This window comes from Amblyomma maculatum, chromosome 1, assembly GCF_055883805.1.
Source record: "Amblyomma maculatum isolate TAMU_Amacu chromosome 1, ASM5588380v1, whole genome shotgun sequence".
In the NCBI taxonomy this organism is placed as follows: Eukaryota; Metazoa; Arthropoda; class Arachnida; order Ixodida; family Ixodidae; genus Amblyomma; species Amblyomma maculatum.
This window is the reverse complement of record NC_139344.1, coordinates 215,748,007-215,820,095: the sequence shown is the minus strand read 5'-3', so window position 1 is coordinate 215,820,095 and position 72,089 is coordinate 215,748,007. Positions and strand designations below refer to the sequence as shown.

The window sequence follows — 72,089 nt, the reverse complement described above, 5'->3', positions numbered from 1 at the left end:
CTTGTTTGCAGAAGGTCTTCTGCTCGCTGTCGCCGATACTGATTGGCGAACGTCCGTCGCAGCTCTTCCTTACAGGTGTCCCAGGATGTAAGGGAGGCCTCGTGGTTTTCGAACCAGTGCCGAGCCGTACTGTCCGGGTAGAAATACAAATTCTGAAGACAGTTTTCGGCATTCCAACCATTGTGGCGGGCCACACGTTCGTACTGCTCCAGCCAATCCTCCACATCTTCGGAGGCATCGCCATGGAACGTGGCAGCCGCTCGAGGAGCCATCGGTAGGTACACCACGGACGGTGCGAGAAACGAGTCCGTCTGTTGACATTGGGTCGTGGTACTCCGGGCCATTGTAAGTTGTGGAGAGCCGGAGTTCGGCAACAGACCAAATTCAGGAGCAAGCCCTTGAAGTCGCCGGCTGGCACGTATCTCGGCCTCCTCGTCGTAGGGGCGGCGGCTGAGACTTGGGGGCGAACTCAGAGTAGCGGGTTTTGAAGGGCTGTGCTGCATTTACCCCGCACCTCCACCAGAATGTCACGGGTTCTATCGCTACCCGGACGGCAGTCCAGAAGGACAGGGTCAAAGGACGGGGTTGAGGCACAGGAGGCAGAGAGCAGGCGCTTGACCAGGCAAAAGCAGCGGCGTCCCAGAACCACGCGCACTCCGCAGAACTTCGTCTTCTTCTCCCTCCAGAACAGACACGGTTAGCGCGGGTTACAATATGACCCCCAGCACAGGAGTTTTACTGGTGGGCGGGGCTTCTGAGCTGTCCAAGGAAAATCGAACGCCTGGCAGCTGTCAGCAAGTAGTCCCGGACAGTACGGGACTGATAATCAAATGTATAACCAGTGCGTCTTCCGCGGCTACGTCACTCCTCTGGAATGCGCCGACCGGCGAGGCGCGCGCGCGGCGGTGGCGGAACGCGCGGCTCCGCCGCGCCAGCTGCGTGCCGGGTGACGTCACTGCTCCTCGTGCTTGCGCAGCACGGCTCTCCAGGAGCCACGCGAAACTGCTCATTTTCGGCCAGTGTAGCTAACGCTACAAAAATGAACACCATCGGAACGAACTCGAACTCGGGAGCCCCTCGCAGGAAGTGAGCACGGAACCTTACAGCTATCTCCGCCGCCTATATCATCATCATCATCATCATCATCATCATCATCATCATCATCATCATCATCATCATCATCATCATCATCATCAGCCTGACTATGCCCACCGCAGGGTGAGGTCCTCTCCTATATTTCTCCACTTAACCCGGTTCTGTGCTAGCTGTATCCACTTGACCCCTGCGAACTTCTTAACCTCATCCGCCCACATAATTTTTGTGCCGTCCCCTGCTACGCTTTCCTTCCCTTGGAATCCTGCTTGTTACCCTAGCGACCATCGGTTATCCTCTCTTCGCACTACATGTCCTGTCCATGCCCATTTCTTCTTAATTTCCACTAGAATGTCGGTAACTTGAGTTATTTCTCTGACCCACTTTGCACGCTCGAACCGAAAACTAAATGAAACGTGACGTGCTTTCGTACATATGTGGCATTTTACCAGCTTAGCTAAATCGGCTGTAAATTTTCCCCAGACGTCAAATTCTACTCGGGAATGAAGTGCTTTCAGCTGGACAAAAAATTCAGAATATTTCGGAAATGTTCGCCTCATGTTCGGCTTCATGCTCGGACGATGCTCACTTGATTTGCTGAGAAGGAGGGCTAAAAACAGCCCATACTTAAAACTACCATAACACCACGTATATGCAATGCAGTCCTAACACTAAACAACCAGCTAGCCATCAGTAGGGCCCAAAAATTTAGGCACTATAGAACCCCGAAATAGACAGGCATTTAGGCTGTAAAAATATTGAAATAGGCGGTGCTTTGATTAATATTCTTTGTTTATTACCAACGCACCTTGATTTATACATACTTTGTCTCCACTAACCGAAATCGTATTAATAAAAGGAATTACGGGAACGCTCGAGCTTCGCCTTAAGAGTAGGCGCGATGGCGCGTTTAGCGCCGCCTTTCCAGTCCGCGGTTAAAAAAAAAAAAAATTCTTTTTTAAGTTGGTTTTTGGGGAAAGAAAAGCACAGTATCTGTCACACTTTTCTGTGGACGCCTACACTTAAATTTGTGAATTAGTTTGCAAGAAAGGAAAGGCGCATTATTTGTCAAATGCAATTATCGGTGAACACCTGAACCGCGCCGTAAGAGAAAGGACACCGCCTCAGCTACAGGCTTACATGCGGATAACTCCAATTTTTCTGCCATGTTCCGATCACTTCCGACAAAACCCGAGCCTAAACTGCGGTACGTCGGAACCTGCACTTAATTTGTAAATTGGTGTACATGAAAATCAAGGCGCAGTATAATTGCCACAGTTTTCGGTGGATGCCTCCTGCGCCGTGAGAGAAGGGACGCCGCCTTAACTACAGGCCTCTATTTTTCCTACAACGTTGCAAACACTTTCGACAAAATCCGAGCCGAAACTGGTATATGGCGATGGCGTTTCGACTGAATTAGTATTCTCGCGTAAAACCAACGAGTTAGCTTGTTCAGAAAATTAGCACAAAAGAAATTACACGATTGGTCATTCAAGCACGGAGCGTACGCAGCCCTTGAATCACGCCGCAATAAAGCACATTCTGAAGTTTTCATATTTGAATCTCCCGTTTTCGGTAAACACATATAGCTATGTGCTTTGAAAAACGTCTTTCTACATCACATGATGTTAGTAGCGCGAACCTAACGCATGACAGTTCATAGGGGCTCCGGTGCTCCGGCTTTCAGATGATGTGGCCGTATCGTCTCCGCGTGGGTTTCTGATTTGACAAATTGTTTCAAGGCCTCTACTTTGTTATAGCGATTATTTAATCTTCGTGGAAGCAAACATCCTTTTCCAGCCAGTCCCCGAAGTGTTGCTTGTTATTCAACTATCTTCAATGATTCATCTATTGAAAATCCAGCCTTTCCCAACTTTGTCGTTGTTCCCGCCACTGTTGAGAAGTTTGCACTGATGCATGTCAGGTCTCTTTCCATGCTCGTCTCTTCGAACATAGCTCTTGCTTTGATCATACACGCAGCGTCATCCTTGATTTCTTCAAAGACAGATTTGACAACTTCAAAGTACCGTGAACATAGTATATTGCTAAGTTTATCCATGTTCCTCACAGAGTCAAAGTTTACTTTGGCGATAGAGGAATGTCAGGTGCTGTAGCGCGGAAGACAATTTCTTGACGGTGATGTAAGCAACACCCGTGTTGTGCTGGATACTAAAACATCCTCTTGAGAAGGAGAGAGCCAGACTAAATTCGGCGACACGATGCTTTGCATGAACAATACAAGTAACGTGAACCATATGGTAATGTCAGTCCACCTACAGGATGCCCCATCCGTGACTAAAAAAGGTATTGGATTGTTCCTGGCAAAAAGAGCTTTAAAGATGAAGGAAAAACGCGCTATCATCGAATGACTCACATTTTCAAGAACATCAACGCTGAGCAGAATAAACTCGTCCGGCTTTCTCTGGGCTCAGTTTTCCGGCAATGAAGTGGGCCACATACTGCCCGCTATATAACCTGGGGTTCCGTCAACAGACACTCAGATGTAGTTCTCCTCAGTTTTGTCACTGATTTCGAAGAGAGTACATCGATCATGACCCTATTCATGCATCTCCTACGAAGCGTTGATTCATCTGGACCTTTCTGCTCGGTGTACTTCTCCAGAAATCTCCGAAGGTCACTTTTAATTAGTTTTCACAACGGGGTATGAGTCGCCAAAATGTCTGACACAACTCTTTCGCAAATGACGATTCCTTTGCTGTTTGAACAACTGTTGAAAGACTGCCAGTAGGAGCTGCGATGTCCCCTCTTCGGTTCGCTTCAGGTTTGAAATATGCTTGTTGGCAGCGATCGTGCTGCGCCACATGGCATTGCTTCTCACTGGATACTGACGTTTCATACTCTTTGCAGAATGGAACAGTTCCATCATTCGAAGAAATGTTTCCAAACTACGAACTCCACTGAATACAACGAGCGCATCTCGAAGACGTTTCTTTCGACTCGTCAACACGAAATGAAATGGAGCGCTGACGACGAAAACTTAGAAGCAACAGAGCTGAAATTTGGGTCAGTTGGTACATGTTCTTGCAAAAACCAGTCAAAAGACGAAGGACAAAGAAGACGAGGCACACACATCGACTGGACTAACAACTGTTCTTTATTGAAAACAGATCAGTTTCCCAGGAAAGGTAACAGGGCATGCGCTGCTCATAATCCAAAGCAAACACACCCAAGTTTTGGATATAAGCCAGCAATCTAACGCCGCTGCAAAAGGAGGCAAATTTCCTTCTGCATCAAGGAGATGGAAGCGGTGCTAATACATCCGCTTGCATACTGATGAGCTACGCTTCAAGAATTTTGCACTCCACCTTTTTTATTATTTTTATTTAAGCATACTGTAGGCCTTGTTAGGCTCTTACAGGAGTGGGAAAACTAATGGCACCATTATACAAAATGTAAAACATCAGAAACACACACACAAAAAAGGAAAACATGGCCACTGCAACACTATAATGGACATTCAATTTGTCGCATATGAAGCACTGAAAAGAACCGCGAAGCGACGCAATAAAAAAACACGTTAGTCAATAGGTACTAATAAGATAAAATCTTAAACTGAACGCTCGCAGTGAATAAAGAAATACATTTTAGGAGCTACTTTTTGTTATACCATTTGCTTCTCAAAAAATGACCTGACCTTTTTAAGAAAAATATCAAGGCAGACATTGTCCATAAATTCATGTGGCAGCCTATTCCATTCTTCAATAGCTGTAGGAAAAAATGAAAATTTGTATGCGTCGCATCGGGCTGGGATGGGTCTGATACACTTCCCATGATTTAACCTCTTTGAATGATGATAAGGTGCCTTGATGTACTGATCTGTATCAATTTTGATTCCACCGTTATAAAGAAGGTATAGAAATTTCATGGAAGCTACACGTCGCCGACAAGAAAGGGTAGGAATACTCGCTTTAGTTCGCATGGATGATACACTATCGTGGCGTGAGTAGCTGGAGAAAATATTTTGTATTTTTTATAGTTTTTGACTGAGATATGATTGATGAGGGCTCCAAATGATGCTACCGTCAAGGATGGGCCTTATGAGGGTATTATAGGCTGTTAGCTTTACATGAGAAGGAGCTTCTGACAGTTTCCTACGAAGAAATTCGAGTTTGAGTTTTTGAACACGTGTTAGTTATATGAGTGTCCTAGCTTAGTTTATGAGTGAATGTGACGCCTAGATAATTTACTGTACCAACCCTCGCTATGTTACATCCTCATAAACTGTAAGAAAATACAAGATGCGCTTTTTTACGTGTAATTGTGATGAAATAAGTTTTGTCGATATTAATTTCCATTCCCCATGATTTACACCACTTGGCAATATTATTTGCTGAAGAATTTAAATTTAATTGGTCATCCCGTGTACGTACCGTATTGTAGAGAACGCAGTCGTCAGAGAAGAGCCTTAGTGTTACTCCAGGTTCGGCGCAGGCATGCATATCATTAATATATATCAGGAATAGGATGGGTCCCAAGACGGATCCTTGTGGGACCCCGGAGAAAACACTCGTTCTGATTGTGCATTATTTACTTCGACGATTGCCTCTACCAAGAAAACAGCGGGTAGCAGCCACATTCTCGGCAATGGTGAGGCAGGTTTGCTCCGTCATTGGGGCTCAGAGAGTTGTGGTGCTCGCGCAGCCTTTCATTGATGCACCGTGGCCTGTTTGGCCGATGTAGACTTTTTCACAGGTCAGCGGAATCTTGTAAACCATGTGGGATCCGGGCTTTCCGCCGCTGTCTTTTCTCGGCCGTCGCCCGCTCTCCTGTTGTTCTCCTCTTTCCCTTTATGTCCGGCCGACTTGCCACTGTCGTTCGGCCACAGCTCCGCCCTGGCGTCCCAGTGGCTGTTCTCATTGGCGCCTTTTGGCGGGAACATGGCACCGTTTCGACGGCCGCGCTCGCGCGACCGTCCGGGCGGGGCCCAGAAGAGACTCCTCCGAGACATCGCAAGTCTGCCGGCCTTTGTGCACTCGAGTTAGCCCGCTCCGGGTCGTACCTGAGGGCGCAACTCGAGCCTGTCGATCATGATCCAACGATCCGCGACAGGCGTACCTTGCGATGGTTGCCCACACTCTCTCAAAGGAACCCTTCGTTACCGCGAGAGAGAGAGATCATAGCACGCCCTTGCGTGCTTGCGGCGCGCAGGGGAGCCTTGCTTCTCGCGCGCTCCCAGTACACGGTGACTGACTGACCGACCGACCGACCGACCGACCGACCGACCAAGTGAGTGAGTGAGTGAGTGAGTGAGTGAGTGAGTGAGTGAGTGAGTGAGTGAGTGTGTGAGTGTGTGTGTGTGTGTGTGTGTGTGTGTGTGTGTGTGTGTGTGTGTGTGTGTGTGTGTGTGTGTGTGTGTGTGTGTGTGTGTGTGTGTGTGTGTGTGTGTGTGTGTGTGTGTGTGTGTGTGTGTGTGTGTGTGTGTGTGTGCGTGCGTGTGCCGCTGGAGAATGGCGTTTCAATAAACGTCTCCTTTTTGAACTTGGAGGTTTGTGTCCTTGCAGCGAAGTGCTCTCCTCCCTGCGGAAGTTGAGTTTGAGTGCACGCTGCGGTGTTTCAGTGTGCGCGTGGTGACTGCTGATCGGGGCTACGGCTCGCACGACGCTCGAACCCACGGTGATTGGTGGCCTATGCTCACGTAGAAACCACAACTATACGGGTGGCACATGTGACGTAGCACTTTTCATGCTTCGCCATAAAAACAGGACGACAAGTTCTGCCACGCGCAACACGCGAGCAAAGGCTTTGAAAGTTTGCAGGGAACTGAAAAGACGACATTGATGCACTGTGAGAAGCCGCTCAACTCAATGACCTGTGGTGTGAGTGCGCAAGTGTGTCCCCCACTGGACGGCACCGGTTCGGGTGCCGGGCAACACTTCGGGGGAAAAAAAAGGATAGAGGGGCTCAACGGGCTGCTGAACCGAATGTGGAGCGAAAGCTTTGCCTGTGGGCAACCGAGCGTTGCATCGAACACAACCAGCGTTCCGTTTTCGAGCAAATGCAGATGACCTAAGGAAAAGAACCTTCTGTTCATAATCCACGCATTTATCATTAGTCGAATCAGCTATTCTACGCCATACTTACCCCTTAAGGCGGCAGAACAAGAGAAATTGGACAGCCTCATTCGCACAAGTATTAAAAGAGCCCTAGGTCTGTCGCGCTGTACTTCCACCGCTAGCCTCCTGCAACTGGGAATCCATAACACGTGGGATGAGATTGCTAAACCAGTACGTACCTCGCCGGTAGAGCGGCTACGCCTAACATCCACAGGCAGATCTATACTGAAAAAAAAAAAAAAAAACTAGGCATCGACACTTGTGGAGGATCTGAAGTAGACAAGGCTGTACGGGACAGGCTATGGATACCCTCGCTGCCGAAAAAAGAAAAGAAAAACATACATCCCGAACACCAGCAGCGAAGAAAAGGCGTGAAGCGAGTCCACCCCGGTGCGTTATTAATAGCGCACGGGGCAGCACTCATTGAGGGCGCCTTCGAAACGGGATTATTCCAGGTTTTGAAAACACGCAGGACAAACGGGCCGGGAAAAGAGCTCAAATGCTCAGTAGATAATTTAGCCGCCTGCCGCCGGAGAAAGTAGTCTTTGTAGATGCTGCCGGAGGGGCAAGCCCCTTTATGGATGCAGCGGTAACGAGCGGGTCGGTATAGACCGATCACCGCGGTCACCCTGAAAACTAGATCTCCGGAGACAGCTGAGGAAGTGGCTGTACCTGTAGCCTGCGTTCAGATGAAGGCGCGTTTCGTGGTTTGCGACAGCAAAACTGCCATAAGAAATTACAGTCGTGGGTTGATTGCCTCCCCCCCCCCCTTCTTTGACGAATCGGGTATTGCACCAACCTCCAATCTCGCGAACTGCACCGCTGATTAGCACTCGGGCGCACACTGGCGTTCCCGGCAGCGAATCCGCCCTGGCTCGAGGGCTCTAACCACCAAGCCGGCGGCAAAAAGGGAGGGGGGGGGGGAGTGAAGGGAATTAGAGCGGGGAGCGTAGAGTGGGCCAAATCTTACAGCGACATTCTACAGCGCTATCGACTGAGTAGGCCGGTGGCTGCTGCACCAGTCCCTACGCTGAATTGCAGGCAGGCGGTCGCCTGGCGTCGCCTTCAGACTGGGACATTCCCACACCCGCTCCTAGTGAGCCATGTGCTCCCAAGAGAAATATCAGAATTCAGTATAAACTGTGACTCGAGAGGGACCCTCAAACACATCATCTGGGACTGCCTTTTCTCCCGGGAGGGGCATAAATCTGACACTGCAACTCGGGGAGACCGTGCTGCGCTGCTCGAACCCTGGGCTGCAGCTAGCCGCCATCCAGCTGGCCTGGGACGCCGCCGGCCAACGTCTGCCGGCCGGCGTCTGAGGCGGGGCCCCCGACCATCCGTCCGCGACGGAGGGCCGGAGCTCCTTCATCTGCTGGTGTAAATAAAAAGTTCTCTCCGTTTAACGCATCAAAGTGCACCGGTGTTCTATGCAGAACCCGCTTGCATGCGATACCAGCAGACGGCTTCCCGCTCCACTCGGTCAGCTCTTCGCGGCGACGCGTGCATGCGCAGTGCGGAAGCTAGCCTCTTTCTCTCCGCACCCGCGTGCATCTGCTGGGATACCGCTACCCTCTGCTATCAGCGGCGGGCACTGGGTCAACCTTAGCACCTTGGCCTTCCCTGCTCCGCAGTCTCCAATCTCCTGTTTCCGGCCCGACACCAGCTGGCCGCCCTTCGACATATTGGCGTTCCTGAGCGCCACTGAACTGGACCGGATTTCATTCCGGAGCACTGTCATACCCCCTAGGTGTCTGAGATGCTCCCCCAAGTCATCCTTGCCTATCCGCTGTACCAAGCTATCGCGGCAATTTCGTCCCCGCCATGGCTCCTCTTCCAACTCAGTCTTCTCCCCCCGGACCACACCTTTCCCCAACGGCTCCAAGATGTACTGATATGACAATGGGCAGTAGAAATCGAGGCTTTCCCCCTCAAGTGAGACAGGACCTGTCTGCGAAGGGCATAGCTGCGGCGGCGGTGCGCCTCCCGTTAGAGGTCATTTCCAAGTATGATTTGACCTTCCGCCCTGCATGCTATCAGTGCAGCTTCGCTCCAAAACTAACAGAGTACGCCAGATGCCCCGCAGCGGTGGCTCAGTGGTTAACACGTTGGAAACACGCCGGACTACTATCTGAATGGAGTACCTGTGTTCGAATCTGACCGGCGGTGGCTACGTTTCGATGGAGGCGAAACGGGGAGGCGTCCGTGTGCTGTGCGATGGTGACAATGCATCTATTCCCAAGTGGCCGAAATTACTCCGCAGCCCTCTACTGTGCCACCTTTCTGGTTTCACTCCCGCTTTCCTCTTTTCCCTTATGGCGCGGGTCACGGGTCCACGGAGAAAGTGTGATGTGACAGATGCCGCGCCTTTCCTTCCTATAAACCATTATTTTAGAAGTCATTTCTAAGCGCAGAGCTGAAGGTCAAATCAGGCTTGGAGATGACCTCTAATGGAATGTTTTATAGAAGGAAAAGGCGCAGTATCTGTCACACTTTCTCTGTGGACACCTGAACCGCATCGTAAAGGTGATTTAAAAGCCTGATTCGACCTTCAGTTCTGCATGCGAGATGCAGAAAATGACGTCTCTAACAGAATGATTTATACGAAGGAAAGGCGCAGTATCTATCACACCTCTGTGGACCCCATGAACCGCGCCAGGCGATTGCCAAGCCTGATTTGACCTTCAGTTCTGCATGCGAGAAGTGGAAAATGACCTCTAACAGAATGATTTATACGAAGGAAAGGCACATTATCAGTCACATTTTCTCTGTGGACCTCTAAGGCCGCGCGACAAAAGTGACTTCCAAGACTTATTTTACCATCAAATGACCTTCAACAAAATGATTTATAGCAAGGAGAAAAAGGAGTATCATCACACCTTCTCCCTGTACACCTGAACCATGCCACAGAGGTCATTTGTCATTTGACCTTCAGCTCTGTATGCGAAAAGGGGAGCTTAGCTCCGAAAAGCTTGGCGAGACACGCGCCTTCGCGCGTAGTCCGCGCGCACTTTTCATGTAATCAAACAAACGTTGCAACACAGAAAAATGGCACCGAGGACCGAAATGCCGAATTTAGGCGTTTATATTCAACAAGTGCGGTGAAATAGGAATTATATTTCCTGAAAAAGAAAACTGCAAGTGCAAAAATCCCCCGTTTAGGCGTTTAATGCCTAAAATTCCGAGCCCTATAGTTATCAACCGCAGACCATTCCACCGTCGGCTGCACACCTAAGCACAGAACCTTTGTGCATCGGTTCTCGGGCAATGTCGCCATAGGATGGCAAAAATTCATAAAAATATCACGACTGCTTCGTCGTACCCGCCCTTCTGCCCGTCTTCGGATGATAATCCAAATTTACGCGGAAAAAAATTTAACCAGCCTTAACCACAATTGAGTAATCCACCTTCGTGGCGCCGACGTAATCACCAGCGTCATCTTATCGCGACGCATTCTTGCACAGGGTGTCATTCATTTTTAAACATCAGTTTCCTTCAATCGCCAGCCGCCATGTCGCGGTGCTTTCTTACGGCTCTTCTCGCACATTGCTAACCTGAGCCCTATGCACGTGTACGATCACTGTCACTTCCTGTTCCCAGCTTTCTCTTTGGTCCAAATTTTTTATTCCTTGGAAAGGTGTTATGTGGTCACTGATGCGAGGACATGCCCACATAAAAAGAGAGATGGTTTCTCGATCACCTTCCAGAAAGAGACGCTGTGTGTCACTCGCTGTACTGTGATGAAGCCGCATTCTCACCCCTCCCACCAAATGTATCGCGGAAAGAAGGCGATATGCTATATTACGTTGCATATGCGAACTCAAGCAATAATGACTGCTATACAGGGTGTCTCCGTAAGATGGATCAAGATCTAAAAAAAAAGAAAAAAGAGAGCCTAAGCGCTCTTCCAAATTTAAGTGACTGTTGATATAGGAGTCATGCATGTAAAGTACCCACTGTAATTTTTGTTCCGTTCCGCCTACTCGAATAATTAGTCGACATTAATGGACTTTAAATATCGCTGTAAACGCCCGGCTATGAACAGGAAAATTGTCGCACGCAAAAAAAAAAAAAAAAAATCCGGTACGATCCAGCCGCTTCGGACGTAGCATAGCGTAGCCTATTTTTTTATGAACGATATTTATTGCCTCAGGGAATCAGAGGACTATGTAACGAAGGATAATGAAATGATTAACGGAAAGAGGTTTGCTGATTTTACGAAGTCCAGGAGTGAGCGATTATGTGGTCTCTGCGTCCAGTAACTATATGCAGCAGGATTCCTAGTTGAGAGACCCGCTATCTTCAGGTTCCTTATTCTTGTCCGTCTACGTGTTAAGGAGATGGGCCGTAAACTGGCAAGGTCCGTTGGAGGCTTTCCTGGTTTAGGAACAGGGATCACGACTGCCGATTTCCAGCTCTCCGTCACGACACCTTTCAACTATACTTTGTTTATGGTGTCTAGTAATTGAGGTAGTGCAGCAGTACTTGGGTTCTTGTAAACCTCATACTGAATGTCGTTCTGGTCGGGCGCTGTGTTCCGTTCCGCATCATCTATTGCAGCTAGCAACTCGACCATAGAGAACAGACCCGCAACTCCTTCGGCGCCGGCAGAATATGGAAGTTTATATCCATGTGCTGGGATACCTGCCAAATTAAAACTAAAAACTAAAGGCGGCAAGGCATACTTTGGGAATATTTTCACGCTGCTTGTTTAGCGTAATCATCCGGCGGCAAGTTAGATGCAAAGCATGCATGCGTTTGCTGCTGCGTCAGCAGAACGGTGACCACGTTACATTACACGGAACGTTCTCCAGAGTAAATCATTCGAGGAGATGAAAATTATTCATCCCATGCATGCCAGTGGCGTCGTGAGCAGGGCCGGATTAGCAGTGACTAGGGCCCAGTTTAAAACAAATGAAGGCGGCCCCTTAGTTGGTTTACCAGATGGTACGAGCTGATTCCCTTCTGGAAACCAGCTAAAACCTGTTGATTCCGCTCGATCCTAACTGTAGCCCGCTGACTTCGAGCTGGTAGGATCCTGGAACCAGTTTATGCCAGTTGATTACGAGCTAGGATCAGTTGTAATCAACGAAATCCAGTTAGAAACAGCTAACCATTTGTTTTTTTTTTCGTCTATTTGTACGAGTGCAACGTTTTGTACTTTTACTGACGAAATATATGAGGTTGGCTTTGGGACTAAACGTACGATGCAGCGAACAGCATTCGAACTATTCGAGATTGCAGTGTATAAACTAATTTTAAACATGAAAAATCAGGAAGAGGATGATTTGACTATTTTTAGGACAAAACCACGAAATCATTCTTTTCCGTCTCTCGGGGGGGCCCCTCAGAACATACGGCCCGGTTCATTTGAACCCTTTGAACCCTGGATAACCCGGGCCTGGTCGTGAGAGGTCGCGTTCATATCTGCGAGCCAGCAGTATACGTGCCTGCGCCGAAGTAAGGTTTCGCGTAGCTGCCAGCTCAGCTTGACGGCGGGAAGCCCACAATTTAAGCAGGCCGTGATCTGGTGCAGGTCGGCCAAAATCAGGCCAAAATCTGAAGAGCTGTCCAGAAAGAATCGAAATCTGTTCCAGTTGATCCCAGAACATTTTCGGCGTTAAAGGCAGAGCCGTGCATGAGGAATGGAGACCAATGATGGTAGGCTGGTGATCAATTCCCCGGCAGCCTGCGGATCCCACGAGACAGTACCCGTACCAGCCAATAGGCCAAGGTCGCATGTCAGACGATGGTCGGCCCCCTACACTCCCTATGTCGGTCGGCCGGTGCAAGGCCGACAGCCAAGGCCTGGTCGAATGTCGTCGTTGGGCATATATATAGCCAATGTAGGGCCGGCTAGGTCGTCAGCGCCCGCTTCATCCTGAGAACGCAGTCCGTCAATATACCACTACGATCCCGAGCCGCCCTTGAGTGAGCAACGTCTCTTCTGGATCGTCTCCACTTCGGGCTCAGTACTCGACACGCCGTTCGCCTTCGCCGACTTTCCATTTCGCCGATGCTCCGGCGACAGGGCCCTACGCAAGGGGAAAACTAAATGCCGCAGTTCCGGAGGCAAGAACTGCGCGTTTGACGAACTCGTTAAGTCCTCCGCCTTCTCCCGCCAACGTCATTGAAGTGTTCGTAGAAGGTTTTCCCGTTCTTGCGCTGGTGGATACAGGTGCTGCCGTTTCCGTAATTAGTGATGCCCTTCGCCGCAAAATTCGCAAGGTCACGACGCCGCTTTCTGCGCCTTTTCGCTTCGTACGGCCAGTTCAGAGCGCATCACCCCTGTGGCAGCGTGCACGGTACGAGTTTGCATCAAAGACATTACATGTCTCGACAAGATGGTGATGCTTTACGCCTGCTCCCACAACATCATATATCCTCGGCTACGACTTTCTGTCGACTCACAGTGCTGTGATTGATTGTTCCCGTGCTGAAGTTGAGCTTTCCCCTGTGTGTAATGTTTCCCTGTGTGACCCGCCTGTGCGCCCTGCTAACCTCCTTGTAGCTGCAGACACCGACATTCCTCCCTTTTCTTCTGTTCTCGTTCCCCTTATTTCGACATCTGCCCTCCCTAGTCCTGTTCTCTTTACGCCCAAGCTCGCCTCCGCCCACCATAACCGCCTCCTTCTTCCTTTCGCCGTTCTAACGATTTCTGATGGCAGCTGTGTCATCTATGCTTCAAAACCTTTTCCCTGCCCGACGGTTGTTCTTCGCGGGGAGTGCCTCGGCTACATTGAAGAGCTGGACCCTGATCGCACTTACATGTTCTCCGAACCTGAAGTTTTTCCTCACGTCGCTGCCCTGACGCCTTGTGCTGCTACGAGTGATGAGCTTCCTGTCGACGCCCTTCATCGAGCTATCGCGACCGACCTTCCGTCCGCCCAACGGGACTAAATAGTCGCCCTCCTTCAGCGCTTCAGTGCATCTTTTGACGTGTCCCAGCCTTCCTTGGGCCGCGCCTTGACCGTTTCTCATGCAATCGACACTGGTCCTCATGCTCCCTTGTGGCAGCGACCATATCGCGTGTCGCCCACTGAGCGCCGCGTCATTCGTGACAATGTCGCCGATATGCTTCAACGGGGCATCATACGACCATCTCATAGCCCTTGGGCCTCCCCCGTAGTGCTGGTGACGAAGAAAGATGGTACGATCCGTTTCTGTGTGGACTACCGGCGTCTGAATAAGATAACCCGCAAAGATGTTTACCCACTACCACGAATTGACGACGCGCTAGATTGTTTGCAAGGAGCGGAGTTCTTTTCGTCGCTAGATTTGCGCTCTGGCTATTGGCAAGTACCGATGGCTTCCGCTGACCGCCCGAAAACAGCCTTCATCACTCCCGATGGCTTGTATGAATTCAATGTGATGCCGTTCGGACTGTGCAATGCCCCTGCCACCTTCGAGAGAATGATGGATAACATTCTCAGTGGGCTCATGGGAAACGTGTCTTTGTTATCTAGATGACATTGTCGTTTTCTCGAAAGATTTCCCTTCCCACCTTCTGCGCCTTCAGCGTGTCCTTACGTGCCTTACTGAAGCCGGCCTACAGCTCAACTTGAAGAAATGTCACATTGCCGCTACCAAGCCACAATACTTGGTCATGTCCACGGTGTTAACTTCTAACACCGTGGTCATGTCATATCCAGGGATGGCTACCGGATCCTACCAAACTTCGTGCCGTCGCAGACTTCCCCAAGCCCACAACCTTGAAAGAACTTCGCAGTTTTGTCGGTCTATGTTCGTATTTCCGTCGTTTTATCCGCAACTTCGCCAGTATCATCGCCCCTTTAACGGAAATTCTCGCCGAAGGCCCGAACCTCTCCTCTTAGTCACCAGCCTGTGATGCTGCGTTCAGTACACTACGCCGTCTACTGGTCTCTCCCCCTATACTCCGCCATTTTGACCCTGCCTGCGTGACCGAAATACACACTGATGCAAGCGGCGTAGGTCTGGGCGCTGTTCTTGCTCGACGGAAACCTGGATATTCCGAGTATGTCGTCGCGTACGCTAGTCGTACCCTCACGAAAGCGGAATCGAACTATTCTGTGACCGAAAAAGGAGTGTCTGGCCATCATATGGGCCATTACCAAGTTTCATTCTTATATTTACGGTCGCCCATTCTATGTTGTTACCGACCACCACGCGCTCTGTTGGCTATCCTCCCTCAAAGACCCCTCCGGCCGCCTCGCCCGCTGGGCGTTACGTCTTCAGGAGTACGATATCCACGTCATCTATCGATCTGGACGCAAGCACACCGACGCTGATGCCCTTTCCCGTTCACCGCTTCCTAACGACTCGACGGCTGGCTTCGTTTGTGCCTACGATATGTCGCCGCTCATCATTACCAACATGAAATCTGAGCAGCAGAAGGATCCATGGATATCCTCCCTCTTAACATTCCTGTCTACGCCCGCAGAGCTGTCTCCGTCACATGAACTTCGTCGTCAGGCCCACCACTTCGCCACTCGTGATGGACTTTTATACCGCCGCAATTACCATCCTACAGGGCGAAAGTGGCTTCTCGTGATTCCGCGACATCTGTGCTAAAATCTGCGCCTCTTTCCACGCCGATCCCCAATGCGGCCATGCAGGTGTCATGAAAACCTATTCTCGACTGCGTATGAGATATTAATGGCGCGGCATGTACCGCTTCATTCGTCAATACATCCGATCCTGTACCGCCTGCCAACGTCGCAAGAATCCACCCCCTCAGCCAGCCGCTCCGTTGCAGCCATTGCCTTGCCCCAGCCGCCCTTTTGACCGTGTCGGTATCGATCTGTATGGCCCGCTTCCCACCACTTCGGCTAACAACCGCTGGGTCATTGTAGCCGTTGACCACCTAACCCGTTACGTGGAAACATCGGCCTTGCAGTCTGCCACCGCACGGGATGTTGCTTCGTTCATTCTGCATCGCCTCGTTCTTCGTCACGGCGCACCGAAAGAATTGATCAGTGACCGCGGACGTGCGTTTCTTTCCGACACTGTCGAAGCCCTCCTCAAACAGTGCCAGATCATTCACCGGAGCACCACAGCATATCACCCCCAAACGAACGGCATGACTGAGCGATTTAATCGCACTCTTAGTGACATGCTAGCCATGTACGTTGATAGCGCTCACTCTAATTGGGACCAAGTGCTGCCTTTCGTAACGTACGCCTACAATACGGCTACGCAGACTACGACTGGGTTCTCCCCCGTCTTTCTTTTATATGGTCGTGAACCCACGTCCACCATGGATACTATCCTGCCCTACCACTCCGACGCTTCAGAGACCACTCTACTGTCTGAAGCGCACACATTTGCCGAAGAATGCCGGCAATTGGCGCGCTCCTGCACAACGGAGAACCAGGCTCAACAAAAGCATTACCGGGACCCTACAAATCCAGCACCTTCATATCCCTCAGGTGCTCTCGTTTGGCTCTGGGTACCTTACCTTCCTCTGCACTCGGCCTCTCATCCAAACTCCTACCACGCTATCATGGACTTTACCGCATTCTCGAACAATCTTCTCCCGTCAATTACGTACTAGAGCCCTTGAACCCATCTCCAGATCATCGCCGCCGCGGCCGAGAAACTGTACATGTCGACCGCCTCAAGCCGTATTATGATCCCCCTACCCTTTCCTCACCATGAGTCGCCAGGATGGCTCCTTTTCCGCCGGGGCGTATTGTAGTAATCCCGATCGCCATCAGCTCGCGTGCCAACCCGAAGAGGTAGACGAAGTGGAGCCGGAGCCTTGTTGGCACTGCACTGTTGGTTCGAACGCTACCCCCGTTGCTTTGGTTTGTGGACGTTGCCTACGGTCTTGGTGCTCCAATAAACACCTTACACTATACAGTCGCAATCTGCCACAATATATCAAAGACCACCCAACTCATATTAAATCCCGCCTTAACCGAACCACACAAACGTGCCTGTGTGTTGTAGGGGTAGCGTTATCTGACTCGCGATCAATGGGTAGCGATGATTCGATTCTATTTCACCCTCCAATCTGAAAGGAGCTGCTTGAGTGGGAAGCTTGTTACCTTGGCGATGTATTGTGGTCTCGCGACGTCACACAACTCGCCGACCAATCAGTGCCTGGCCATGTCACCTTATATCTGCCAACTGCCAGAGGCAAACTCATCTCTCGCTCGCGACAACGCCGGATTATTCTCCAGAACAGGGCCTTTAATCAGAGATTAAAGTTAGGGATGCCTCAGGGGGTCTGACACCCTCAACCAGCATTTAAACGGAGTCCAAGAACCCTTGCACTTCAATGTAGGGACTGAATGAGTCTGAAGCAGGCAACCATTTTTAGTGGTGTAGCACCACTACCCGCATTCTGAGCAAAGCCTGATCCGTGTTTGAAGCCGCAGCCTCGTGTAACAGCGATGCCCGAGCCTGTAAGCCATAAAGAGACCATGTCAGTGCCAAATTGGCAAGAGCTGCCAACTTGGGCAGCACTTCAGTGATGGCGGTCGAAGCCAATGAGACCCTTAGATTACAGACCAGACATGCTACTCCTAGGCCATGGAGGTAGTCTGTCAAAAATATACGGCCCAATGGGTTCACTTGTAAGCCCTGTAACGGTGCTCCTGGAAGTAATACTGGAATATATGAGTAAGCCAGAGTAGAGTAAGGACGATTTATTATCTACAAATTTCAAACGGAGATAAGACACCAGCCTCGCTATGGGGCTTAGAAACGATACCCTTGGGCCATATATTTTTGACGAAGACTACATCTGTATGTCTTTGTTAAAGCAGGCCTTTATGTCTATGTCAGGTTGTACTTTGAATTAACAGGAGCTGCAAACTTGGGCAGCGCTTTTGAAATGTGAACCGAACTAAACCTTGCATCCCAAGCCAGACACACTACTCCTAAACTATGCAAGCATGTTAGCATGGCTTGGCAAAAGCGGGGGTGTGGTCTTTCACATAATATGGTAGATTGCGACTGTGGAAATGAACATGTGCAACTCAAGGATGAGGGCAGAACCAGCATCATATCGTAGCCCACACGTCTAAACAGGTTGTGCCGGCCTTCTTGGGTTATGATGGAGGCTAACCCAGCCTTGTTTGAAGTGTCTTGCAGAGTGTCGCCATGCTAGACGATGAGAAGAGCAGTGGGCAAGAACACAGTGTGCAGAAATTTGATGCCTACTGATCTTGACCCTCTTTGACATCTAGCACGTCTACCAGTGCATTATGCTACTTCTCCGACAAAATGCTAGCATCCATTAGGAAGACAACTAAACAGCCACATAAAGCATCTGGCTCATAGAACCCGATACATTACTTCACATATAATTTTCTCAATTCTAGATGCCCCACACTGCCCAACATTCCTAAACAGCATAAATTTTATGAAAAAAAAAAAAATGCCAGAAATAGTTGTTTGTTTGAACTGAAAAATTTGGTTGCTAAAAGACTGAAAAGTCTGAATTTTGCTACAATGGTTTCTAAATGGTGAAAATAAGTACAATGCCACCAATCTACAGTTCTTGTGAAGCACACTGCATAAAACAAGAACTAGGGTGAGGCCATGATGGCTAGAATTGTCAATGTCAGTAATCAAACAAAACTATGAACATGCATTCACATATGATTATGAATGGTGATAAGACTGCCTCACAACCCACTTAACTTCATGCCTCACACTTGGTGACACGGCCCTGGACACTTCAAGGAAAGAGGCGCACAAGTGTTGCAGCATGCAGACATTACTTTTTATTTGACACTGGTGCCGTGCTGTTACACAACATTAGTGAAGCGCAGAGAGGCAAAAAATGGCATCCAAAAATATGGCTACCTACAACATCTCCAAAATAAGACCAGAGATTCATCAAAGGCCGCTACGCATGCTTCATGAACAATAATAACAGCCAAAAAAATATCACAATCTATACACAAAAATATGCTTTGCTATGTCCTCATAAATATCGCTAAACACAGCACAGTCATAAATCACAATGATTAAAAATAGGTTTTAAATAGGTTCTCAAATTAACTTAAATATCTAAAACAAAACAGTCATCAAACAATGGGCAGTTGTGGTTGTAAAGCTTGTAAATATCTTGTAGCACTGGCATGCCTGAGCAGACAAAAGCACTTTTATATATTTTCTAAATATTTCTCATATATCTGTTAATCTTATGTTTGCATGAGAACCAGCTTTCAGCAAAATAGAGCTATGAGAATAAGCTATTCGACTTTAACAATGGACATAGACGCACATTACATGAATGAATAAAAAGCAACAAGAATAACAATATCCACTTCGCCTATTGATGAACACGTTTGTTCTGAGCAAGTCTAACACTTCAGCACGTGAAAGGCATGGCATACACAATATATGCAGCACGTATGCGGTCCATCAAAAGGAGACTCGGCAGACATGCAGACAGGCAGACCGACAGAAAAACAGACAAACAGACAAGATTCACAAGAAACTGTTTCAACAGTAGACACTTCACACAGTAGACATACACCGTATGTATCCGTCAACAACAATGAAGAGCGATGAAAATAAAGTGTTGGGCCACTGATTTGCTCGGCACATTATGTATCTGTACAGCCGGTGGTGCTTATGACATTCATGACTAGGATAGACTATAAGCTTACCACATATGATAGAACAGCAACCAGACAGTGACTGTAAATTGCCTCAACCCTGATCACACATGAATGTTCAAGAATTGCACACTTTAAAAAAATGGCAATCAGAGATCACAAAGGACAGCAGTTGGGGAAAAAAAAAGAGGCAAAAAATCACATAGAGTAATGCCTTAATGCGGAGAAAAAAAGGTTTCCATACAATCTCCATTTCTACAATAAACGTCTTTGCTCAGTATTCCTAGAATCTGAATACTATAAAATATATAATAAATGTTACAAAATGATAATCACAGCGAAACCAATAATCTTAATCTTTGGATATCTGATGTCTCACAGCAAAAAGAATTTCACCCAAAATATACTGCAGGCAAAGTAATTACAAATGAAGAAAAAATATTTTTGCTTTTTTGCTAATACAGCTCCAGCTGATCTCCACGAAGAGTTCCATATTTTCAGTTTTGGTAATTTACCTTGGGTCCTGAGAGCCGCGTTCAATCGCTAAAACACAGATGCGAAAAAAGGCCTGCCACTATCAGAGCAGCACCTTACCTTGCAAGCCATGCAGCAGTCAGCTGAATGAGTTCAACCCTTCTCAGACACTATGAGCACTTGCAAGATAAGTTAATGTGGTGGAAGATATTTGTTTCTTAATTGAACTTTTCTTTATCTCTTGTGGCGCCAGCACCAAATGTTGGGTGAGCATGAGCAAAGAGCTTGATATGCACAGTAAAAAATATTAACTCACAGCACAAGTTAGGACAGGAATGCTTTCATTGTGTGCAACAAATGTTGCTTGCCCCAAGAGAGTTACTATATAAATATTACTTACTGACAAGTGGAAAAACTCATAGAATAATGGCAACTGTGTCAAAGCTACATCCTTTCTAATAAGTTACTAGTATTTGAGGGCACATGATGAAAAATGCATTTTTATGCATTGAGTCCTGCCTTTGACACATATATGGTTACTCTGTGTACAGTTTATAAAAAACACACAGCTGAATAAATGTACTACATCCTGCAAATGCTGCTGCTTTGAAGCATGTTCCATCAAACCACAGTTGGGCATGCTGTGCCTTTACTGTACACAAGTATTTTGAGAAGGCTCAATTACAGGTGCAAGTATTACACCATAACAGTTTCAAGCTCCAAAACACCCACCTCACACTGTTCTACAAAATACTCTCTGTTTAGAATACACTGAAACCTCAATTAACAAGCTTCACACATACAGATTTCCAACAGAGTGGACAATTATAAGATATGCACTCGCACTGAAGCATGAACTGAGAAAATGGTCATTTTTGAAGTTACACCACACATAATGTATACACATAATGTCAGATGAGCATTGTAAACTACAACTGACTTACTGAGCAGACATAACTCATGTTTTACCTATTTTGCGACATCGTGTCCAGCATGCAGAAACTATGAATTGACAGCATATATCTTGCATTTCTGCATTCACTGCAAAAAAAAAAAACTGCTTTTGTAAACAGCTTCTAATACACAAGCAGCTTATTTTGTACATTTTAAGGCCAGCCCAGTTTTGATAGCTGCCTTTCATTCTGGAGCTAGAATCTTATTCAAGTGATGTTTCAGTGCAAGATAACAGACTAAAGCAGCAGTTCTGAACTTTTATACCTATATCAAGAGTAAAAAAAGGTTTAAGTAAACACGGCAGTGTTCACAAGTATTTTGTTCAAGCATGCTGATCAGTTAACATGACTAACGGCTAAACATGACTAGAAGTTTGTGCCAAGTGGTGCAAAAGGATCTGCATTCCTTGGCGTCAAGCGACAATGCTTACTCTAGCAAGAACCACTGCAAGACTTGATGGTGAGTGACATCAGTTCAGCAAACTCTCGTCAATTCTGCCACAATTAAAACAGAACAAGTGAATCAATAAAGGCTAACCAACACTGGCCACAGTTAACATGGTGCCCATAATTGATTTGCACACTGCATATGCACAAGTTGTACAAGTATATGTAGGCCAGACAAGGTAGACACAGAAATACATGTACACGCATGAAAGGTGTTAAGCTGTGTGTGCAAATTAAGCAAGAACTCCACAGTAGCCATAGCAGCACAGACACAACTATGACAAAACAAACAGCAGTTGTGCACACAGTGACTCCAATGTCAGCTACACAAACATACAAATAATAAATGAAGGCCGTTGGACATACTCTGTGCTGTGCACAATACATAAAACAGCTACATAGAAGTATACAACAATGCTAACCTGACACTGCACTCAAAGAAAGACATGCTCACTTAGCTGTTCCTGTTCAGAAAGCAGCTTATGAGTGCAAGAACAAGACATTAAGACAAAGTGTGACACCAGCTGTGAAAGCTTTCTTTTTCCTGAGCGACTGAGATCACTGAGGGTCTGAAACAACATCAGCTGCAACTTCAAATGTCTTACCACAGGGAATGGAAGCCGACCGGACTGCCCAGCGCTGGAGGTTGCCCTCTGTTGCTTCAGGCAGTCGAGACGATAGAGTAAACACTTCGCCCTCAGCGTCAGCACTGGAAGCCACTGTGGTAGTGGCTGGAACTATTGTGCGTTTGGCGAGGGGTGGAAGGGCCCTGACATGTGGCCGAGCTTCCTGTGGGCTCTCACTGTATGAATCTGAGTGGTGCTCCATAAGTGGCCCTCCAGGTGTCGGGGCTGGTAGCACAGCACTTTCGGAGAACAGCAGATTACTCAGGCTACCTCCAAAGTCAGAAGTAGCCAGGCTCAAGGATGCGTCTGCTGCCACTGGGACCTGAACAGCCTCGTCAGTGTCCAACGATGACTGGGAAACTGACCGGCTAGCCGAGGCAGCGCCGGCCAAGCTGATGGAATCAAGCTTAGTCCTTGCGGGATCGGGGACCATTGTAGGCGATGCCATTGCTCCTAATTGTATAAAAGAGTACAGATTCTTGGCATGCAAACGACTTATGGTCGCATGAGGGAGACCTAAAAGAAAAAGTTATGAGCACAATACCAACTTACTTGCATAACTGGCACCAGTATAAGCAATTATGAAAACACAGCATTTTTGAAACCTTCGCTACAAATTACTTTGAAATAATCCAGTGTTTGTAGAATTTTAGAAGGTCATACCCTTGAATGGCACAGTTTATTCCATCTGGAGGCGAACTGTGCAACAGATTTTTATCGCCATTATGTCAGATAAAAAGTTGGCACACAACTTCTTTTTTTCATTACTACAACTAAAACTGCAGCAATATACTAAGAAAACAGCAAGCCTCTTATTGTTGGAAAAAAAGGAGCAAACAGCAGCACAAAAGACACACTGCTGGTTGTTCAAAAAGACTATTGTACGTATGTGCGTTACGGAACTCGAGATAGTCCATACCTCTGTTTCTCGAAAAAAAGAGCACTCTGATGACCTGGCTCAGATGTGGCATCCAAGCTGGCCATTCTACCTAGATTCAATGTTTTTCTGCACATCCTTTTTGTTATGAGCCAGATACTGACAGCTGTTAAGGCAAGCCAAAACAATAGTGTACGGAATCCACATGCATGTTTTTACACATTGCAAATTTAATTTACGCTACATGACTTCCAACTTAACCATTTGACTTCATAATGAGAGCTTCACCTCTTACCATATGGCAAGCATTTTCACTCTTTTAGCCTTGGAGAATAACAAGATATTTCATAAGGAGTGTAGGAAGAAGCTAAAGAGTCGTGTAGGCTTCCATCTTGTCTTGGAAACGCACAGCCACTCAAAGAATTCCCAAAAATTTCCAAGAAACTTTTCTGTGGCTATGCAGCAAAAACTACAGAGCTGACAAGCACCAGCTCACTGCAAAGCAGAATATACTCTCTTCAGGAATTTCATGGATCGTGCTCTAGAACGTTATATACCACCACAAAATTATTCCCATTCTTACTACATTAAGATTACACCACATTATTAAAGAGTACAGTGATAGCATAGAGCATTTAATGTTAGTACGACATATGCTGCACCCATGCCGATGGCTGCGCTGCCCGTCAGGAATTCAGCGAAGTGTACGTGGCCTGTGTCTGCAATGTCTTCCCGTCGGTTTCTGTACTCTTTCGCAATGCACTTATTTTGGCAATGTACATCATGTGGACTATTAGACACAAAGTTATGTTCACATAGGCTTTCAGCAGTGTAAAGGAACATATTTCTTCATAGTTTGTGGGCCGAAAACTAGTATTTCAATGTAAAAATATTTACCTTAGGCAATAAATGTGATAAGCAAAGTCGGAGAGCACTTTCAGAAACCCCCATTCTAATTATTTGTGACAAAGAACGCTTAATGTGCATCTTTTTTCCGAGCTCCAAAGAAAGCCAGCAAATTAAAAAAATTATGACTAGCCCATTCATGCTTCATGATTAAGCTGCTCTCAACTGTGGTTTGAGTAGATGAAGTAAGCCGTAGCCGCAACTCGACGGCCCAGTTCTAGCGATAGGCTGATATGGTAAAGTTGCATAAATTTAATGGATATAAAATGATGCACCACACAATTTTTGTGAGCGAGCAGCAGGGCTCCCAATTTGCATTTTTTTTTTTATGTGGCAAAAACAGCTTTTTGCCGTAATGCGGTATATGTTTTTTTTCCGACAAAACTACAGTGCATCTTGCAAACCTAAAGATCATTCCATAGTGTCCACACATTTGCCCATCACATATAAAAATTTAATTGAAAATAAAAATGAACCTCGGTTACTGTTCTTACCTGAACACACGACATTACACACATGTGCATACATGCGTGACAAGGAAAGAAGCCAACAGTCAGTTTGGTTACAGCCAACATTAATACCCCAAAAAGTACAAGGTTGGACAGTCGCCGATGTAGCTCAGTTGGCAAAAGCACCGGACGCAATATTTGGAGGTTGTGAGTTCGTTTCCCACTATCGGCATGTTGTTATGCCTTCTACTTTGAACTTATCTTTATGCTTAAAATGATTACAGTACTAATTCAAGTTAATAGCAAAATATATAAAGAAATTCCCCTAGGCTTTCTTTAGCCTTGCTGACTGTTGGCTTCTTTCCTTCATGTATCATACGTACCCCTCAATTCCCCCTCAATTTCCTGCTTAATATATATATATATATATATATATATATATATATATATATATATATATATATATATATATATATATATATATATATATATATATATATATATATATATATATATATATATTGCAAACGTAAATCAAATATGTCACCATCTTTATCAACCGGATTATACCCACTGCAGGGCGAAGGCCCTGTGCTAGCTGCATCCACTTGACCCCTGCGAACTTAACCTCATCTGCCCACCTAACTTTCTGCCTCTCCTGCTACGCTTTCCTTCCCATGGAATCCAATTTTTTACCCTCCACGACCATCGGTGACCCTCTTTTCACACTACAGTGCAGTCCAATTATAATGATACCAGATAGAACAATATAGCGCTTATAAGAATCAATTCCTGGAATTAGTCAGGTTTCCCATTGCCCCTACGTAAAAATAAACAGATATAACGATCGATTATCGGCGGTATACCAGATACAATAGCTTTATCGCCTCCTGGTAGATGTTTGCCACGAAAATTTGTCTGAATGCTTGATAAAAAATAAAATATCTTGAAGAGAATGACGTGAAAACTCAACATATGCGGCGGAAATGGACCAGCGTGGAGAAATCTGCGAGGATTATAGCGTGTGGTGAGGGAATGAGCGTAATCATCATTGCAATCACTGCCTGCCGCCGTGCAAAAAGTGAGGCCGTATCGTCATCGCCGATTGCGAGTTCTTTCCTTTACATTTTTTTTTCCTTTTTTTTCCGTTTCACTGTGCGGTTGACGTCGCAGCCAGTATCACCATCACTATCCGTGGAAGATGATGACAGACCACAATGACGGCGCGAGAGATCTCGAGATGAAACAGCAGATTCATCGCAATTTCTGGCAGGGTTTTTGAAGTTGGAAGCTTTGTGAAAAAATATGGGCATTTTCACTCTACGATTTTAACAATCATCAAGGCTGGGGATGTCTTGCAGTTCATCCAGTTGCTAATTGGTTTTGTGCACATGAAAAAGACAGCCACCCGCGTATGCGCCACTGGAAGCGATACTCACAGTGACAGTCAAGCTTCAGCTGCTGCTCAAGCAAGCGTGCATTTCCAACATTTTAGGTATGCTAAAGTTATTTTATTGCTTTTGATGTATCCTGTAATAAAGTGTTGAGTGCTCTTTACGATGATTAGAGTTGTTCAACCCAATTTACTCATTGCTGATAAGTAGGCAAGCCTACATGTATGGGAAAATACGTGGGTGTGTACTTTTTTTTGTTTTTCCTCTTTTTCCCGCCGGTCCAGACATAACAATAATCGGTAATAACGATAGAATCTGCCAGTCTTTTTCAATATCGTTATAAGTAGACTGCACTGCACATGCCCTTCCCATGCCCATTTCTTCTTGATTTCCACTCGAACGTCATTAACTCGAGTTGGTTCCCTGACCCATTCTGCACGCACTCGCAGATTATGACTAGCAGCTTACCGGTATCGCTCAAGAGGAAAGTATACAACAGTTGCATCTTACCTGTCCTCACCTATGGGGCTGAAACGTGGAGGCTAACCAAGAGAGTTCTACTTAAGTTGAGGACAAAAATAATCCTTTGGTTGCAGTGCGGTACCGCTTACAGTGTGGATTTTCACGGCTCCTGCAGCCTCTGTTATAAATGATCTACTCTGCACTAGGTTTTTCAATAGTGTATACACTTCTTTGCAATTCTAGTTAATTATATTTGCAAATGCATATGAATTCTGAAATAAACAATACGAACAATGTTCGCTATGTCTCAATTAGTTTTTTTTTTTCGTTTTGTTTTTTACTGCTCAGATAGTATTCAATATTCGAAAGCAATTTTTTTTTCCATATTCATATTAAAATTTTCAGTATTTACACACCCCTAATATATTCTTACACTGTCCCTGCACAGTTTTTCTCCATACATGTCAATTAAATAAAATGTGAAAATTAGACCAAGCATACTGTTAAAGCATACTGTTAAAGGAGTCATGCCACGGTCATCCAATATATTACAGTTTTATAGTCTGGCAGATAATACTGGACCTTATTTTTCTATTTCCGAAATTTGAGCCCCCTAGACGCATTCCTTATTTCGAAATAAGCGGCTGAAGTTGACAACGTGAAGCCCCTCCCACTGAGAGCAATCGCCATGTTGAAGTGCTTGGTGACGTCACAGAGCGGCACCAGCCACCGCATAGCCTGCTGCTGTGCCGGCATCGATAAGCTGCAGATACACTGTATTGTATTCATGCTTGCTAACATAACTCCCAGTAAGTGTACTAAACATGTTTATGGAAGCAGAACACAAGCTGTAGTGAAGTGCGATTTAGTTCTTGCCCAGGCTTCCACCTTCAACGCGACTGCTGCTATCGTCCGATGGTAGCATTGCCCCTCCCCACCGTAAACATCGCCGCACTTGCCGTGCCTTCTTCGTAAGCCGTCCGTGCCAGCGATATGGCAGGTCCCTTGCGCCAGTGTCAGAAAAGCACGGTACAATTTATTTTTCTCGTAATAGTAATAGGCCCTCGAAAAAGGAATTTAAAAAATGAATGCTTCTTGTGAAATGCCGATCAATATGGTGGGAGTTACTCACAGCTGGTGTGGTGCTCGTGTTCTTGTAAAGCTGGTCGTGGTTCTTGTATGTTAGCTCCGCTGCTAAGGCGTCGCCAAAAATAATCATTTCCTTTACTACGATACAGTAAGGTTGAGGATAAAGAAGTTTCACGATCGGGTGGTCGATTTACTAAAACGCCTCGCTGATTTATTACAAAGTGCTGTTCGCTGTGGCGTCGATGCGAAATAATTTAGGCCTAGCGACGATTAAGGAGAAGTAGACAGCCAAAGCGCCGTCCTTTGTGCTCGTGGGCACCGTTACTCTAAGCTTGCGGCATCTGGTGCTGTAAGCCTCATGAGTTTATCGCCTACTTTCATGATGCAGCTAGCGCTAGACTTTGGCCTCACAACGATACTTCTAAGACGGGATGGCTGGGGTATTGGGTGCCTCCATGTAGCGCGCCGCCCCCGATACACTACGCTGCTGCGCTGTTGGGCGGTACCTGAAGATTGCACAAAAGCGCTGTCGGACGGCACTCTATACATTGTGCATTTTATGTGTTGCTTTTGAGACATGTTTCACTGTACAATGACTACGCTGTTCGAGCGGGTCAGCTCGTGCACATTTCATACTCGGGCGCTGAAGTGCACCTGAATCCCACCCACAGGTGCCGCTATTCCCTAAGTTAAAAGCGCGAACAGAGATCGACGAAAAGCTCAGTTTGTGGTAAGCTCAGTAAGCGGCATGACTGCTGTTTGGCCGACATTACTGGTGCTTTGCGTGACCGTGGTGGACTCTGCTCGTGCGCAGAACATGCAGCAGACGACGCGGCGTCGGCCTATGTCGTCACCGGCTGCGCCGGTTGCCAGATCAGCAAGCTTCTCAAGAAGAAACAAAAATATTAGTTTTAAAAATATCTGCACCTCCAATGCAGCTGAAACTTTGAGGTTTAGTTGTTTGGCACATCAGGAATAAGATGCAATAAACAGTTTATATTCCAAAATTGGTGTCATGACCCGTTTAATTGTTAAGCGCTCTTATCAAAACTGCCTTCCATAAACTGCAGATACCCAAATTACTGTATAAATATGAGCAGTAAGCAGAATTTTTCACCAACATAATTTTCTGCTTGTTCTTTTTAAGCCCAAAACTAGCAAGCAACAGGGCATAACAGCAGTGTAGAATTGGCTCTAAGGTTGTTCTGCCATTACCACAACAATGACAATACAAAAAGCTAAATTTTTTTATGGTAATCTGCAATCAAGAGAAGTGTAACACAAGATGCTAGTGAAAAAATAAACACACAGATGGCAAGTGAAGGCAACCTGAATGATTACTTTGGTTTATCATCAGCCGCTGTAAAGTGAAACCACATTTCATGTGTTTTATGTCAAACATTGCACAGAAAATGAGTGAGGTGCTTTGAAAATCTTGCAATAAAGATATGGTAATAAAAAGTGGAGATCAAAAGACATTGTCAGCTTGAAGCTTAAAAAAAAAAAACAAGAACAAAACACACTGTGCAGCTTCAGCAGTGCAGACTAAACTACTATGCCAAAAACGTAACAAAACAATCTTGCTACAAATGAGCAGGGTTTGCACATCCACTAGTGTCAAAGCATAGTGCAGATGTTTATCATACGGAGAAAAAAAAAAAAAAAATAAAAGAGTGTAAGGTCAACCTGTAGCAAAATTAGGTTGTATCTCCTTGTTAGATGGCTGGTTTACTGCCACCCATCAATAGGATAATAAAATCAACAAAGCTATGGACAAGGCTACTGCTACTAATGCTTTACAATGATGGTTATGGCCAAGTTTTGTTGTATACTGGATGCAGTCTCTAATCATTACTTACACATACAGGTCTTCAAAGCTGCCGGTTTTCCTGCCTCTGGTGCCTTGAGATAAGCAGTTAAGTAGAGTAGTATTTTCTTTCTCTTCTACCTCACATACATTGTGTTTTAGCAGCTATCATTAAGACTTGGCTGTGAGCACAAAGATGTCCCATAAGCTTGAGTTCCAACATACAACATTCTGCAGCCTTTTTCCTTTAGCTTACACGTGACATTCAGTGGCCACATCGTATAACTATCTCAATGTAAAGGTGTATATCATAGCACTCGGTGACATCACTTAACTTAAAAAACTCACCCTCATGACAGCAGTGCATGAGGTAATCTAATAGGTTTCAGTGTGAACAAGCACCAAATAGTAAGTGAAGTTAAGAATGGTTAAGTGGGCTTTACATCTTGAAAATGGCCTTGTATGCTTGACTACATTGCAGAAAGGAATGACATAAAGCAAATGACAGTATAGATTTGTGCTAGAGAGTTTGGTAATATAGACCCTTAATAAAATTTAAAGAAAAAAAAAAAAAGAAGGAAACTGCACCCTCACTTGCTGGCTTTTCCAAACAGCAATAACAAAGCATCAGCTGAGAGATAGGCCAAGTGGAGCAAAGGCTTCTGAAAAACAAAGGGGCTGGGAGACGTGAGGAGAAAGCAGAAGCCAGTACCTTGCAGCAGGGCAGCCAATGCAGGTGCAGTGTGGTGGAACATGCACGCTCACAGCCTGACAGCATCTGTGCGGTGACCCCAAGAACCACTACCTTGCTGATGGGCGAGCCCCACAACAGGAGTGGCATGACTTCCATGCTCCGACACCTCCATCAACTTGCCACCTCGGTTCTTGCGGGCCACCTGGAAGGTTATGAACTACGTCAACCCACTGTTGCTTGCCCAATTGTACACTTTAGGCTGAATACACATGCTGAAACATTAGCAATGAAAATAGACGCCAGATATACAGATAACTTCACCGCAACCTTCTATGACAGCAAATGCATGTAACCCCCCTCACATAATAGTACAATCGGAGCCCGTGAGGTATTTGAATGAATGAATGAATGAATAAACTGCACAAGATGCACACTGCCACAAACAGGCACTGGGTTAATTAGCAATTCCTCCAACTGGGCCAAGAGGAAATACAACTCTAACACACACAATCTCCTACCACAACAAAAGACACCCGCCAAGGTCAGTCACAATATCGACAAAAGAACCCTGAAAGCAAAAATGCTGCTATGTGCTGAAACAGTGTAATATATTTGAGGTATAAGTTGAAATTTTGCGTACTGAAGCCTTTCGATAAAAGCGACAATAAAACTGAGATTTAAAAAATTCTGTAACGGAGCCTCTAAGGAATTCAAGGCCTTCATAGAATGCTAAAACAGACATGAAACCTTTGCAAATCTGCAATTCCTTCTTTATTTACGTGCCAATTCTGGCTGGCAGCTGAAAAAGATATTAATTCCCCATCAAGTTTTGTTGGATTAGCCTGAGGCAGCCGCAACAATATGAACGTCTCACCAATAACGACACAAAGCTTATTGTAAATGCATACAATCCCGACCTGCACTGAGTAAAGAAACAAGGCCATGCACATACAGGCATTACATTTTTGTTGCATGCTTTTTTTTTGTTTGGAATGATGCATAACACATTTGTAAATGCAGGTCATCACGTGGAATTCTGCACTTGGTAAATATTTTATAAGTTAGTTTCAGTTTCAGCAGCCATACAATGGCTGTGACACAAGTAGGACTGAGATCAACCAAGGCATACAGAAGCTAAGAAATAACAGCTGTTCATTTACCATCATTTTGTTCCAGAGCCAGGCCCAGGCTACTGTAGTAAGCCTTGTAGGGACTTAAAATGGTGCAGCAACATTTCCAGTTTTTGCATGTATCATGTCGCCTCAAACCTACTTGTGACATCACAGCGTCAGAAATATTCTTCGAGGGGGGCTGAGTTGTTGCGCGGTCTCCTCCATATCGAGCTGCTGGTCGCCAATCTGTCACCTCTCAACTGCACCATAAATTCTGCGTGACAGGATGCAAGGAGTGCACCGAAGAATAATACCACCCAGGGCTTTTGCTCCATCGAATATCCTGCGCATGCACTGTTTCAGACAAAAATCGTCTTAGTTTCATTTACGAAATGCAAAACGTAGAATGCATCATAGCCTGTTTCCTAGACATGCAATTAGTGCTAGTTCGAATGCGTAAACTTCCCGACGGGCCCGTAGGTGAAAACATTACCTGCAGTTCTCTCCAGTTCCTGTAACAGTGATTAGAATGCAACATTTGTACACTAAGGAACTGAGGTGCTATGAAAAGGCTGGGACTTTAAGCAGACAGATCCTTTCTACAGGCTTTCTGACAGAGCATGCACAGTCACTAAAAACACCAATATTCAATGCGAACAAAGGTCCTGAGAGAGAGAAGACAGCGGCGTCAGAGGAGGTTCGCCTGCGGAGGCTGCGCATGTGGCGTTACGCTCCCTCCTAGTTTTTTTCCTTCCTCCACGTACTGAACCTGTCTGTGTGCTTTGTCGAAAGCTTGTCTAATAGTGTGGCTCATATCGTTTGTATGGTCCAATGTACGACTTTAGAAAACTCAGTGCACCTTTTGCATCTCTATTTGTGCCAAAATGTCTTTTTGAGCGTGGAAAAAACGCAGACAAAGTCCAGATTGATTTCCGGCGTCAGTGGTTGTTTTGGTCTGCAGTGCATGACAGACAGTATTAAAAAATTTCGTGGGGGCTGAAGTCCCATAAGCCCTTCCCCTGGCTATGGCCCTGACCACTGCTAGGCAAGTGATATCAAAAGAAACTACATGGGGGAGGAAACTGAATAAAAAATCATTTACTGAGTATAGGTAGATTCCACATGGTGCCATGTTTACTAATGCTTTGCACATCATTCCAAAAAAAGAACATACAATGAAAACAGTGTGCTTCCACCATTCTCTGTGTAGTAAAAACTGGCAGGAGGCAATAAAACCTGCATGCAGCATTTGAGAGCTATTTTGTGGATAGACCTTGCCAACAACTTTTTCTTCTACACTTGCTCTGTTCTCCTCAGACCCCACAACCTTCTTTGTGCTGAAAGGTCCCCTTCAATGAAACACAGCAGCCACAATACTGACCGAAAGGAGCACGAAACAACCCAGTAAGCTCCTGTTAAGACAAACCTAGTCAAGACGAATTCTTGGATAAGACGAACAATGTGAGAGCATTTTGTTCATTCACTACAGGATTCAATTCTAAAGAAATCCTCCCAAGGCCTACTGTTGTGTGTGCACAATGTTTAAAAACTTTCTCTGTGATCGAAAACCAAGGCAACTCAGTGCAAAGTTACTTACAGAGTGCCCATGCAGTACCGCTAAGGAACGATTAAAAAATAAAATGCTTCTGCGCCTGTATAGGTGCTCTCCCACACGACTGCTTCTGTGCATCTTTGCACAAAAGTGGAGAGAAGCTACTTTGCTGGACATGCTTTCTAGAGGCGAAGCTTTCAGTGCCAATTCAGAAAAAGCAGGGCACCTTTGCAACCTGCATGGAGGGATCTGACATGGCCAATTGACTTAGCATGCAGGCGAGTCACATGCCCCATATGTTGCCTCTGGTGGGCAAAAACTTGCGATGCTCACCTGCTCACAGACTTAGAGTTTAATTAAATCATTCAGAGCCGACTAACATGAAATTTCACCACACAATGTGCAGAGGTGGTTAGATATTGGTGCCACATGTGTATTGCCTACAGTGGACAGAAGAATGCACGGTGTGCCCACTCGTAGAGTTGGCATAGCAGCTGCTCTGCAGACAAAAGAGCACAGCTTCCTAGCTGGGCATCTTCACAACACATGGAGACAAACGAAAAGCAAAAGTGGAAAAAAAAAAAAAAATGACATGAGCTGTTTCATGCCCTCACTCTTCAGCTCACTTCGTGAAAGTGCAGAAAATGTCCCATCTGCAATTTTTCTCTCACCGCAAGGCTGTTATTATTTTCATGTAACATATATAAATGCACCTAGCAAGCCCACATATCTTTTTGGGGCCACTTCTGCTAGGATAAACTTCTGATAAGAATACAAAAATTGTCACGGTGCCTTCAAGTTTGCCATAAAAGAAGCCTACTACTTATAATCTACAGCAATTGATGTTGCTCTATAATATCAGGAGCATGGAGCTAGCATGACGTCACATGACCACCAATACACAGTCATCACGTGGCTTGACAGATCCTGTCATCAATTTTCTGCACTGAGCTAAGTGTCAAGTACCATTCCCGATTCTTTAGTGTATTTATACCACATTGGCTAGCTTTGCAAAGTTGCATAATTCTGCAGGCTTGCTTATCACCATGTAAAAAAAATAAGCCAGACAGTTTCAAAAGTTAAACTCAGACATTGTTTAGGCAGCTCTGATGCTGATGAAGATATTAAGAATCATATATATACCAAGTGTTTCAGCAAACACACATAAAAAATTTCTCATAAGGAGTTTGAAAGACAAAAAAAAAAAAGTTGCAAGAAACAAACTCTCAGCTGTGGTGCATGCAATTTAATTTAAAAGCTTCTATAACCCCATAGCTAATTAATGAACTCACTAATTGGCATTCTAATTAGAATAGTTTGGTGGTTAATGCCAGTTGGGAGTTTGAAGCCACAAGCAAAGAACACCATATCAGTTTCTCAGTTTCTTTCGAAACAGAGCAAAACTAGTTTTCGAAATCCCTACAGCACAAAAAAATCCCCCCCCCCCCCCCCCCTTTTTTTTTGCTAAAAAATCGAAACTGAGCGCGTTACAAGCACAGGAAGGTAGATGAAAAAGGTGCATCCACTGATGATACACTGCATGATTCTTGCAGCAACTTCGGAGCCAAATTTTAACTGCCTGCTCTACTGTGCTGCGTCATGCACCTTCTTTTGCTCAGCAACTCTCAACAATGACTACACTGTTGGCAATGACTGTTCTCTTCCTTGCACTGAGCAGTGAAGCAAAAGAATGCACAACAAGGAACAAAAGCTCACTTAGTTTGGACCGGTTAAAATAGTCACTGCAACCCATGATCAGCAGACATGTTTCGACCGATTTTCCTGTGTCGAATGCACTCAGTTCTGCTTTTGTGAGAAAATCACTGCGAGGCTTTTGAAAACAATTTTTTTCTTTTTAAAAATTGATATGGCATTGTATTGTGCATGGCTTTAACTTCCCAATGGAATTAACCACAAACTGGGTTAACTATAAATGTGAATTAGTGAGTTTTAGTGAGTCATCTATGTAATTAAAAGTTTTTATAGTAAATTACGTCCACCGGGGCTGTGAGTTTGTTCCTGAAAATAATGTTTTTCTATTTTGAACTCCCTATGTAAAGAATTTTTGAAATTGTTCACTGAAACAACCAGTACAACAACATGGAATGGGTTCAAAAACCTCACTTCAAGGCTCCTTTTCTGGCCTCACCTTAAGTCTTGACTTGTGTATCTCCCTGAGGATGTAGCGCTGCCGTGATGGACTGCTGCTTTGCACACCACGTGAATGTAGGGAGTTACTGCGGGTATTCTTGTCGTGACCATTAGGAATGTCAATCCTAATGCCAGGTACAACAAAAAAGAAAGTGCAAACATTTCAGTCATCTTGACATGTACCTTGTACGCTAATTTATTTGCACTGTTTCACAACATGAAAAAAGCATGCACACAGCTGATAAAAAGTATACCAAGAAGTTGGCGAAAAACAAAGCCAAATGAGAAATGAAATCCAAAATGTCTATTCAAACAATGCAGTGAAGGCACCTTTCAGAACAAGGAGAAGTGTGCAGGACCATTGATCAACTGCCAAATGCAGCCAAGACACCTTTAACAAATGTATATGCGACGAAATAGGGAGAAAAGCACAATAAAGAAAAACAGAGATATCAATATGCTGCCATCTTGAATTGGCTACCTGACAGGAGTACAAAAGAATTCATGACAATTCTTTTTTGCGAGTTGCACAGACAGACCATTTCTTGCTTTCCTAGTGGCCTGCACTTCCTCAGAACCGTGGATGCGCAAAGTGGCAGGGTACACCCATGCCACCAGCAATTAATTCGCCCCATGCCTGCAAGCTCCCAGCTATTGGCAAGTTTACATTACTGGCCCCAGCAGTGGCCAGCTTATCCAATGTGGCAGCTAATCTACTGGGAGATTGTTCAGTATGTCCATCAAGCACTGCACAAATTTGGGGGCATGTCTTTGTAAATGGGTGCATTGTGTACTTCACTAACAATGGGGTGTGTGAGTGTACGTACACACAAGCACATCAAGTGCTACAAGTACAACAGGTACCTTGCAGATTATTGTCACTCCTGATGAGACAAGCTGCTGCCAATGTTCTACTTTTTTTTTCTCCCACGAGACGTTCTCAACAGGCTATAAAAACCTGTTGTGACTACACCAGAGTGGCTTGCATAGGTGATGAGGAGGGGGCAGACAGAGAGAGATCAGCAGACTGGACAAAAAGGAAGTGTGTACTGAAAGGGCATTGCAGTGACTGCATTTGTACACCCTGCACTTACGCAGTATACAAAAGTATGCACGAGCTATGGAGAGGTGCTCCACTAATGGTGATCTGAAAGGGTTTTGCCAGTAAATGAAATTAGCTGCACCAACAAACTGGAGCACATTCACGAGCACTGAAAATGAATGTCAACACTCTAGTAGACCTCAAAAAGCAGGGCTCGTTACAAGATGACCGTCATTACTGCATCCTGATGAGTCCAGCTCGTGTGTTTATTGACACTCTTTGCGCCCGGCTTTCAGTGGGTGTGACTTATGAAACAAAATATTTTTTTGTTCAGCTGACAGATGGTGATGCACGTACTAAAAGAGTATTTTGGCTTGGATTTTGTTTAAAGGATGTTCATTAGGGAGGTTAAGGTGAGGTCAGACTTTCAAAGTGGCTTTCAAAGATCGGCTGTTATATTCCGGTTATATTCCATAGCCGCAACTATATTTATTTGCTCTGAGCAAAAAACAGATTTATTTTGTTTTTTTCTTCTTCCTTGCTGCAACATAACTGCCATCCACAAATGTTTTTTTAGTCATGAAGATACAAACTAACTTAAGCTATTAAATCTAGCCGTGCTCATATAAGAAGCATTGATAGAAATCTGCAGAAAATTTTGCTTGTTTATGCTTTACAGTCTCTGGAAAAAAAAAGAAGTACACAATCCTTCAAAAATGCTACTCGAGAAAAAAGCAAATTAAACCTCTGAAAACTCCCGACCTTTCTACTCGATGTCACTACAAAAAACAATCGAAAAGCAAATTTGAAGTTGCGAATAACTACATGCAATTTATTTCCTGAAATCTAAAGAAATGCTTTATAAGACAGATTCGAAAAATACACAGCATAATAAAAATAAACAGCGTAATCTGCAAGTGAAATGTAGAGCATAAAGTTCAACAATATGGTTAATTACCTGACACTTGTCCTTCCACTTGCATCGACATTATCATTTTTCGGGACTGCAGAAGATTTCTGCTGTACCGGTGAAACTTGGTTGACCTGTAGAAATCACATAAGCTATATAGGCAGCTAAGCAGTGCTTTGCTACCAGAACTTTCAAACACAACGAACACCCGAATGGAAGAATTTGTGTTACAAATGCTTAGTTCTCATGAAAAATTGAAAAAGAAATGCGGGTATATTTTTTTAATAGAAGAGCACCATGGCTGCTCTCTGTCCTTTCATACACACTCAGGCCTTGTTCTTCTTCTATCTCAGAGGTTATTTCTCTCACTCTTTTTTATTGGCACATTTAAATGTGTAGGATAATTATATAAAAACTTGCACCTTTAAAATGCACGCAAAATTGTGGCAGATTCCTTATTTCTCTCACTCTTTTTTATTGGCACATTTAAATGTGTAGGATAATTATATAAAAACTTGCACCTTTAAAATGCACGCAAAATTGTGGCAGATTCCTGTTAAGGCAAACTTAGTCGAATTCTCGGATATGAACAGTGCGAGAGCATTTGGCTGGTTTGCCATGGTTTCAAGGTATATATATATATATATATATATAAAATTATCAGCTTAAAATGAACTGCTTCCCGTGTCCATTGGATAAGACCTGCTTTCACAGCTACAGCAAAGTCTCGTAAATTCAGATATTTCGATAAGCTGAACTGCGAACGCGGTCCCAGCTGACGCTCATGTAAGTATATGACATTGAGACATCGATGGGTTCGCACTGATTCAAATTAGGGAGCCACACCGTGGTGCGACTGGCGAAGCCAGCGATTGACCCTACAGCTTTCCCTGAACCTGAAACGCATGAAATGGCAGTGCCCTTTCACCTCGGGGATGTGCGCTGTGGCAGGCACGATGCTGATTAGAAGTTTATGATTGCCGCTGCGCCCAGCAGCACGGCTTCACTTCTCTTAAATTCAGGCCATTCCGCCCCTGTCATCACACGTGCTCATCAATCAGTTGTGCCTTCAAACACTGCTTTGCCTATCATTGGTATTTTACTTTGGGGTGGCATCACATTGTTCCAATGTCTATATATATTCCTCTCTCTTGCATCCATATGCTTCCTGCGCTCTTTGGTACGCTGAGCTGTCATGCTTTGAGGATGCTTCACTGCACATTCTATGCAGTGAAGCGTCCTCAAAATGCTACAGGGCTGTTTGTAAAGCGGCACAACTGCACTGCACTGTGGAAATGGTCGTGGGACTCTGGCCGCGCAGGAATTTACTTCGCTCCCCTGCTGACGACTTTGGAGTGATTCATCGACATCTCTAACAGTGCGTGCAAAGCAAAGCACGTGATGAAATTGCTAAATAAATATCGCTTAGACTTCATGTCAAATGTATAAACAGACATATTCTGGGCATCCACTAGATGAAATTACTGTAATGCAAATGGTTTTCAGAAGCGTTTTAAGGATATTCAGCGATTCAAATTTTCCTATAATTTAACATTTTTCCTAGCCTTTTGGAGGCCAAATTAGCGAGATTTTATTGTACCATGAACCCCTGACTACATGCTGCAGCACTCGTACAGCATCCAAGAAGAAGCAGAAATAAAAAACACTTTCCCCGGAAAAAAGCACAAATCCACAGGAGGGCTTTCCCACACTTTTGCACAAAGAAGCTTGGAAGCTCTCTTGTCAAGGTGCTGCCTTGCACATCGAAAGAGAGCATCTTCGCATCTGCATGTGCATGAAGCAGAAATGTGACACGAACAGCTCTTGGCCTTACATATCACTGTTCGAATGAGTCAATAATTGCATTCTGGCATTTACTATCCATTAGAACAGTGTTGTTTCTTTCCCATGCCTGCTTCATAGATAGCTTGCATACTCAGATTCTTCTTCAGGCTATGCTGATGCTATGATCCACACAACACTCCTCTCTCAGACAAGGTCTTTGTACCTCTGTGGTGGTTGCCTTATCTGCTTCAACCTACGCAGTAGTACTTGGTCCTCTTATGCATCACTAGCATCAGTTTGTTTGCCTCGATGAATCCTCCATGCAAGGGTAACATTCATCTTCCTGCCTGTATGTGATCGTGATTTCTTATCTGATTCAAATCATGCCGAGTGATCTTCCCAGTGCACTGAACCAACCCAGAATGTTAGCTCACTAGTTTCAGGACTCCAGGTATTCATTTCACCCCCAGAAGATAATACTGAATCATGGGTTTCCTCCCCGCTGCATCCATCTGGCGGCTCTTAGGTAGATTCTTTTCAGCAACAAGAAGAGCACTATATGATCCAAGTGTGTTGGAATTTTTCGGCTAAACAATTCCTTGGCAGGGCTGATGCCTGTTGCCTGGTGGGCTGTGCAGTGCTGCCAGTACAAGAAATATGTTGCTAAGAGGTTCACTGGGTCCCATGGTTCTACTCCGTCCTGCTTGCCCATTGGTAGCAGGAGGACATGGAGCTCAAGCATGTGTTTGTTGAATGCCATTTTATGTGAAAAATGTCTCCATCTCAGCAGACCGAAATGCTGTCTCGCTGCTGGACACTACCTTGAGTGGAATGACAGAAGCTGCAAACAACAAGTGCAGCACATCAACGACTGCTGCTGAATGGTGTGGTGCACCTTTTCCACCTCCATCCATTTGGTGAAGGCATCCACCACCATCTATGCACGTCTTTCCACAGGGCCAGGTCTTCATGGCCAATGCCACGATGGCCTATGTGGTCCAGTAATGTTACCCGATCCCATGCTGCTGTGGGCATAATTACTTTAGAGCCTGAGGTGATGCATCCTCGATGAAGGGCAAGTCATGCCTCTCTTCTCTAGTAGGGAGTGAAGTTGTCAGTCACACTTCAACAGCTTTACTGGTAACTTCTTTGACTGCCACGTATACCCTTGAAAGAGCTGCATCTCCTTGCATATGTCTAGCCCCAACACCTCTGCAACCAGAAGTGGCTTTGAAAGTGCCTCAAAAATGAAGATGCCTCTACGGACATATAGCTGCTCGATATTGTCTAGTGGGTTAACCTACTGAGTACACCTGCGTTCTGATGTTTCTTCCTGGCTTCTGGTCAGCTGCAAGCTTCAACTCTTTCATTACCACATCTAAAAGCCATTCAACATGAACGTCAGATGAGTTTGCACGCTGAAAACCTTGAAGGTGCAGAAGGTTGACAGGTTGCAGCATCTAGTGTTATTGAACAATTAAAATTTTTGTTTCTATAACTTTTTCCACATTTTCACTACAAGGCAAATATTCAGTCTGCTTATGTGACTTTTGTAAACAAACATGTTGTCTTGCTCACCCGTGGAAGCAAAAAAAAAAGTGCATAGTTTGAAAGAATTCGCCGGTATCTCAGTGGAATTTTTGAGTCTAGTGATGATGCAGGGAGCTTCAATTCGGACAGCGAGTTTTTGCTAAATTAATCAGGGCCTCACAGGTAAGCCTCGTTCCTATTTTCAATGTAGCGCTTGGATGGTATAATTATTTCATATGTGTTCAGAGTGCTTTGTTTTTGTTCTTCAGACTTTCAACAACGTACGGACAGACAGTTACTGAGTGTCATGGTGGCTGACCAACAAGAACTAGTGCCAAATTCTGAGGCCACAACCAAAAAAGGCTTACAACTAGACCTATGAAACTTTTCACTGTGACAGCTGACAGTTTGAGCAGCATTTCGTATAGTCCAAATTTGTTTATTATTTGGTCACTTTCACATGCCTCACCATGTTTTCATTTTTTTACACTATACAACAAAAGCTACGTAAAAAAAAAACAACATTTAAGAAATATTCTTAACTTTTTCTTAAATGTTGTTTAGCTTTTGAGCATAATTTTTATGTTGTACAAAAAAGCAACTATTATACAATATTTTCACATACCTTGAGGGAGGTAGGTCAGTTATTTGTGTGAATAATTTTTTTCTAAACTCTACTAAAAAAAAAAAAAAACATTTTTCCTCACAGTAACGAAAGAGTTAAGCACCATCAAGTTATATGGGGAGAGAGCATCTACAGCATAGGCTTTTGCGGCCCAATGGTGGCCGATAGTCTGCCACAGAAATTTATTCGCAATCTGCAGTGTACTTATGCAAATGAGCTGCTGAATATAGTCCTCCTTCACACACAGCTTGCACCCTCAGCTTCTTCCTACTTTGCTGATGATGACAGTGCCCTGATGCATCTCGGACACAACTATCTTCAAGAGGAATGACGTGAATTAGTTTTATACACTCACCTTTCAGTTCAATCAATATTAGAAAATTTTCTCACTACAGGGCCACTTCACAAATTTTTTTCAGGCAACATACTAATGGACACATGTAATATGCTTAAATTTCCTTTTTTGCAGCATTTCCCATAAGATGAACAAATTTTGACAGTCTTTAAAATTTGTCTAAAAGGGAAACTGAACTAAGTTTTAAAATTTAACAAGCTTGGTCAAATACATGAAGGCATGTGAAGTATTTTTGCGGCAGCATTTGAAATGGTAACATAATCACTGAATAAAGCCGTGATGATGTTCAGGGTTTTCCGCAGTACACAGCGCCAGGTAGGTGGCCGGATGATGATGTCATCTACGCGGCACATTTTACTTAAAAGTTTCAAACATTTGAATCTATGAATACCGTTTACTTCCTAAAATAATGTTTCTGCCTGTCTTTAAAGAGAGTCTGTGCTTCATGCTCTATATAAGTATGTGATTGGAAGCCAGCATAATAATCTTGCCTTGTGTTTGCACCACTTCAAGAAGAAATTTTTCTTCTCCTCTCGAGCACCTCCATGAAACGTTGCGTTACGCTTGAGAACGATGTAATCATATGTCGACAGTCCCTTGAATGCTGAAATAAGTCGAGCAGAGCAGATGCAAGCACGTCACAAATTTTGATTTACCAGCAGGGATGACCAAATTTTCTATTTAAGGTAATGCATATGACAAAAATTAAATAAATAAAACCTGAAAAAAGAATGAAGCAGAACAGAGACAAAGGAAAACACACACATCTCTTCATGCTTGTAACTACAAGCCATCACTTGTTAGCGGCACTCTGTCAGAAGCGAATGATGGATTTGATGGGCAGAGTTTAAAGTAGTGGCAATTAATGCTTTATTAAAGAGAGCTTTTTTTTGTTGTTAATGTTTACCAAGAAACAATTTACAGATGATCAATGAGATTCATGCAGCATATATGCAAGAGCATTACTTTTCTGCACCATGCCACAGGATTGCGTTATTACCAACATAAAGGAATGACAGTGACATTACTGCTCATTTCTGAATCATGTGCAGTGCGGTGGTGGTCCCCTTTTAAGTGATCTGGACCACATGGTCACCTACATGGTAATCAACATTCCATTAGGTGAAGACTGAGCTCAATGGGACCATCCTAGCCTTATAGCCAAGGAAGTGGGCACAACCTCCCAGAGGCATGCTTGTGATCTTTCGAGGCAGCGTGGCTTCAAACAGAGCTGCAAGGTTCTCATGTGTTTGATTCTCATCTCACCCTTCCACATGAAAGGTCCTGCCTAAGTTGGCAACTCCTTCCAACTCGAGCATGCCATCCGATCTCATGACGTCACACAAACCCCACTCACTAATCACATGTCCGGCTACTTCCATAAGCGAAACAGAAATGAGCACCGGTGGGCCATTGCTCTTCCGATCAATCCGTGGCCGGATATGTCACCAGCCAACTACCACCTCTCAGAGGCAAGCTTTTAACTTTCTGAGGCTACCAGGCTTCAAACAGGGCAGTGCAAGGGTCGTGTTCTGTCGCCTGCTGACCAGTACTGTACTCCCTAGCTCATAATTTTTCGAGGTTGTGAGACCTTAAAGGGTAAATGCCGATGCTGCCAGAAAACTTTTGCCAAGGTTATTAACACTCTCACACTAAAAGCCTACCAATGCTCGTGATTTTTCAAGTTTGCAAGACTTCAATCAGCCGACACCGCCGATGTCACCAATGCCAACACTGATGATGAACAAATTTTTTTTTCGACATGGGAACACTAAGGTTCTCGCGTTAAAAAAAAAATGTCTTGCTTCACAGAGCGCCAGCCATCACCAAATTTTACACAACCATGTCATGAACTGCTTCTTCTAAGCTGCCAAGAATTCCACTCAATGCACAATGAGGGCAGTATAAAGAGGGAAGTCCATCAACGAATTAGTGGTGAGAGGGAAGGTAGAAGAATTCAGAACTTTGTTACAAAACAGGTATTCAGCTTTAAGCGAGGAACACGACCTTAGTGCAGAGGCTATGAATGCTACCTTCAGAGATATCCTTACTGAGCGTGTGGTAAAAGTAGGCGGTATGATAGTTATAGAGGATACTGGCAAAGCAAATTATCTAAGCAAACGAAAAATTCAATTAAGAAATGCCAATGCATGCAAGCCCCCAACCCAGCAGACAGTATAGAACTGGCAGAGCTATAGAAGGTAATCAATAGGTGCAAAGTGTCCGACATAAGGAAGTATAACGTGGAGAAAATCGAAATGGTGGCAGCCTTAAAGCAGTGAGGAGGAAAATAGGCATAGGCAAAAATCAGATGTATGCGCTAAGGGACAAGGCAGGCAATGTCATCACTAATATAGACAAGATACTATAAAATTTCATGCAAGCAATAATTATCAATGCCAGATTATTAATAATGATGCCATGACCAAGTCTAAGTCACAAGGGCTGGAAATAGGAACAAAAACAGAAGATTCTGTGAATACAGGCTTTAGCTAAACTGCTTTGCTGTTTAGAGGCATCCATGCCTATGAAACGAATGGGCTTATGACAATTCATCTAAACTTCTGACTAGTTAAAAGTTTCAGAGTTTTAAAACGCACTGCAGCTTTAAAGGTACGCAAAATTTGTGCTTTCCTGTGATAGTGGCGGTGCCAGTTTTTCTGGATGTATTACAGGGATGAGTAGTCCTGTAACATGGTTCTCAAGTATGCAAAATGTGGCGGAAGGTTGAATATTTTTGTCACTCTATAATGCACAGATCAGCAATTACCCAAACAAACAAGCAATAGAACCCCTTCATAGTAAAGTCACTGGAACTGGCAAAAATCTTTACTATTGTTGGTGATGACGTGGAAGTCTGGGTTAGTTGGTTGGTCATGATTATTGAGTAGCGCACATGGTCCTGATGATGCCGTCTGGTAATTAAATAGCTACTTACTGAACATGTCTTGTTGCTTAATGAAAAAAAAAAAAAAAAAAAAAAAAAATCACTTCAAACTAACTTCCATCCCTTTTTGTTAAGAGATTTAGCTTGCCGGAGACGTACTAATGTAGACGTATACCGGTTTGCCGGACCCCTCCGTACCCCCCTCCCACGCAGGCACAGTGATCGCGATTGCACTCACCCCTGATAAATGATGTGCATGCGTAGGAGGGGACCGGTTTGCCGGACCCCTCCGTACCCCCCTCCCACGCAGGCACAGCGGTCACGATTGCACTCACCCCTGATAAATGTGCATGCGTAGGAGGGGTCCGGCAAACCAGTATACGTCTATGCCAGTACGTCTCCACCATGCTAAATCTCTCTATTGTCTCTTTGGGGTCATTTTTTTCATAATAAGACTTTTTGTTTTGTTTACATCTTGGGGAAGTACCTCTTAAGCATGAGGGTAGCGTCACTACGAATACAACCGAGTTTAATTTCATGAGAAAACCAAATCCTTGCATGAACATGGCGCCACCTTCCTCTGTTTTTGTCTTTTAAAAGGCAATAGATGAAAAATGCATGCGGCAGTGAAGTGCTGCAAAACTGCACATGCCGTGCCTCCAGTTCTTGCCACCGCAGCCTCGTGCTGCACAGGGCTGTGAATGTTCAGTTGTTTCTTCCCTTCCCTATTTATCGCTGCATTCTGACTCTCCTTTACTTTCTAATGGACTGCACCGCCTTATTTCCATGTTTGTAGACAGCTTTACTTCTTTTTTTCCTACGCACTTCATGCTTTCCTTTACAGCTCCGAATCTTATGTAAAGTTGGCTTCTCCTGAGTGCTGCTAAGCCCAGTGGTAAAGCCATTAAAAAAAAGAATAAAATCGGTTCGGTTCCTTTTTTTTTATTGCCTCGCGATTTAATGCGTGCGTGTGGCGATGTCATTTTGTGGGAAGTCGTCGCCACAGCCAGACGCACTTTACTATAACAAATTTTTCTCAAAAATGTTTTTACTATAAAGGGGGAAAAATGTACAGTCATCTAGGAAAGATGAACTATATCTGAGTTTATTATAAGGGTTCTGCTGTATTCTCGTAATTGAAAAGAATTTTCAAAATGCCATCACTCATTCGGTAAGTAACTACCCAGCATACTACCTCAGAGTGACCAGCATGCTTCATAGTGAATGATTCCTTCCTAGACGGCATGTTTGTAAATGCCGTGTTCTTTTGAGTGTGCTTGGTATACTATCACTATGAAATCGAGATGATAATTAGCTTAATTTCCAGTTACAGCACCTCACAAAAAGCGATGTGCAAAACTGAACATATCCAAACCAAGGCCTGTTAAGTCTATGTGGCCTTGTGGGCTAATAGTTCATACTTTTGAGGATATGCCATCTGTGGCCATGTGATCCTAGGAAATGGCGAGAACTAAAGAAGATTTTATGATAATTCGACTTTTGCTTTTGGGTTAATTTATGTTTTGCTGTGACCTTGTTGAGCTGAACAGGTTCTGCACAACTCTCACAAATTCAATCTAGAGAGCAGCTTTCTCATATTTTGCAGCAGGTGCTCAATAGGTGAAGATTTATCTGGTGTTTTAACTAACTACTGTCCAGGTTTAGAAAATGACAATGCATTGCATAAACATCGGAACAGTGAAGGATTGTAGGCAGTCATTGGGGCCAGGTCATATTTTTACAGCTTAGCTGTTAGTTATTCACTTCACCTATACCCACCGGTGTTAGCATAGAAGATGGGCTGGTCACTTGACCAGCACTGTGTCACCACCCGAGCAAGTGCTCAACATGTCTACCTCAGTCATGTGACGCTGTGCCATGATGTCAATGCAAAGTGAGCCACCCAGCACAGAGACGTATTAGCCACCAAATTAACTCCCACACAACGCCATTACCATGATGAGTACGCCAGGATAAAGAAACGAGGAGCAATCACGAATTCTTAAATCGCAAGAGGATAAACCACAAAACTAGTATACAACAGCTACAAGTAAATGCATAAACGAGAAGCATAACCTATAACTATTTTTATATTCCCCTAATTTGCTAATCAACAAAGATAAATTATCTAACTTTTATATCGCTAACTTCAGCACAAAACATTCCCAGCAAAAATATCAAAGAACGATGACAAACAATGAGAATTACTTTTTCAGTCATTCTCTACAATGTACCTTGAATGTGGTTTGCTTTTTTTTTTTTAAGATTAAATGCAAGCCATAATGTTTAAAAGTCTTCACGTGAAAATGCTTTCCCACGTCATGATATTGGCCTGCTGAAATACGCTCTGAGTGAAGAAACTCTGTTACTGAAAACCACAGAGTAAAAAGGCTGCTGGTCACAGCAATGTTTCCATATGGGTGTGGGCACTTCCAACACTACCACACATCACAGACGAAGTTTTTTGTCATGCATGTGCAGCCCTCGCCTTAAGCAGCACTGCCTTTTTCCTCCGCTAATGGTCACGTCGTTGCCATGTGCGTCCCACATGCTTCGCTGGTTCATGTTTGTGAAGAAACTTGGTTCGCACGACTTTCTCATACTTAGACTATATTTCAAGCTTGCATGGTAATAGATGTCCTGCAATGACATGTGCTTGGTACCATGTGTACACATAGTGGTCACTTGATGCCAACATGTAGGAAACGCCGCTTCATCGAAATGGCTCTACTTAGATAAAGCTCCAATTTATTTGAATACCTTAGGATTTGAAATTAATATAACCAGAAGCTTGGATATTGGAAGTGCTGTTACAGCGAGCTCATGCAAGGTCCTTAAAATCGAGCTGTCAGCTGTTGGAAACCTAATTGGTCACTCTACATTAGCCCTATGGGACATGTGCTGGTGTGGCATTAAAAGTTCAAAACATCTAGCTGGACCACAGTACAGAAGACTTTTTAGGGCTCCTAACAGCATTTTTTTTGTCATTTCTAGCAAAGCCACGTATATTAACAGCACGCTGTAAAAACCTAGAATGCGAAACGGGGTGGGACTGGATACCGTCGGCTAAATTTCTTGTTGCATGTCAAAAGAATAAAGCAGTCATGGCTGTGCACGTAAGGCAACAGCTTCCGCCACGTCCCAAACACACGTTAGTAAGCCATACACAGCGCTACACATTCACTAGGTACCCCTCTAACAAGCTTGATACCAACAACTCTACGTGGCCCATGTGTTGCATGGCTGCCTGTTATGCAGAGTGCTTCGGTTTGAACCTCAATGGCCAGAAATTTATTTTATTCAGTTGCACATTCTTCTGACACGTTTCTGAGTTAAGTTCTTAATTCTGGGGGCGATGGCTTTTCGGCTGAATCAGCTCAATAGGCGATCAGGTAATAAGCATGCAGCAGGTTTAATGTAATAGACAGGATGACACAATTGACACAGTATGCTTACTACTGTAAATACTACTTAACTGAGTCCATCCATCTATGCTAAAGAAAAAATTATGACTGTGATTACAAAGCAATAAAAAAACCATTAGCTGATAATGCAAATTTCTGAACTGTATTTGCATAAACTGGACCTTTCAGAAGCTGGAAACATTTACACTCGAAGACCGGTGAATAATTCTTGACAGGTGACTAAGTTATGTGCAACTCAATATGTTACATATGATGTTCGTGATATTTACATAAATACAAACTGAGAATGGCTGTTACTAAGACAAACACGTACCAAGAAATAGGTGGAAACCAAGCAGGTGGCTCAGAAGCGCGATGGCAAGCAGAGAAAGTGCTGCACACACTTCCACCATGAGAAGCCAGATGGTCTTGTCCACCGGAACAAACACATAAAATGAACCTGCAAAATAAAAGGTTGTCATCTCTGCAAACACACAACCTTGTAAGAAGCAGCTGAGTTCTCTCCAACTCCAGCTGCAAACATAGAGATCATAAAAAAAGTAATTAGCAACATAGATTGGTGCACTACTCTCAAGAACCTAGCTTTAAACAGAATAAAAAATAGCTAATTTTTAGCTTTACATGTGCTAAAGATTCACTACCCTGATTTATGTTGTGTTTTATTGGTTTGGTTAGGTTTATAGGGTTTAACGTCCCCAAGGACTCGGGCTATGAGAGACGCCGTAGTGAAGTGCTCCGGAAATTTCGACCACCTGGGGTTCTTTCCTGTGCACTGACATTGAACAGCACATGGGTGCCTTGCTTCATGCCTCCATCGAAAAGCAGCCGCTGCGGCCGGGATTCGATCCCGCTTCCTTGGGCACAGCAGCCGAGCACGCTGACTACTGCGCAAAAGCGGTGAGGCTGTTGTGTTATATGGTGCATAAACACCTATACTCCGTTTCATACATCAAGTGCAAGACTGCCAAAGCTAGAGCTCTTGTTCACGCTCCCTGCATCCGCGATGAAACATAGTGCCTGCACTTGACAACAAGAAATAATAGTTGCCTTGTCTGCAAGCTTAATACATCTTACATTTGCCATCAGCTCCATAAAAAGCACCTTTTTCTGGGAGAAAAGATCGGATTCGGTGAATTTGTATGTTTTGTTTGTCGTTTTCGTTCGTGTCGCGTTTTCGCTGCTCCGCAACTCTGCAAACGGTGTCTTCTGCGCTGCGCAACGCAGCGATCATGACTGCCTCTTTGGAGCTGATTTTTTCTATAAGATCTGTACTGCAAAGATGTCCAGGCATGCGAAGCAAGTTATTACAAACATGTATGCTCAGAATAGAGCCCGTTTCCGCACAAACCACTCGGCCATGAAACGAGCGCGTAGTGATACGCCTTTTTTTTCTTTTCTTCCGGACTACTTGCGTAGCTTTCGCTGCATTGCACCTGATGTATGAAAAGGAGAGTAAGTACCAAGCAAAGTATTTATTTTAAATGCTGCATGCTGAAATGAATGTGATTACATTAATAATATACAGGGCTAACCTTTCCATGTGCCCTCTTACCCTTGAAACCACAAAAAATCTTCTCCATTTACTCCTTACTGGCTGCTCTGAAAAGTGACAAGCATTACACACCAGAAGCAGCTGGTTTTATACAAACACATTTCAGTCATGACCACATAAAAGTTTTGACAATAAGTGCACACTGCAGTGAATTTTCAAAAATAACATCCAAAATGGCAATGCAGTGCCCACAAGCTGTGTTGCCAAGTTGCGGATGACACTCCTCATGTTACTGGAGATGTTTGCCCAGGCTGACTTAATGGGTAGACCTCAAAGACACTTACTGACACAGACTCTGTAGTAAGCATCCAATCAAAAGTTTTGGTACTATATTTATGTGCTTTCACAGTGCCGACTGCAATAGTCACTACGGCATAGCTGCGCAAGGTCTTGTGGCCACAAAATGAAACAGCTGTATGGCTTTCTTGTAGAACATTAATCTTTCCTAAAAGGAAGACCATCCCATTTTACAGAATGAATGCAGTAGGCTAATAAACAAAGAACAATGGCAGCAACTCAATGCTCTATAAATTACATTTCAGAAACGCTATGCTGACACCAAATTGAGCTATACAAGGTGAAAGAAAGTTGTAATTACGGCCACACAAGGAAGTGAACATCAGCTAGCCCAACCACAAATGTAGCACAACACTAACAGATGATGAAAAACGCTGCTGAACAGATTACAATGAACAGAAGACACACACACAAAGACAATGCTATGTCTATGTGTGTGCGTGTCTCTCTTCTGTGCATTGTTGCCTGTTCAGCTGCAGTCTTCCTCACGTGTGCAGACTAACTAGATCAACATTCAACTGTATTAGCATAACCAGGTATGTCAAATGTTCTAGTAGGGGGCACGCGATAGCTATCCTGCTAGAATGGAAAGAACACTACGAACCTATACTGGTGCGAATGATGGTCTAGAACTAATTGCGTAAATGGTGATTAAAAATTCAAAATAAAGCAAGAGATACTGATTTTCCACTTACTACATTTGATTTTTCAAATGCTGAAGTCCTCTTTAACAAAAGCTTTTCATGCTTTTTCGCTGCTGGTATTCATCTCAAACAGCCTCAACTGCCGCGATGGTTCAGTGGCTTTAGCGTTTAGCTGCTGATTCCCAGATCGAGAGTGCAAATCTAGCTATGGCGACTGTATCTCAATACAGGTGAAATACAAAAGTTCCGACATGCTGTGTGATGCCAGCACACATTAAAGGTCCCACGTCATATAAATGAATCTGAAGCCCTCCACAACAGTGTCCCTAATTGCCAATATGTTGCTTTGGGACACTGAACCCAACGAATTGTAATTTAAAAGAGTAGAAGGAAGACGTATTGTCTGCAGTACTTAAAAAAAAAAAATGTTTTAAATGAAGAGTTGTAGCTGTAGATGTTAATGAAAAATCTGTAGATAAGACAGTGTCATACAAAGTGTTTACACCCCTTTCCCATTTTTGTTCCTAAAATTTAACTGCTGTTTGTTTCTTTAATAATATTTTCACTTGCAAAATCATATTTGGAGACATATTTCTAAATAAAACCAAAATGTCATTATTTTGAGCAGAAAACAACATCAAATATTTATGTTTATTTGCTTCAGAGCTTCTTGCCTTCTGCATTGTTTGCTGCCAGCTTAGGCCATGATACATTTTTAAAGCAATATCGATAGCATAAAAAGCAGTTACAAGTGCATTGACATCTTGAATTCAAATTCAGAAGCAGAAATGCTGCCTCTATAAAACAGTATTTGGTCCTCAGAACATGAAGAAACTTCAGTTAGCCATGCATCTATCCATGGCTTCTGCTGTTGTGAGCACAGCCGGACACCGCGATGCCCAAAAGCCAAATAAGCCCAGTGTAAATTGCTTTAGCGACCATATAAATGCCGTTTGTCAACTGACATAGCAAGCAACACATATTACACAGCTGTCACTTGTAAAAATCACACAGAAGGAGATAGAGCACCCATTTGCAACTTCCTCGTAATAAGCAAATTCTGCAAAAAATGATGTCGACATTTCAGAATAATAGTGAATTTTTGAAAACAGCACAGTGAAGTTTTACATTAAACTATCACACAGTAAAAGCTCCAGTATCAAGGATGCAGCAGTGCCAGCTCCTGGCAATGTGCTGTTCTTTCACAACTTCCAGAATGAGCAGTACTATGAAATACTGCATTAGCCTGCACGTCAGAACTAGTTACTAAAACAAGACATTACACTGATTCTCACTAGAGACCAAATAGGCAGTCATAATCTAATCATGCTGAAAAATTAATAAGCGTTTCACTTCACGAAATTATTTGGCAAACAGACCACAGAGAGCAAAACAAAAGTTAAGAAGCCAAGCACTAACCTGGGCGCTCTTCTCCAGAGCCAACTGCACTGACGGTCAAATTTCCATGTTGAACTACAGTGACAAGGAACAAAAATTTCAGGTTAGTGAAGGCAACATTACACAGCAATTCAGGAAAGTAAACTCCATATTGTTATTACTGTATATGAAGAATATTAAAGCTATTATACTACAGATTAGTACATAAGCTAAGCAGGGCATAATGGGGTAGGGTTGCAAAAACTTCCCCTTAAAATGACATTTTTGGAAAAAATAACACGAAAGCAGCTCAACCTGACAGCACCAACTCCTGAGTGGTTCAAAAGATAGAGCAAAAAAGAATGAAAAGAAAGGAAAGTTCTGAGTTCTGGCTATACAAAGCCCAAATCCATAAAAGTGTTCATTTGGGAACACGTTCGCTTTCTCTCTTGCCACCTCGCTCCATTAGCCGTGTGTCGCCACTGCTAGGGGTGATGTCAAATCATGGAGGCGGGACTACGAATTTTGTAGACGTCACAAAACATATCAATTAACTAAAAGTGAACTCGTTCAGTTGCTGTGCATGGAACCGCGGAAGAGGCGCTCGCTTCAGCGCGAGAAACGTGCTTGTCCCTCCCATCTCCCCGTTTTGTTGTTCGCGGTACTCAGTGAATGTGGCCAGCAACTTCAGTGGTCGCGCGTACATGATAATCATTTCGACATGCCTGACGATGCTTTCCGAAGGCACTTCAGGCTTTCGAAGATCTAAAAGCGCCCCATGGCCGAATGAGGTCAAGCACGCACACAAGGCAGAGGAAACTACTCTGCACGCTGTGAGAAACCCTGAAACCTTTCCAAAATAAATTGTGTGTTTATTTTACAAGTTCTAGTTAATAAATTTGCAGTACTGTAGCCAAATACATTCATTTAGATTTAATTCAGAGCTTAAAATGCTGCATGTAGCATATGGTCCCTTAAAAATACAAAAAAAAAAAAAAAACGAGATTGAATGGCCCATCAAAGTCGGTTGGCTGCTGTCTGCCCCCTCATTCTCCCGCCGTTTGCGTTCCCCCCTTGTCTCCCCATGATTGCGTCAAATTGACGTCACGGCAAAGCGAACGCATTTCAAAGCGGACTCTTTAGTGGATTCGGCTCCAGGACACCTTTCCATGTGGTACCTTTTTGACTGAGAAGTCGATGCACTAAAAAATAACTTGCTAAACAAAATAACATAATCAAAAAACACAGTGGCATCCCTGTGAAGGCACGAAAGCTCAGTCAAGTGGTAAGTGAAGGCATGTGCCACAGACCCAAGCCCCAAGATAAATTCTCTAATCAGCTGTCACTGGCTACATCAAGTTATCATTGGCTGTTCGGGGTGTGCAAATATTGAAATTTTCGAATACAAATCAAATACAAATAGCATGAGAAAAAAATGCCTTTGAATATTGAATCGAATATCGGATACCTGAACAGTGAAAGAAATGGAAAATTAAAAAATAGCAAACACTCTTCATCTTATTTCAGAATTAACATGGTATTTGCTAACACAATTAAACTAGAATTGCACAGCAGAGTATAGCCTACTGACAAATCCAGTATATAGACATTATACAGGATTCTATATACCATTCTTTGTACAGGAAGGACCTGCATGAAACTGGGTGGAGGTGTCAGATTGCTGTTGTTGATACAGTAGACTCTCATTAAATCAGCCTTCGAGGAACCAGAAAAAATGTCCCAATTAACTGAAAGCTTGAATTTTCGAACGGGCCTGAAAAAATTGCCAAAAACCGTTTTCATCCAGTAATTTGTTTTGAACACCTGCACGATGGATGCCTACATATGAGATGAAACCGAAGAGAACAGCATTTTTTTTCCCCGGTGTCGCCAAGCACTTTGCTTTGCGCACACTGTCGGGAAGGCCCTCTTAACAAAAGGGAAGATCCCTTTCCAAAAAACGGCCTCATCGAGTTTTGAGGATGCTTTACTGCACAGCTCACACGCTCAAGCTTTACAGTGAAGCGTGAACTGCAGGGGAAACTGCAATGAATTAAAAGATCTTCAAGGTATTCAGTAATTTTCAAATATTTAGAAATTTCGAACATTCGCACACACCTACTAGCTATCTTTCATAAATTCAAGCTGACAATTATTTCTGCATACTTTTCGTAATATAATATAATATAATATAGTGACAGCTGCATGAGGAAGTTTCCAGTGATGACAGTTTTGATAAAGATCAAAGTACAGCTCACAGCATCACAAGAGGCTTGACCACTGCACAGACTGCAGGGTGCTGTATTAACTATGCCACAGAGCCTATCAATGGAGTCATCTCATGAGGTTAAAATCCAACAGCTCTGTGCCCACATACAGCAAAAAGAAATAAAAATAAATAAATAAAAGTCATAAAAAATGTCACTGAGGTAAATTTCATCTGGACTATTTTAACCTCCAAAAAGGTTACACAGCACCACAAGAGGCAATGAAGATGACTACGGCCCATTAGTACATTCCAATTCACTGCTAATTGGGAGCTGATGCAGAGGCCTCTCAACCTTCTGATATGGCAAACTAAATATAAGCCGAGGTCAAGGTCACTTTATGATTTAGTTTTTCATCAGCTGCCTGAAGCACTTCATGACAAACACTCCCAACTACTACAATGCCACTAATTCTGGAAAATGCACTAGGTGCAGTGTTTGCCATGAAGTGCCCTTCACGAAAGAAGAAAAATTCAGATGGCAGGCTAAAATATGAAACCAATGAATACGGAGATGCTATTTCAGATGCCTGTGCCACAATCGAGTGCAGCAAAGCCTTCATGCGCTAATCCAAGCAGTGCAGCCTCTGCCACTGCTACCTGGTCTTTCAAGCTGCCCAGTCCTGTGCTTGCTTGTGCTTCTCAACATCTGCAGCCACCTTCGCTGCATTTGATTGATATGTCCTTTACCCACGACTGTTGAAAAGTTAGCTTCTCCTAACAGCTTGCAAGCCCCGCAGCAGAGAGGAGCCACCTTGAATATTGCTGATTCCTTATTCTTAGTTCAAGAAATTTAAAATTTTCTGTCGCAGATAGTTGGGGGCTTAAATTATAACCACAACTGTGCATCACCTAAAATGCTAAAAGCACCTATAATAAAAGTTAATCATAAGAAGAGTTTTATATTCTGGTAGAAGACAGTTTAGGTACGTAATATTTGCAACACATAGTTTACTCCTTTTCTTATTCTGTCAGTGGAGAGCTATGAGAGCCGCTTCCAACTATAATCATGCACCATCGCAAAGACAATACTGAAAGAATAATGCAAACTGAAAACAAAGCCCTTATATATGAAAATTTTAACATCAGTGTACTGAGCTGGTGTTCAGCATACATTTGTTGGAGGAATCAATTCACGGCACGCTCAATCTGTCGGCTAATAACAAGCAACAACCACATCAAGAAAGTATGACCTTCGCTTTTGCATACACAACAGAAATGAATATGTAACTACATAGCATGGCTTAACATTTAAAAAACCAGCGCATTTAGATAGTTCTTCCCATAGAGCAGCAACATTTTAAACATCTGCAAGCAAGCAATCAATGTAACAATACAATGTTCTGAACAGTATGTGTAAAAGTGATATCCAAGACACTGCTGAATTCAACTTCCTTCAGCCCAAGTCTTTATCATGCGGGAGATGAGTGCAGTGTAAAAAGATGGTCCTTTAGGAAAGGAAGTTCCTAGAGTAAGGAATTTGATCGCCTCCCTCAAGCAAAGGGAGTGGCCTTGGTCCCAATGAGCTGGAGTTCCAATTTTTAAAAAGTATACATTTGCATTCATGTCACAGTTTTGTAGCGAAAGCTACAATGGGGTAGGTTTTTAAGACCTCGAGTGGCTGCAGCTACGTCGTGAAGAGGCGTAGCTACGAGAAGAAGAGGAAGACGAAGAAGAACAAGAAGAAAAAGAAGGCGAAGAAGAAGACGAAGGAGGAGAAGACAAAGAGGAAGAAGAATGCTCGGTCACCTGTAGCTAATGCTTTCACTTCACATTCGGTTCAGCAGCGTTGAACCCTTTTAATTTTTTTAGCAATTACAACATTTTATCATGTTACTTACATAGTATTGGAGTGGAGAAAAATGTTTGCTTTCAATGACTGCATTAAACTTTCAAACTAGGAGCACATTATAGCGAACAGAATGGGAAAATATCGCTGTTAGTAAAGTTGAGAGCGTACTTGTTCTGCTTTGAAAAGAATGATTTTTTTCAACTTCATGTCAAGACAAGTGTACTTAGTGAAATCAATAAAAAATAAAGAAAATGCCTGAGATGTTTTTTCTAACTCTATTATTTTATGTGCATATACAAAGTGAGAAGTGCCTAATGGGCCCCCAGGGGGTTCTATGAAAAGTTCATTGTCAGCCATGTGACACGGCAACAACTCCGTTGAGGAAGGTCTCCGTTATGATCCTTTATGGGAGGAAAGTTTGAAAGAGTTCCAAGTTGCCCATATGACAGAGGTATAAGCTACAACAACCACTCATTGCAGAAAGCAGTTGGATCCACCACACACAGCAGTTATCTTTGCATCTTTGATGGGCATTCCTGTCTGATGTTATAAAATGCTTAGCACACATCAGTAGTGATTCCATCACGTTATGCTGTGATGAAACTTCACACTTCCAAAGTTTCACTCCTAGGTGACAACCAAGTCATGACTGTTGGAATGTACATGTCGCAACAAGGTCTATGTCACAAATGTGAGAAAACACGAGTACATTTGTGCAACTAGTTTTTTATATCATGCTATCTTCAACTCGCACTAGGTTAAAATGTACAAAACATAGTAACGCTAGGAATGCAGACGAGAAAGGAACTTGCTTTTAAACCTAACTACATCGCATATGCAGATCAGCATTTTAATCTAAAAATAATGATGTAGGTAGTATTCATAAATCAGATGGCTAAAATTGGGTATGCGAGAACAATCATGCTACAGTAAAACCTCTTCAATTCATTAATTCAGAAACTTTGCTAACTGAAACTAGGACGGCGGTACCAGTCGATGCTCATGCAAGTCTATGGAGTCAGACACTCATCAATTTAGACAAGGGTGGGCTTGCACCAGTTAATTCGAACGAGAGGTCACATCCAGGTACAACCCGCAAAGCTAGCGATCGTCCAAATAGGCCTCTCTGCACCTAATTAGCAACAAACAGTAGTGACCGCGCACCTCATGCATGCCTATTGTGGCATTCCTGATGATGATCAGAAGTGCCCCACTGCCAAATATAGATCAGCAGCATAGTTCCAGTTTAGCTCTTCTTAAGTTCACGCGGCCATTGGGCATGCGCACTGCTTTGCGTCTAAATGGTCTTCTAGTTCTGTATATAGGAATGACGTCACATTGTTCTAATGCCTCTGCATATTTTTCACTCTAGCATACGTGCTTCCTCCCCTCTTCTCAATACACAGAACGTAGTGTTTTGAGGATGCTGAACTGCACGTCCGCACGGTGATGCATCCTCAAAACGCAACGGGGCCCTCTTTGTGAAGAGGCACCACAGTTACTCCATCACACTTTAAAAGAAGGCACGGAGGCACTTACAACTTTGGAGCACTTTTTCAACATTCCCAACAATGCACACATATCAGAGCATTTGATTAAACCATAAAAAATGGCGGTTGTGGCTTAGTTTTTATCTCAAATACCTAGACAACAGTATCCTAGGCACTCATTGGATAAAATTACAATGATGTAAATGGTTCTTGGCGTTTTTTTAGTGCCAATTTACAATTAGAACTTTCAAATAATTCAAACATTCTTTTTGGTACCTTGAAGGCAAAATTAATGAGGTTTTGCTGTATTTATTCAGTCTAAATAAAGCATGTTGCCAGGCTAGTTGGTTTAACATTTTTAAAAAAATTGTGAATCTTCAGTCTACTCTTCATTCAGTCTTTCTTCAAAATTTAGTCTAATCTTCAAAATCAAATGCAGTATAAAACATGTGCCAATGGCTTATCTTAGTGTTAGGAAATTGGTCACATGTTGTTCATTAGCTATTAATAGTAACTAACTAACACACACACACACACACACACACACACACACACACACACACACACACACACACACACACACACACACACACACACACACACACACACACACACACACACACACACACACACACACACACACAGAGAGAGAGAGAGAGAGAGAGAGAGAGAGAGAGAGAGAGAGAGAGAGAGAGAGAGAGAGAGAGAGAGAGAGAGAGAGAGAGAGAGACAAACAGCAGAACATATAATATGTTTACAAGGCAGCCCAGCATAGTTTCAGAGAATTAAAAGCATTCATAGTCGACGACAGACCGGAAAGCGTGGCGTGGTATGGTCCATAGGGTCACAAAGAGTCTGACACGACTGAATGACTGAACTGAACTGATAGTCTACTTCTGTGAGAAATAAAAACATTTCTAATAGAGGTATTCAAGACAAGGCACGCTAGATACAGAATATAATTTCAAGAATGATACAATATCTAACTTCTGCAAGAACAATGAAGGAAGGGTTACTTTTAAAATCTATTAACATGAAAAAATTCACTGGATGCGAACTTTCCCTATACTGAACTACATTTAACAGGTTGTCAACTGTTAGATGCATTGTATTCGGCATGACGTAAGAAGTAGAAATCACACAAGCGGAATATTCTTATAAGCACCATTACAGGCTTTTTAGCTTAATTGAGAATCATATATTTAGGCTAATAAAAGAGAAAAGAGCATAGTACACCACCAGTGGCTAGATTGATCATATGCAACATGCTTAAGTTTCTACACTAATATAGTACCTTCTCGATTCTGTTTCCTTTCTAGGTTTCAAAACTCATCTGCCACTGGAACTCTCTGGCCCTGCCACTAGCACATAAACAAAAATAAAAACCAATTTACACATTCTATCTTTGTAATGATCACTTTGTGCAGTGCTGCTCACTATTTCAATATGTAAAAACTAGAAAACCAGTCAAGACTTACCTGGTAAGCTGTAAAATAAGCCGCTTTTCGCAAAATATGCCACAATTAGCCCAGCAGACACCAGAAAAGTTAGAAGGCAAGCCATCAAAGCACTAGCCACACATACAGCGAAGTACCTGCAAAGAAGAAATAAATGTTATAAAAAATGATGCATGATTACAAAGCTGCTGTCACAGAGCACAACAAAAATAAATGTCGAGATAGTGTGACTTAGACAAAACATGAAATATGGGTAGAAACAACAAATTATGCAATGCCTATGATCTCACTGCGTATGAACAAAGGGCAGAAACATTCATTTTCATGAGGTGTGCACCACTAAAGTATACCCACTTGTAGTTTCGTGATCCAACACAATTGTTCAGCCATTTGCAGTGATGATCAAATTTTTCGATACACTTGTTGCAACTGCTGCAGTGTTTTGATCGGTTTCCCCTAGAGAAAAAAGTATTGTCATCAAACATAAACAGTAAGGTTGACACAAGGCATCAAGCTATCACTCTGCAGCCACAGACCTGGGAGGGTACAAATGGGGTATTGGAAGCATTTGAGCATAAATTAATGTGCTAAAACAGCATCACACTATGAACACTGGGCAACAAATATACATTTGGAATGGCTTGGCTAGAAATAACTAAACATTTGCTAATTTATGCCATCCGACGCTGTCACAAGCTGCCTCAACTATTACACAGCGAAAGCTGCGGGAGCTTCTACCTCAGATATAGAGCGAAACTCACGGGACCCCGCCGCTCCTCAAAGCAGGATTCAAAACGTTGGCAGAGGCAGCAACCGCCTGTCCTTGACGCGAGCGCTGCGCACAAGCCAAGTGTATAAAACAACAGACCGCAGAATGCCCGTGCCAGCGCGCTCTTGGAAGATTCAGACTTACGGGCCACTCTCGCGGCCGCTCCGGGAAAGCGTATTGTGTTTCATCGGGCCCGCGATCGAAGCATCATTCTTCTGACCTGTACAGCCGCCGCTACCGAGAACCCAGCCTTCGACGCCTCAACTAGCAAGAAAGCCGTGAGAATTTCATTTTGCCACAGACTGTTGTTCAATCGAACATTATTTTTGCTTTTGCTAACCTTTACCTAACTCAGCAATATTTTACACTGTGTTTTCTATGTGACTTTTGACCATACTTATTATATCTAGAATACTTGCTTTGTTATATTCATAGTCTTTTTTTTATCGCAGCGTTTTGTTCATTGCCGGGTTTTCCTCTTGTCATTTAATTAGTCGTCTTCCTATCAATATCTTGTCGTGGCATTTTATTTATTTTTATTGTACTCTATAATTATGCAGTGTAATTTGGACTACTATTTATAAACATTCAATTGTTTGTAAAAGAAAGTAACCTTTTTTCAACTTATTCCTCAATCGCACACCAACACACATATTTTACGGGTTGACCGGCCTAACTTTTAAATGTGTTCTCAAACCTCATAAAGAGACGACGGGTAACCGTAAAGGGAATCCCGCGCCTCTCTTGACCTTAAAGGGGGGGTTTGTGACAGACGCAAGCTTCTTTTCTCTTGACACAAGGTGACTGAGCTACCCAATATTTGGTTTGATAAGTGAAGTTTAGCATCCCAGAACTGCACACACCAATCAGAGAAGCCATACTGAAATGCTCTGGATTACATTTTAATCCCCTCAGGAACTTTACGATGCCCTAACATTACAGAGTACACCAGCAATATCAGCATTTTTTATTTTGCCTCTGTCAAAAGGTCATAGAATTATTAACAAGTAATCACGAATGTGTGGGCAGGCAAGAACCTCAATGCAATCTTTCATAAAAGGCTAACACACTGGCGAAAAATCCACAAGCTAGCTGTTATTATCGCTCACTCAAGGTTCATTCAATTAAGAACTAGTTCTCAGCACCAATTCTAAAAAAGATCCACTGGTGCCGGTCAGGTGGAAGCGCAGTGCAATTCTAGTTCTGTGGTGCAGGTGTAGCATCAGCATCACCAGCTCCCTTTGGCTTCGAGATGTCAATTCTTGCGGTGCGCCTGTTTTTGTGCCTCATGAGGTTAATGAACAACAACATCACTGAAGTCATTTTTATGGAATTTCTAGAGCCCTCGGAGGGCAGTGAGGATGAGGAATGCGATGGTGTGCTACCCTTTGCAGCAACACAGTTGGTTCAGACAGACCGCAATTATCCGAATTTCCAAGTACAATGAAAGAGGTTTTGCCAGATAATTCAGCTTTGATTTAGAGGGCTGTTCAGGTTGTCACGAGAGAGGTTGGAGGAACTCGCCATTTTCACAAAGAATCAAGCCGGATTCGTCGACAACTGGAAAAATGTCCGTAAGTTGACATCAACGTTTGCAAGCATTTCATCAGCAGTGCGCATCGTCTGCTAAAACCTTCAACATGTGCACAACTTTTCTCCAACTCCTCCTCAGAGGATGCCGTGATTCTTTGCACCATAGTGGTACCACGCCTGCACTAAAATCCATCGTGGACGGTAGTGTAGGGGGTGCTGTGAATACAGCACTTTGGTGCAGCACACCATGAACTAGTGCCAGTGGTGCAGAGAACCACAGCTGAATTGCACACAACTTCAGACACTCTCCTCTTTCCCTTATGCATGCACGCACATACGTAAGAGCGAGCGATTGAGCAAGCATTTGAGGAAGAACACACTATACAGATTCTTTGCAGTTGCAGCAAACACAGTGCACAGAAATCCTAGTCTTAACACTTGCCGAGTGGTACTGCTACCTCAGCAGACCAGCATCCGATGATCATAACACTGTGATTACCAATGTAAGTGCTGCATGTCACACAGAAGAGGTTGCCATTTATCGACACATACAAACCAGCATGGCAAAAGCCCTCAACAACCATTGAGACTGCTAGCATGTCACCAGCATAGCAAGCAAACTTGGGGAATGCTATCAGTGAGGCACAAATGCTACATATCAGCTGTCCTCTCAAGCTTGCACTAGGTTCCTTTCTGTATTCAGGCCCTATTGGGTTCATTAATTCACGCATGAAACGTTTTGTCAATGAACAATCTCAAGTGTTTTTATTTTTATTTTTATGGGTGGCCAGTGCAGCAAACTCCTGCAGGAAACTCCTGCAGTGCATGCGAAATTGTTACACTATTAAAGTTTACTGTGGCCCCAAAGGTTTGATCAACGTTACCCACTTCTCCTTTGGTGCAGAACAATAAAGTGTATCAATCAAGTGTAGTGCACAAGCAGCAATGCTTGCAGCTCAAAATGTACCTGGCATAGCCCTTCTATATTTCAATATAGGTTTCAGTTCTGTTAACTCCAAAGTGTCACTCATCAATTCCCGATATGTTGCAAAGTAACAGAAGTACGGGGCTGAAAAAGTGGGGAGGTAACCATAAGAACATAATAAGAAAAAGAAAAAAAAAAGTGTTAGCCAAAACAGAAAAAAATAAAAAAGACATTGGCTTGCACATCAGTGTACAGTACATGATGGCATTTATGAGTGCCATCATGCACTAAGACATTGTAACATCTCACTTTTGAAGCAATATATTGTAGCCATGCCTGAAATAAATTAGAAAAAGTAACTTCTGATTGCAACATTGGTTCCTTCTGTTTTGTTTTTTGTTTGACAGCAACCACACCAGAACAAGACTATGTACTTACACTTTTACTTCACAGATGTAGCAGAACTGGTTCTCAATCACATGAGCATGCTTGCTGCGATCAAACTGTGGAAGTGGACCCTTAACATTTTTGGCTCGCACATTGGCATCTGCTGGGTCAATGGTGACACTCAAAATGTGGGACACCAAATGCACGATACCAACAGCTGCGTTCACCTATAATAGTCGTCAAGGTTGAATCAGAGTAAGAAAAATCTCCGAAATCCACATTATAAAAAAAAATAAAAAAGAGTAAGTCAATGTTGAAAAACTATGACAAGCAGAAAGGAAGGTAGTGAATGTTTTCTGATACCAAGTACAGTTCCACTTTTTTTTTTCACTAACTTATTAAAAACTTTTCCCAAATAAGTTCATCACACAGAACTGAACATATGTGTAAAGGATACAATTGATAGGCCAATCTGCCAGCCCCCAGCTGGACAGCTGGGCACAAGCACAGCAAAATACATGACCAAGAAGTACGCGAGAAAAAACCAGGCCACAAGTTGCAGCGGATGCAGCGGCAGGCTCCACCCGTTTTGGCGGCTCCATTCACCACCTTTGGTGGTCTTCACGCCACAGTCAACAAGCACCTGCAAAGATTAACATCGATACCTATAAGGCGCAAAATGCATAACAAGTATACCCGCAAAATCCACAAGTACAATGGTTGGTTCCCAGTAAAATGTGTATTCCAGGAAACGTAACCGATGTGTCTCGATAAGAGAGGGGATGAAAAACAAGTGTAGAAACGGAAACGCAGTTTCGTTTACATACCCTTCAGAGCGAAACTCCACTAGTATCAAGTACTACAGCGCGATTTGCTTTCGCATAACGAAAAAACACAAGTTGCGAGTACTAAGTGAAAATAAAAGTCACCAACCTGGCATACTCCCAAAAGGTGAGCACAACGGGACTGCAAAATATCCCTCTTCATAGCAGCTTTCGTAGCACTTCGGAGCTACAGCCTGGCACTAGCAAGAGGTGAATTGCGCACGTTTACCCGCGGAACAAAGCGCACAATAAGGCTATGAGACGAAGCATCATTAAACATGAGCCACAAGGTCAGTGCCTCAGGCCAACAGGCTAACGGTTTAGGCGTAAACGAATATGCTGCCAAGGCACCCTAGCATATTGACGAGCCGAAACAAGAGCAAAGCCTTGCGCGGTGATCTTGAAAGTTGACCTTCCGGGCAAAAGGCGAATTAAATAGAAAACCACAGCCTAGAACCGACATTTGCACTCGTAGGTTGCTCTGAGCAGCCTAAGTCGCATCTTCTCTATCTTGCCATCGTAGCTTTAGATGCGAGCACGCACGGATACATGGCCGCGCATGCCTGCGACCCTGGTTGCCTTGGTTGCAGGCAGGCAGAGGCAGGGAAGGAAAGCCGGGAAGGCCCGGGAATGCTTCGGGAGCGACCGCCAGGGGCATCACCGGCGCTGCTGATGCTCCCAGTTTTGCTTCTTGTCTACATTTTTTTTCTTCTCTGAACTCTTTCCCGTCAAGCGAGGCGGAAAACAATCCCCAGAATGAAGCGCGCAGCTAGCGGTTGCGCCGCTTCGGGGAAAGAAATCCAGCTGTACACGTGTACTGATGAAGTTGGGCTGAGGGCACTTGCGCACGAATTGCTTTCTCACGTGAAAACCACGCAAACAGAGAGAGAGAAAAGTGCCGCTGTTGGCGAAAAGGTCATGCACCCGCTTCTCCGGTCAACAAACAATTCGATATTGAAAGAGACGGCAGTTTAGCTAAATGAATTATATACGTACCCTTGTAGCGAAACGTTATAATTAAATGTAAATTATTTTATTTTGTCCAATTTGTTATTATAACGTTATTTTTTTTTATGTGTTTCTAACGTTTGACGAACAGTTTAAACAAATCTTAGAATAGCATTTTTATGCCACTCATTTGACATTTTAGCAACATGAATTCATCATCATCATCATCATCATCATCAGCCTGATTATACCCACTGCAGGGCGAAGGCCTCTCCCATATCTCTCCACTTAACCCGGTTCTGTCCTCGTGAATTCGTCCTTCATAAAATATATCAAGAATACCAATAAAGTTTCAGTCAACCATCTTCAAAATCGAGGGCGACACAGAGCGTCGATATATATATATATATATATATATATATATATATATATATATATATATATATATATATATATATATATATATATATATATATATATATATATATATATATATACAGATGTAGAATTCGAATTAAAATAACACTTTAACAAAATGTTGCCATAACGCTTAGATTTAACGTTATATACTACAATTTGAACACTGTTAACAATAGAGCTAGATGAGCCCAAGATTTAATCGACAGTGAGGTTCGATATATGGAACATCGGATATTCGGCTCGTTGAGTTGGTTTTCCTAAATTGCATACTAATAAAATGTCACTCGCATTTCGTATTCAACAATCAGACGCTATTTGTGTATTTGATGATGCATAGAACTTTACCATGATTTTGCAGACAATGCAATGAGCAGAAACGCCATTTTATAAATATGCTAATTTGAAGGAATCAGCATATTTGTAAAATGGCGTTTCTGCTCATTGAATTGTCTGCAAAATTATATGTTAAAGGGGTACCGTGACGTTCTCTAGACTACTAATTCCAGCCGGCCTCTAGGTTCAATTTATACCTTCCCGATGCCACAAAGCCCAATCATAACGGCGAAATTGTAGCGCCTAATAATTTTCATCTGCTCTAGAGCGCTTGCTGCCCGCAGGATTCTGTACGGGGCACCCGTGTATGAGTTTTCTGATCGCGACCTGAAATACATCGAAAAGCTACACAGGCCACTCTTCGCACCATTACTGGGCTTCCTAGGCACACGAGGAATGAAGAGCTGTTTAAGCTGGTCAGCATACTACCCATACAAGACATTATCACAGAAGCAAAAATACGAATGCGAGCCCGACTAGAGAACACGACGCAAGGGCAGCAGATCATGGCATGGGAACCGAATCAACACTGCTCCGAGGCCCCTGGGGACAGACACTTCACGCCCGTGGGAGGCGCCGGTAATCGCACTAAGGCAACAACGACTTATTAGTAGGCGGAACGTGGTGGCTAGACACCTTTTAGAACAGAGAACGGCCCTCACAAGACCGCTGAACACATAGACATCTGCACTGCAATTAGAAATGAAAGGGTGAGTGTGGCATGGGTGTGTGTGCCCCAACACAATGGACAGTACACCTACCTGGAGGAACAATTTTACACGCCGAGTTGCTTGCCATATGGGGAGCCATAAACACCATTACAATGGCCACAAGAGATTATTTCAATGCATATCGAATTTTAACCGACTCATACGCAGCGATTGCAGAGCGGACAGCACCAACTATAGACAACGCAGTGGCCAACGACATCAGAAAGATACTGAAGCGAGTGCGGGAAGTTGGAGGAGAAATTCAAATTATATGGACACCGGGACATACTGGCACGGACGGGGGAAACGCAGCCGTGCACGTGGCCGCCGTGCAAGCGGGTGAGCTTGCTGACAGGTACAACGTCCCACACTCAAACTCCATGCCTAACCCGATAGACTTGAATCTTTACCAAACAATGCTTACTAAAGGCTCCCCTGGCCGAGCGATGATGCATTATGTACGCACCAAAATAAAACATGGCAGCAGGCTTAGGTTATATATGAAGCAACACCAACGCCGGTGTTTGAAAACACGAAAGGGCTCACTCGGCCACAAGAGATATTTCTCAACAAAGTAATAACGAACGCAGCCTATAGATCACACATACTTGACAAGTGGTTTCTCGGCAGACACGAAACACTCAAACACAACATATGCACCCACTGTCAGGAAAGGTGTACAGTAGACCTAAAACATCTTATACTATGGCAACGTGCATCGTTTTCACGAGGAAGAAAGAAAATTACGCATATTCCACACGACGACATGCCCACCCTAGCAGATCAGATTCTATTAAGCACCGCAATACAACATTCCATTGCTACATACGGCGGTGAGAGCGCCTGCTTCTAGCAGTGTGAGAGAGGTCGACTCACAGCGCGCAGATCAGCAGCATGGCAAGCAACGAGCAACTGCTTGAAGAACCGTGAAGACGAAGCTACACTCCCTCCTAACCCCCTAATTACCCAAGCAGCGGCCGAGAGCCATCCCTTCATTCATTCATTCATTCATTCATTCATTCATTCATTCATTCATTCATTCATTCATTCATTCATTCATTCATTCATTCATTCATTCATTAATAAATATGCAATGCAGGAAAGCCAACTTATCTTCAAAATGCGCATATTTGACGTTCGATATTTTGAACCATAATGCCGATCAAGGAGTTTAAAACTATAACCACCGTCGCTGGTGGCGGCCTTCAATTTTGCAATGTAATGCCTCTTCAAACAAACAAAAAGAAATGAAGCGACGCCGATGCGGCGACGAATATCAACAGTTAGCTCATTGAAAACTAGCCGTTGATGGTCCTCGCCTGCTTTGCATCACGATGGCCTAAACCCGCCGTGGTGGCTCAATGGTTAAGACGCCCGGCTACTGACCCGTCGTATCCGGGTTCGAACCCGACCGCCGGCGGCCGCGTTTCGATGGCGGCGAAACGGAGAGGCGTCCGTGCGCTGTGTGATGCCAGGTGGTCGAAGTTACTCCAAAGCCTCCTCCCTTCCCGCGGCTGGTCAGGTGTTCACGTACGCGCAGTTGCTATGCGGTTCACTGCTCAAGATCAAATTGCGGAATAGCGCGACCTTGAAGAATGCTAGCAGTAGAGCTCACGCTCTAAAATACTGTACGTTAATTGATCGTCTAATAATATGTCCTATCAAGGACGTAATGTTCGCCCTCTTGCACATATATATTCCCCTAACGTATCCTCGCAGATAAACGTAAAAAAGTCACAGCCAAAGGAGAAAAATGGTTCATGTATGAGAGTGGAGTAACGTGCACAATTTATTCATGCAGTTTTCAGGCTTTGCGTGTACTCTCTGCAGGGCACCATTGAAGATATTACAGTCGATGTCACCTTGTGCACAGCGCTCGAGCATGGTATAGCGGGATACAAAGGCCGAAAGCAGACTCCTCCACCCCACGATATCTGAGCAATGTGCTCTGTATACCTTGCTTGTGGGTCTCCGTGGCACCATTTTTGCTCAAGTGTTGCCTCTACAACCTTACAGCTGCGGCGTGATCTGGCTTTGTTTGCAGGAAGATGCATCCCTCGAGCGCTCTACACAACAGTGACGCAGACTCTAATCGCAAAGTTTTGCTAGTTGACAGTCATTGCTATAGAACAGAACGAAAAATCTATTCGGTAATGCCGTTTAAATAAATAAATAAATAAATAAATAAATAAATAAATAAATAAATAAATAAATAAATAAATAAATAAATAAATAAACGTCAGTGCACGTTAAAGAACCCCAGGTGGTCGATATTTCCGGAGTCCTTCACTACGGCGTCTCTCATAGCCTTAGTCGCTTTGGGACGTTAAACCTCACAAAACCAAAACCACACACACACACACACACACACACACACATATATATATATATATATATATATATATATATATATATATATATGAAGGAAAGAAGCCAACAGTCGGCGAGGCCAAGGAAAGCGTTGGGGATGGTACTTTGTCTTTTTTTTTAATGTTTACTTGGATAATCACAGAAATTAGTAATGTAATCTGTTTAGGGGAAAGATAATTAACCACAAAGTGGAAGAAAAAACAACGTGCCGATGGTGGGAACCGAGCCCACGACCTCCGAATATCGCGTCCGGTGCCCTTCCAACTGAGCTACATCGGCCGCTGTCCCCCCTGCTACTTGCTTGGGTATTTAAGTTGTCTGTATACGAACCGAGAGTGTTCACCAGCACCACCCTCAACCATAGCGGCGGACGTAGAACGTCCTTTGTTACCGCCAGCGTCACGTAGAACGTGATCAAGAGCGAGGGCGGAAGCTGTGCTAGAACCCTCTTACGCTACCTATGGCTTCAAGACTGCCAGAACCGAGACCCCCGTAAGCTACAAGCAGATCGATTAAGGGGAAATGAGGGTGCTCGTTATAATACATGAAGGAAAGAAGCCAACAGTCGGCGAGGCCAAGGAAAGCGTTGGGGATGGTGCTTTATGTCTTTTTTTTTTTTTTTTGATGTTTACTTGGATAATCACAGAAATTAGTAATGTAATCTGTTTAGGGGAAGGATAATTAAACAAAAAGTAGGAAAAAAAACAATGTGCAAAAGAGAGAGAGATAGCAAAGTGTATGCTTAATTTAAAGAAACATTTTATTAGACTCGACGTTTCGATCGGGAGACCGATCTTTTCCAAGATTCTGTATATTTCTATATATATTTCATAAAAGTCTTCCAATGGGTACAAGATTTCCCCCGACCTGGTGCTTGGCTCTTCTGGGGTGAAATGCTTGGGAAAAGGGGCCATGAACCGAAATACTGGTTCAAGAAAATGGCGTTGTGGTAGAGCATCCGCCTCGTGTTCGGGAGGTACCAGGTTCAATCCCTGGTGCCGCCGGGTACCCACCGGTCTTTCAATGGGTACAAGCTTTCCCCCGGCCTGTTGCTCGGCTCTTCGGGGGAAATGTTTGGGAAAGGGGTCACAGGTCCCAAATAGTTGCTCCGATGTGGCAGTGATCCGTTCCGTCATCGGACAACAATAAGTCCGCCTCGCGCGGCAAAAGCCCATTATGTGGCCCTTTTTTTTTCTTATTCTTCAACCAACATTTTGGTTCATGGCCCCTTTTCCCAAGAATTTCACCCCAGAAGAGAACGAGCACCAGGCCGGGGCAAATCTTGTACCCATTGGAAACCGGTGGGTACCCGGCGGCACTGGGGATCGAACCCCTGACCAAGGCCGGGCCCCGGCCGAAATGTCGGAAATAAACCGTTGTTTTCGTTTGTGCGCCCCTACCTCATCATATATATATATATATATATATATATATATATATATATATATATATATATATATATATATATATATATATATATATATATATATGAAATTAAGAGGACGCTTAAACACAACACCGGCATAACGCTTAGGCTCAACGTTAAACTACCAAAAACAACATATTTTGTAAATTTTTAACATTGCAATTTCACAAATTTATAGCATTATTCTAATGTCCAGTGTTACTTGGGTAGCTTCTTGTGTAAGTCCTCGAGAGGTGCGCCAAAGTAATGCCCTCACCTTTTCTCTAACGCGGCAGTTTATTCAATATTTATTAAACTCGCAGATTACAGAAGAAAATCTGCCCGACGTTAATTATACTTTTATATTGTAGCTCGGTCGATTTGTATGGCTTAGTGCCGCCGGCGAGCAAGATCATGCGTGTCTTCTTTGTACCAGCTTTTTTTTTTCTTTCTTTACGGCGCCAGTACGGGCGATAAAGCCAGCCCTCCCTGTAGCCTAAAAAAGCGATTGCCTAATTTGAATGGAATTTACTACCTCATCCTCCATACAGTTCTAGCTTGGCTCCGTGAGATTTTAATTTTTGCGCTGTTCTCACAGACGAAGCGTCATTCGCGCCGATAGGAGCAATGCTGCACCAGGGGGGAACATGCTAGTATAAAGAAGGCATGATGCGTGCCATAGTTCAGCAGTGAAGCGTAGATAGCATTGAGTGATATAATTCCAGCAGGTGTACAGCGGTATTCTTAGCAAATTTTATAAATTTTGAGTGAACGCGTGTTCAAAAAGGAAAGTTTTTTTTTTGTACACCCCTCGTAGACTATCTTGAAGGCGAAACTCCAGTGCAGCAGGAGCAAAACCGCTACAAGGACAACAAAAGCAGGAAAAGCAGGTCAGACCATAAATAACTTGGCTTGATAAGCGGACATTTTTCTTCGATGATTTGTTCAGATGTTTCCCAGTAGCTAAGAATTTTACAAACCACGCCCTCTTTATGTAACGTAGAAGGAGTTTCCAACTGAAAAATCGACCTTGGCCCGACTTTATTCCAATGTCGACATGCAACCTTGACCAAGTTCGGCTATGGCTAACTGAAGAAGGTTGTGCCGAAGTCGGGATTGGTTATTAGCCTTAGGCCGGCCGACCTTCAGCTGTCGACATATGGTTAAGGTCAGAGGCCAACCTTGTAGACAATGTCCAACGTAGCAACGCAAAACGTTACCTGAATAGTTTTAAATGATTGCTTTGGTTTCTGGTTTTAACGTCCCGAAGCTCTCAGGCTATATGAGAGACGCCGTAGTGGAGGGTTCCGGAAATGTCTACCACCTGGGGCTCTTTCAATACGCCCTGAAATCGTACAGCACACGGGCGCCTATTTTTGCGGCTCCATGCGGCCGCCAAGGACGGGATTCGATCCCGCATCCTTGGGGACAGTATAGTCGAGCGCCCTAACCATTGCGCCACCCCGGCGGGGAAGTTTCAAATGTCATTCCGTAAGTTTCCAGCAAAACACGCACGTCTTTCGTGAAAAATGGTTGACCCCCCAGAATATTCTGCAGAGTTTAAACAAATACAGGGACTTCTTAAGGCAACAGATTGCTAGGAGCATATGTCTGGCAGTGAACATAACACAAACATTACCATGGCGATCAGGTCCATCATGACAATCGTGCAAAAAACGCTGTAACAAAGAAACACTACGACAGAAGACCAACGCGCGCGCACACACACACATACAGCAACTTTCAGCGAGCCTATATACCCCCCCCCCCCCCCCCCCCCCACCCCATGAGGCTCTCATTTTAGAGCCAGTGAGCATCGCAAGTCGAGAGAAGTTACTTCAGTCATTTTTAAGCTTTCAACGGCAAAAATGAAAAATAAAAGAGGGCATGATCATGTTGCGCAGCACTTTTATTTAAGAACTCCGCTCTGCCGTCTTTGTGAAAACAATATGCAAATGCATTCGCTGAAAAACACATATCTGCTGTTTCTTAAGAGAAGGCGCTTTTTCGAGGCCTATTCATTTGCTGCTAATACGGTATGCACCTGTTTCACGGAAAGCAGCAGGGTACTGCCCATTACCAGTGCAATACATTAGCCTCGTCAACTTACAAATTTCAGTCTGTCTATTGCTCGCGACTTGTGGCTGGCTCAGAGTACTTGGCCAATCTCTTGGGCAGCCGATCATGGCCATGGTTGGCTGCCGAGCACTTGGGTGCCGACTAATCCCCTACCATTTGCAGATAACTTGCTGAAAGTCTTTGGTCAAACTATTGACCAGCGTAATTATAGCAGCCACCAAGGACCCACCTTTGGACCTACAATGGATGGCTGAGAATACCGGCTGGTGAGCTCTGCCTAGTCGTTTGCCGACGATCGGCTGTCCGCCAGTTTCAGATAGGTTGTAGGCTTGATAGTACAACCTAACAGGCATAATGTCGGCACAAATTGGGATCAATATAGCTATATACTCCGAACGAAAAAGGCTTGGTCCAACCTTGGCAATGGTGGATGGGCAAAGCTAAGGGGATCAGCATCTGGCTTCGCGGTCCTGGCCCACGTCAGCACCCCAATCTTGTGCAGACATTGAATATCCGAGTGTATCGATGTTGGCCCAACATATTCCTAACTATTAAAAACCGGAAAAAAGTTATTTCAAAGAGAAAAACCGATTTCGACATTGACACCCGACGCTAGCTATGTGCAATAACAGAAGGAAATGCGAAATCTCCGGGATTCAACTCATGAATTTCAAACAGATGCGCTGCACTAGACTTTTTTCTTTATTTCTAGACCAGACATGCTACGGAGCGGAAAATAAGTGCATTGTATGAGAAGTCTATATGAAGCGCGAGTATGCCATTCGCATTTTCATCAAAAGGTTTCATTTTTAGAGCAAAAAGTGGTGATGCTCAGCGCTTCTGCCATTAGTTGTGGTAATTGTGAGCATTTAAAGGGGTGAGACCAGATATTTTTTTTTCCTAATAGAATTATGATTTGGAATAGTGCGGATTACATTAATGTAAGTGAACATGAATTACCACATCATGGAGTTCGCTAACACAAAAATTCTATATATAGAGAGAAGCTCTCGGCTCCCGTTCCTGGCTAGAGCGCCCCTGTCCACAGCTGCACTGCCAGCTTGTGGCGCAACGTTCTGCTCGGCCTCTCGCATTCCTTCGTGTCATCCAGAACACAGACGTATCGGACCGTCTGGTGAATGGGACCACCGAGGGACCACCGAGGGACCACCGAGGGACCACCGAAGGACCACTTAAACCTGAAATGTTGCCAAGGCAGCGATTTTCCCGCTA

At 43.9% G+C, this 72,089-nt stretch overlaps 1 protein-coding gene across 1 annotated transcript; it reads right to left on the bottom strand.

Annotated features, from left to right (window-relative positions):
- Positions 1–18,865: 18,865 nt before the first annotated feature.
- Positions 18,866–63,200, bottom strand: LOC146205595 (uncharacterized). The gene is made up of 12 exons (XM_084590284.1): positions 62,701–63,200; positions 62,225–62,410; positions 61,819–61,994; positions 58,508–58,609; positions 58,175–58,290; positions 51,191–51,244; positions 47,592–47,717; positions 41,458–41,570; positions 36,720–36,805; positions 34,718–34,844; positions 30,016–30,106; positions 18,866–22,679 (listed from the first exon to the last, which is right to left on the bottom strand). The coding sequence occupies exons 1-12, from the start codon at positions 62,752–62,754 to the stop codon at positions 22,159–22,161; spliced, it is 1,752 nt and encodes a 583-aa protein (XP_084446410.1). The 5' UTR covers positions 62,755–63,200; the 3' UTR covers positions 18,866–22,158.
- Between the last annotated feature and the right edge of the window lie 8,889 nt (positions 63,201–72,089).

Coding starts and splice junctions, on each gene's coding strand:
- LOC146205595 (XM_084590284.1), bottom strand. CDS start 62,754: ATGAAGAGGGATATTTTGCAGTCCCGTTGTGCTCACCTTTTGGGAGTA. Junction 30,107..34,717: donor TACACAAGTCAAGACTTAAG/GTGAGGCCAGAA, acceptor ATAACCTTCCAG/GTGGCCCGCAAGAACCGAGG. Junction 22,680..30,015: donor GGGGCTCGCCCATCAGCAAG/GTAGTGGTTCTT, acceptor TTATACAATTAG/GAGCAATGGCATCGCCTACA.